Below are 51,359 nucleotides of genomic sequence, written 5' to 3'. Positions count from 1 at the left end.
GTTGAAAACCATGTGTCATTCGTATACCCAACTTGAAACATCACAATTATTTGTTTTTTTTTCTGTCAAAAAACAGCAAAGGGGTAAATGTAGATCAATTCTGTACCAGTCACAAAAAAACTTGCAGAAAATGCCAATTTAGAGAATAGGAGGCGGGACATCCTTATTCACAATGTGTTCATAACAAATAACATAAAGACGTAAACGTATAACGTGAATTGTCTCGCGAGACAAATGACCCCAGCGGCCATTAGAGACAGTCACAAATAATGAGATCGGACTGCTAAATCAGCAAAAAAACATCAGAACATCCAAATAAGTAGATAAGCACAAAATAACAATACCATCCGCAAAACCTGCGGAAAACGTTAAAATCCAATTCAAGGCATGAATTACTCAGCATTTGGCATATCGTGTAAAAATTGCAGAATTGCCGATCGTTTTGAAAAAGTTTGCTGGCAGCCGAAAGTTCAAATCGGCACGTCAGACGTCCGGTATGCAAGTCAAAGGCCCCTCCTCAACAAGCCACAATACATGAAGTCAATAAAATTGTGGAAAATAAACAGCATGCGACGGACAACCATGTAAATTTCGTTCAAAACTACGATGAAGCTAGTAGTGGATAAAACAAGGGATTCAACCACCAGCAAAATTTGTCGCTTTCTCCTAACGCTAATCGCGCATGTCGAATCGGGCCAAATTTAACTGTTTGTTGAATCCCTTGTTTTATCCACTACTATAATTAGCTCTAAACCCAATAAAAAAATTAATTAAAATCAAAGCAAAATTTACATTTCACTCTTTAAGAGTGATTCACTCTTATTCGGAGTGATCCCCAGTAGAAAAGATCGCTCTTTTTCGCTCTTAAAGAGTGAATCCCTCTTTTTTATATTTTTATATTTTTTATACTTTTTATTTCAAATTATCTATACTTTTCAAAAAATTTATATTTTCTTTTATTTTTTTCTATATTTATTCCAATATTAATAAGAAATGATACAAAATTATAGTATTTACATGAACAACTATCAGTGAAACTGCTCAACGGAGTTATTTTGCAAATTCGCAGATCCTCTGTTTGGTTAATAACTAACGGACTTACAGCTCTAGGACTTTGCCAACTAGGATTAATTGTTTATCCGCGAAGCGGTTACACCGATCAATTATATCAGGGAACCTGCTTTGCAGATTTCTAATAAATCCTCTAGTCAATTCTAGATCTGGATGTTGTTTCTTTACATGAGCCCGTATCCCATCATATCTCACAACAGAATTACAATATGGACAATTAACTTTAGCTGAAGTACAACTTCTACATGTATACTTACCCTCATCAAAATTATTTAGTGGTTTTATATAATTACACTTATTACAACATCTAGTTAATACTTCTGAGCTAGGGTTAGGGTTAGGGATAAGGTTAGGATCTGAGTTATAGTCATAGATAGAACCAGAACCAGAACTAGAACTAGGGTTAGAACTAGAATTAGATCAGGGTTAGAACTAGAAATAGAATTAGAATTAGAATTAGAATTAGAATTAGAATTAGAATTAGAATTAGAATTAGAATTAGAATTAGAATTAGAATTAGAATTAGAATTAGATTTAGAATTAGAATTAGAATTAGAATTAGAATTAAAATTAGAATTAGAATTAGAATTAGAATTAGAATTAGAACTAGAATTAGATTCATTTTTTAAAGAACAACACCATGGGGAAAAACCATTAGCACAAATACCACTTAATATTATATTACCACACATACATTTAGCAGTTTTATCTTTATGAAATGATTCATAATGATATTTTAAAACAGCAATGTTTCCACATTTATAGTTACACTCTAAACATTGTGAAAGCATTTTTAATAGGTAAACTTTAATGTCTCCGATAAAATTTAGCCATAATTTCAATTAAATCTTTAGTATTATCTTTAGATGTGATACACTCTGCTAAATATTTATTTCCTAAAAAATTGTGTGTATTAGTTTTACATCTCTTATCTAAGATCAAATCAAGGTCTAATTCTTTTTTATCTTTAACTAAATTTATAATCTCTTCTCTAATTTCTTCATTATTTATATATAATTTGTTTAAAAACCTTCCTCCCTTTCTATTCAAAATTCCCATCTCTTCATTGACAAAGTCACAGTTACACTGATCAGTATACGAACTTTGTTCATGGTTTACCAAACTGCTTCGTGTTTCACCTTCCAACTCTTCTCCATATCCAACATTAACTAATGTATTTACTTTACTCAACATTGTGCTTGCTCCCATTGCTACAGTTCCAGCATTTCTTGATATTGAGTCGGGATAAATATAACTAAATATGATTAAACCTGTGCCTATAATTCCACCAATATTTGATAAAATTTTCATACCCTTTCCCATAATCATTTCTTTAGTTAGAACATCATTCTGTATTTTAATATCATTTAAAGTAAGAAGTTCATTAAAATAAAACTGATAAATATCATGATTAATAACATTTCTATCTGTTGCATTAATCATTAGTGGTTTCATATATGCTATAAGTTTATTTATGTCTTCTCTTTCTAAATCATCTTTTAAACTAAGAGCTTTTAAATCAAGAAACCAACTCTTGAATCATATATCATTGTTCTATTACTACTAATAATAATAAAAGTATTTTCCTTTTTATTATATTTAATTATACCATAACGAAGTTCATCTGACATTCCATCTGTATAATTATAATAGTTACTATTTAATTCACTAATTAATCTATTGAAGTCATGTTCACATTTATATATCTCATTAAAGTTTTTAAATAGGTCAGGTCCATTATAAGTTGTTAAATAAATAGTATCACAACTCATTCTTGCTGTATTAATTATTTGAGCTGGTTTATGACACATTACAATCATTTGAATATTATAATGTCAACCTTCAGTAAAATAATAACCTATGTCCTTATTTAACCTATCACCCATATCATCAAGTACTATTACACAATTTTGAAATTTATGCATATTATTTTTTGTGATCATATTTATATCACATTTATTAAACCCAGTATAAAACTTATTAGACTCAGGATCTATCCAGTCTCTGTCATCTTTACACACTATAACTATAATTTTAGCTTGATCTTGATCAGTGAAACTGCTTCGCAGATCTTGAACTTGAACTTGATCTTGAACTTGATCTTGATCTTGATCTTGAACTTGATCTCGATCTTGATCTTGATCTTGCTCTTGATCTTGATTTTGGACTGAGTATAATTTTAAATATTGTCTAATAAAATAAGTTTTGCTTGTAACAGTTCCACCATAAACAATAGTATGTAATGGTGACTTTTCATATTCAAATCTAACTAGACTCATATTAATAAATCCACCAAAGCTTTCTTCTAGTTTTGTATATTTACTTGGTCTTGAATCATATATTATATAACAAATTCCAATTATAATAATAAAAATAAAAACCGCACTACCCGTTTCCATTTTTATATATAAAATTTAAATATATAAAAATGCTCATCCTAACTTTTGAGGAATTCTATAATAAATTTAATATTGATAATAATGCTATGAGTGATATCAGAATAAAAGATATAGGTAAAGATATAAGTCTAATACCAATTGAGATTGTAATGAGAGATCAAACTCCAGATAGTATCAGGGATCCTAACTTCAACATTATTGTAAATCTACATCCAACTGAAGGTACACATTGGGTTTTAGTTATAAGAAGAGAAGATCAGCAAAGCGGTTACACCGATGGTCCAACATATTACTTTGATAGTTTTGGTGTAGAAACTCCACCTTTATTTTTAGCAGAATATGTTGATCTAGGCTCCAATGAAAGAATACAACAATATGATGAATCTTATTGTGGGGCTTATTGTTTATATATGATCTATCTTATTGATAGAGGATTTAGAATTAAAAGTGCTTTGAATATTCTAGTTAATCAATGTAAATATCCAGGAATATATAATGAGTGTTTTTGTTTAAGTTGTAATGTTAATGATAAAGATAATGTTAATGTTAATGTTAATGTTATTGATAAAGATAATGTTAATGATAATGATAATTTTAATGATAAAGATAATGTTAATGTTAATGTTAATGTTGATGATAATGATAATGTTAATGTTAATGATAATGATAATGATAATGATAATGATAATGATAATGATAATGATAATGATAATGATAATGATAATGATAATGATAATGAAAATGATAAGGATAATGATAATGATAATGATAATGATAATGATAATGATAATGATAATGATAATGATAATGATAATGATAAATTTTTATATATGTTGGATGAAAAACATGGTGAAACATCGGTGGAACCGGTTCCCGGATGGGTGAAGCCTCATGGTGAAACATGGACGAAGTCCCATAGTCCTACTAACAGTATCCGCGAAGCGGTTCCACCGATCTCTGTAAACATAAATGATGATCTATATTCATGGTTAAATGATGATGATATAATTACTGAAGCCGCATTCCCAGATAACTTTAGATGTATAATATCTAGTCCTAGTGAATGTGGTAAGACATTCTTATTGAAAAAACTAATTCTAGCTAGTATATACTTTGATAGGCTATACATCATTGGACCTACTGGTGATCAGTACCATGGTATAGAAAGAATAAACCCAAAAGCAGATGTTGAATTTATTAAAGATATAAAAGATTTACCATCTCCCGATAAACTACCCAAAGACTTAAAGAAACTAATGATATTCGATGATAATAGAGCCAAAGAACCAGTTATAAATGAATACTTTTGTAGAGGTAGACATAATAACTGTAATATGATATATCTTAATCAAAACCTGTTCTCTCTGGATAGGCAGAGTGTTAGAGAGAAATGTAATCTATTTATTTTATTTGAACAGAGAGGTAAAGTGCTAGCATCGATATATCAAGATTTCTTTAATAATGGTGAACTTGGTTATAATGATTTTGCTAATATATGTAATAAGGTATGGAAAGAGACTTATAATTATATTGTCATTGATATAACTAAAAATAAAAATATTAATGGTAAACTAAGAATTAATTGGGATCGAAGAGCTTTGTAGTTTAGTTTAAGTATCGGGGAACCTGCTTCGCAGATAAGTCTAAGTCTAAGTACAAGTCTAAGTATCGGGAACCTGCTTCGCAGATAAGTATAAGTATAAGTATAAGTATAGGTCTAAATCAAATGTAAAGTAAAACTCAATACATCAACATTAAAGTCTATAGGTCTTCCATGCTCATCTTTAATATGAAATTCTATATATTCTATTCTATCTTTAGTTACATTTTGATATAAGATATTAATTGGTATAATATTTATCAAGTAACCTGGTGGTTCTGTTAGATTAAAAGTATATAGTATGTCTGTATCTATACCATTATCTTTAGCTCCAGATATAATATTGCAATGAATGTTAATTGTACTAAAACCCATAATATCAAAAATTTTCTGAGATTTATATCTACCTTTTTTAAATTATTTTTTCTAAATCCTAGTAATGAGGCTAGTGAGTTTAAAAACACCGAATTATAAACAGATAATCTAATTAAACCTAATTTTGTTGTATTAAGTATAGGTTCACTAAAATTAAACTTTTCTGTTGGTTTTATCATTCTAAAGTTAAATGTATGCTCTTCTTTAGTTTTAGTTAAAGCTTTGTGTATATTTTGTAGTTCATATAGAATCAAGTTGTCTGTCATTTTTTATCTAATAAAAAAGGATTTTAATTTGGATGCAACTTATGGTTACAAAAATGATATATATAAAAGTAAGATTATAAAAAATAAACCTAATAATCTAGCAACAATGAATACGGTTAATACCAATATTAATATCATACTCAAAAGAGAAGAGAATCACTTAAATTTGCGTGATTCCTATCTAGAGATAGAGTTTGTTGTATCAGATGATGCTGGTGGTGTATTTGCTAATGATGCTAATATTAGATTAGTTAGTTATGGTATGATGGCATTGTTTAGGTCAATTAAGCTTGAAACTAGTGGTGGTAGGACTATTGAATATATAGATCATTGTCATCCTAATCTATTGATGTATAAGTTATTAACTAGTACTGATGATGAATATGAGAGTGGTTTTGTTAAAAATCAAGGCAATAGAGATAGTCAACTTAAAGGAGACCATATTGCTGCACAACGAGATCATATGTATATGATGATTAAGATGACTGATCTATTTGGTTTCATAAATGATTTAGAAAAGATTATATATGGTTTAGGATTTAAACTATTATTAAAAAGGAATAATTGCTCCAATCAGAAAAAAGGAGTCCAGCTGATAGCAAAGGCCGGTCCCCTTCAGAGGAAATTTTGATCAGCTGGAGACCACAATGTTTCTTATGGAAAGCTGTCTAAACTCATCCATTGAGTCAGAAATATACACTAAACGGTACACTAAATAAGATTTGTTCTAAACAGGTAGGTTTCGTTTTCTTTAGCAATACTTTTATAATTAATTTTTCCTTAGATGAATTAAATACTGCAAACATCAATTTTTATTAAATGAATATATTACAGCAAAATTAAGAGATTTGTTCATAAGTAAAATCTTTCTCTGATCAGACTAATTCGAGCGCACTTGAGTCTGATCAGATCGGGTATCGAGCGCGCTTCAGTCTGATCATAAATGCTACGAGCGCAACTGGGTCTGATCATAACCTCTTCGAGCGCACTTGAGTCTGATCATATTCTGATTAAGGTCGGGGCAATGGTCTGAATTTGAGTTTGGACCACGGTCTGAAGATGGTCTCATCAGAACGTCTTTGGTCTGAAAAGTCTGATCAGAGACCCTTTGTGTCTGGAAAGTCTGATCAGAGGTAACTTGGGTCTGGAAAGTCTGATCAGGGTTAATTTCCGTCTGGAAAGTCTGATCAGAGATAATTTTGGTCTGGAAAGTCTGATCAAACGAAAATTTGGGTCTCGACCTCAACCTGGGTTTGCTAGGAATGCGCTGGCTGCAAATGCTGACCTGATAGCTTGCAATCAAGTAATTGCAAGAGATCTTTTAAAGATATTTGAGATGTTAAATTGTAGTTCGTGGAATTTTTTAAATATAATTTTCACTTTTATAAAATCAACAGAAAACATTATCAAAATGTTTTATAATATTGGAGAATTTTTGGAACTCAGTGACACTCCTTTTGTTTACAATAGTTGGTGCAAAAAATATGGATGTTAAAAAAGAAATCTCAACGAAAAACGACTAGAGTTCATGCTAAAGTTATGCTTGTCAATTACGCTCATTCTGTGAAAATTTACAAAATTTGATTTGATTCTAGGTCCAATTTTATCATTTCATGCATAATGGTGTTGACAAGTGTAAAACCATTTCAGTTTCTTTTTATATAAAAAACACTTCAAAAGATACTTTGAACGCAATCTTGTACTCAGAATAAAATTTTTTGCGTGATAAAAATCATTTTCATAAACAAAGGGAAAAAAATAGTTTGAGCTGAAATAGAGCGCTGACGTGGCCACTATGTTGTTGACTAGAAATTGGCTCACTGGTATTCAACTTTGAAATTGTACTGGTTTGCCTGTCACAATCGTACTTGAGTGGGAAATGATTGCTCTCTATGACTCCATCAATGCCCAGGATGAGGTCCGCGACACAAGACTGGTATTCGCCAGACCGACATGGCTCGCGGACAGTGGAGTTCGAAATCAATCATACTAAAAATAGTAATTGACCAGATCGAACAGACTTTGGCCACCTTGGTCAGACCAAACTTTGGCCACAAACGGCCAGACTGAACAGAGTTTCTCCAGACCATTGGCCCGACAGAACAAACCCTAGGCCAGACCGTTGTTCAGACCATTGGCCAGACGGAACAGACACTAGGCCAGGTGATTGGCCAGACCCAATTAAAAGTGCAGAAGCATAACATAAAAGTTTTAATTTTTTCGTTTCAATTCTCTATGCAAAAACTAATGTTCAATGCGAATTTCATAAATTAGTTTGATGAGGTAATCTAATCATCCAGAAAAAGATGTTGGCTGCCAAAAAATGATTATTATTCTTAAAAGTGCCAGACTGACTTGAGCCGCGCACTGGGGGAGCCAGGCCGACTTGATTCGCGCTCTGAGGTGCCAGATCAAGAACTTAAGTTTCGCACGGTGGAAGGGGTGTGCCAGACCCACTTTGGTCGCACATTGGGAGTACCGTGACTTACACTTTTAACTGTTGAAGTAGCTGTAATCATTGGTATAATGTTTTATTTTCAGAAAAATAGACATTATTCTTTGTATATGGTTTTTGGGGTCTTCCTTAAAAATATTTTTCCAAACAGTGAAAATATTTCAGCTGGACAGCATATACTAAAACTTAGTCTTAAGCGTGGTCTTAGATGTTCATCGAGTAATACTAGGAAGTGCTCCCCAAAAAAGCTATATTAGGAATATCCAGACCATACCACACAACTATCCAGACCCTAGACCACGCTGTGAACAGACTATCCATACTCTGTGTGGGGAACTGATCAGACTGCCCAGACCTTAGGTAGTGCCCTGCTCAGACCGTGCAGACTCTGGATATGGCCCTGATCCGACTGTCCAGGCCGTAGATAGTGCTGCCAGACACTGTGGAGTGGTCGTGGTTAACCCCCATGTGCAACCCAAACCGGACTAATCAGGACTGGATTGGGCGCACTTCATCTTGGGCTTACAACTGCTACCCGCTACTTTTATCTTTTTCGCTACTTTCTACTTCGTTCATAAGAAGAATAGTGAAAGCAGGGAAAGCAGGAAAAACAAACAGTGTGTTAATTTAGAAATTGATCGATGATTAGTATAACTACACCACTGTTCTAGTTCGAGATCAATATTGCTGAAAGACTGCGAATGTAACAGCTTATATATGATTGTTTTGTTTCTTTTGTCAGAAAAATTAAATCCCAATTAAGTGAGTTGGCTTCCATTAAAATGATGAACTGTTTCCTTTGCAAAACACGGTTTCCCCGTTTGAGGTCCTCGTTTATGATGCAGACCATTTTTGAGTGCACACAGGGGGTAGGTACGGTGCGTTCAAAAATACACAGGCGAGGAATTTTTTTTAACGAGCAACATAAATGCACTAGTACTTACTTCATTTGAGTGTCTAAATTACTTGACGAGCTCTCTTTGCTGTCCAAGACCACAAGAAAAATTGTGATAATCTTTCTTGGAGCCCAAGAAGAAATCGATGCTCTTTTTTATAGGACACTCATTTTAAATCTTTTAAAGGAATCCCGGATAGGCCAGGATTCGAAAATCATTTCATGGATAGGCCAGGATTCAATTTCATGGACTTTGAAAGTCATTTTTTATCGGATCCTGATTGCTGTGCAAAACTCTATCAAATTTTATGTTTGATATTTTTAGCCGCTGTTTCCTTCAAATTGTTTGGGAATTGAGCCTCTAATGTCTTTTCAATTTGGTTGACTCCTATTTCGTGGACAATGTCATGTACTGATATGATCAGAACTAGCAAACAGTTATTATAATTTATATATACACATATATATATATATATATATATAATATATATATATATATATATATATATATTATATATATATTATATATATATATATATATATATATATATATATGATTGTTCACAAAGTCAGATTATTATTTGAGGCCGAAATCGATCCTTCTACGTGCTCGTTGAATGTGGGCTGCAATGACAATTTTTCCAAATTGAATTATAAAAATCTGTAAATTTAAGAAATTGAAATTTAAAATGATGATTATTTGCTCTTCATGAGTAGACCGTCGTAGCGCGGTTCGAATGTCCTCCCTAAAGTTTTCCAATTTTGTAGTAAGTTTGGGGGGTTATTTGGCTAGGGGGTAAATTTATGCAGGAGTTAGGGGGTAATTTGTTCTTAGGGGGGGGGGCAAAATGATGGAAGAATGGGTCTGCGATGGAAATAATTTTCAGAAATTATCCTTGGCCAACACTGCTATGTAAGAGTGGGCTGCAATGATCTGCATCGGGGGGGCCTTTGAGGAATTAGCCCAGACCAAAATTTGCGAAGTAAGAGTGGGGAGTGTGGGGTTAATTAATATTTTACCCCCTTGGCAGCCCATTGCAGCCCAGAAAGATGAAAGTGTTTTGCAGCCCCCCTCGTAAATCTTTTTGGTCCGAAAAATTCGACCCGGGCGCACACCAAACTGAACTGTTTTCATTGAGAATAGTCGATTACCTAACCCTTTTTTCTTATGTATGAGTATACATAATTTTGCTGGCCGCCTGATGATCAAACCCAGATGAACAAGAGGTAACTGATTGCTATTAACTGTAAAAAAAGTTTTTCTAGATTCGAAAAGACTGATCTTTATTCTACTTTTTTCGTTTTTTCTTTTCCATTGATTTTATCAATTGTGTTGTAAGCTCGATTAGAGCACTCAGAGTAGATACTTTTCATCCATAGTCCTATCATTTTTGTGAGAAGAGCTTGGTTTTATTCCAGAAAAAGCTTTTTTGATCGCGCAAAATTAATAAAAGAATGCCCTCTGTAGCTTAGAGAAAATTTAACCTCTAATTATTAGGATATTTAAGTTTAGGTTAAGTTTACTGAAACATATTTACAAAGAAGAGTAACTGATGTCATTTTTGGACACGCTAAGAACAAGCGCCTCTTGAGGCAGTTATCAAAAACAACGTTGTAGGTACAGGCACACGCAAAAAATGGGAATAGCATCATTGACAGAAAATTGATATTGTAAATACTTTTAGGCAGTTTTTGGAAAATATTTGACAGAATTGCTTCCTTCACAGAACTCAATACCATTGAGTTTTTTGTTTCACTGAGTTTCACTTTTTTTGTTTTGACTCTACGGCTTTTGACTTTTTGATCAACTTCTCTGCTCACATTTTTTTTCGATTCTATGCTACTAGATATCATTCTAGCTCAAACTGAGGAAAGAGTTATTGAGCGTTTGATGAAAACTCTTGCGATCCTGTGTGCGTCTGATTTTCAGCCCCTTCACGTACTGCCTTTATGAAACTGTTTGTATTTTTCTTAGCATGTGAGTTAAAATTCTTTTGATAAAAAAACATTCTCGATTGCTTCTCGGCCGTTTTTTTTGCTTGTTTCTGGTCTGATTGATTGTACTTCATTTTACTTGGTTCACTTTTGTCTCTTCACAAGACAGACATATAAACTAAAATGAGGACACTCTGAGACACGCGTCTGCAAAAATTTTTGCGTCTGCAGAAAAAATCGGTGAAGCAACATCAGAAAAAATATAATTTGTCCATTCTTCCCACTCCTTTCACCGATTTCTAACGGTGGACGCCTCGACCAGGATGGCATTGCAATGTGTCTTAAGCTACGTACAAATTTACCTTTTCAATTAGTGACGCATTACCATTTATTTACTTTTTGTCGGATTTTTCGAAATTTATTCGTTTGCTTCATTTCATTTTCTTAAAATTTTCCCTCTCAATGAGTGAGCTATGCATACTCAGATTTTAAGCCAAAAATATTCAGTTTTTGAAGAAATTCTTCGTTTGTTTCAGCATTACAAAGACCAATTTTGCGTGACTGTGTTTCGGAACTCGGCCATTCAATCTAAAATGCTGCTGATGAAACAAAATCTCCTCTTTCGGACTCGACCCTCAGAGACAAGGTTACCCAATCGGAAGAATTATCACTTCATTTTCACAAAAATGGAAAGATTTCGATCTGATAGTTCTGACCATCAAACTGAAGTGTTGACTGCAAATGCGACACACTGTGACATTGATTCCCTTTCGAACATCGTGGGGGGTTGGACACTGGAAAGAGATAGCTGATATTGTACAGCAAAACTTGAACTGCTGGCAAACTCTTGATTCAGTAAAATAAAACGGATCTCTTCTGTTTGCCCCCCCCCCCCCCCCCCCCCTATTATGCGTAAAAGATATAAGCCGTAAAAGATATAAGCCCCTTAGTGGGCTCATATCTTTTACGCCCCCCCCCCCCTGGCGCACGTTCTATTTTTTACATATTAACGTACTATATAACAGCATATAAATTGTAACGGGGGGGGGAGGGGAGGCGTAAAAAACACTTGGTGGGAGGGGGCAAAACAGAATAGATTCAATAAAACTAAATTAGGCAAGTGTTCAAGTTTAAGCCAATTATGCATGAAAAAGGCGTTACAGATGTTTAATCTTATTTCAACAATTTATTTATGCTTCATAAAATTCAATGTAAAATTTGAGACATAATTCAAATTTCAACAATTTATTTATGCTTCATAAAATTCAATGTAAATTTGAGACATAATATTTGATACATAAATGATGTAAATATGAAATGGATCCAGCCTGGGGTTCCATCCGCAAGTGACTTCTGATCAGACACCAGTCGAATGACCAAATTTACAGTGGATTCCATTCGACGAGTTAGACGGTTTCAAAGTGTGTCACAAAAGCAGCAAAAGCAAAATTATTTGAGGTCGTGTAAGTTGGTTGACAAATGTGGAAAGCTTTTGCAGAAAAATTAATGCGTAAGAGGCATGAATAACTAAAAAAAAATTGGTGATTTTTGTCTCAGCCCCTTAACCCTCCTTTGCTTCTCCATGTGTATACACGTGTACATTCAGAGGAGGACAAAGGTGATCAGAAAAAACTTGCTGCATATAGCAGGGTAAACGGTTTTTTTTTGTAGCTCACTAGTAAACAAGTGGAGAATCGTTAATGTTTGCTCGCACATGTTTTTCCAATTCGTCAAAAGCTGAAAAAATTAGCCAGCTTCGAAAATGCAACTAAATATTCAACCTGAAAAAGTATAACCTATGCTTAACCTATGTTGATATATGTCGGAAAAATCATACAAGCATATAGTGAACGAAAAAATTTTCGCAGCCCAATGTTAAAAAGGTAAATTTGAATGCATTCTGCCTCATAAACAAAGCGCTATTTTAGACATTTTTGTTTCGAACCCATTTGTAGCTTGAGGGGCGGGGGGCTTGTATGCTCAACTAATTTTTTTGTTCAGTCAGTTTTGGTCTTTCAACATATTTCAGAGAAAGACATGGAGGAGCTATCCGGGCTAAAAAATTTTCTGATTATTTTTTAACTTGATTTTGGTGCATTTATAGCAAAATTTCCAACAAAAATAATAATAATAATAATAATAATAATAATAATAATAATAAAAATAATAATAATAAAATTCGCAGCAAATTTCAGTTGTTGATAATTGGGTGATCCAATTTTAAGAATATAATTAGTCCTGTAGAGGCTTTTTCAATTGAAATTTCTTTTGCATTGCGAGCCAACGCTTTAAGTTCTTCGTTTTCTCGACTTTTTAGCGTTAATGAAAAGTCGATTTGGTTGACGCTGGAACAAAAATTAGCAGAGAAAAGAGTGCTTTAATTACTTTTAAACGCATTTAAAAAAGAAAATTTCCTTTAATTTGCTAAAAAATACTTTTCTAACCAATACCAGTCTTTTAATTGTGCATAGAAGCCATTGTTTGCATCGATCAAATGACGGAGAATGATTTCTCGGGTTTTAGTTTAGGTTCTCTTAAGTTTCTGCGTTTCATAATTATAAATGTATTTGTTTCAGTTGTTTTAGTTTTTGTTGTATTGTTACTTTCGTTCATTGAAAAAAAAATCATTGAAGTTTCAAAACACATGAGTTAAACGAAATATTGTTCGGTTATTCGTTTTATTAGTTTTTGTGTTATTTGACATTAGATTTCTCATTATTTGAGGGAACTTTAGACCACTTTCTAGATTATTTTTATTTCGGTATGTTGAAAGGTCTGAACATATGTGAAGTTGCACAGATGACCAATGCAAGGACAATTGGATGCTCTATTGGTTTTTTGGTGGTATCTGTTAAATTTTCTTTTGATTCGAAATAATGTGTTTTTTACACTTTCAGTGAGTCTTTGTGTTTTGCCTCTACTTTTCGCAATAATGACAAAACCAGAATTACAGCTGAAAGCATAAAAAAAGAAATAAAATATCCGATACTGTTTTGTTAAAAGAAATGGAGTTGAAGTCATGAAAATCATTAGCTAAATTGCAAATATTTTCAGCTGTTTTGCAATGGAGTTTTTTTAAATTCAAAAATTAACTTTTAGGGCTCTAGTACGCTTTCATTCTAATATTTTTCGGCTTATCTCTTTTTGGCTGCAGAAAAAAGTCGGCCTGCAATATATTTCCTGCCGATTTCAGTGAAAATGGTGCAAAAAATAGGAACACTTGTTCTTCACGTCAACCACGATTTTGGGTGTGAAAATAGCATTGTTAGGATATGTTTAAAACCATTATTATAAAATCAAATCAAAAAGGTCTATAGTATTTTATTGTTTGTTTTTCATTGCAGAACTCAGTGTTCCCAAGAGATTTATGTAATATTGTGTAACAAAATCAAAGAGTTTTGAACAATTGTATGTAATTTGTAGGAGAGGAATCAAAAATTTAACTAATTGATCTATGCTTTTGAAGTGTCTTCAAAAAAATTGGTTTGTCATACGGTTCGGTTAATTATATTAGATGTCACACGAGACCAGAATTTGAAATGTATTTTGTGCGTGCGTTAATTGAAATCAGAAACCTTCATTGAATAATTTTCCTTGTTATTACACTTTAAGGAATTTTGTAATTTAAACCCGCAAACAAATAGTTTAAAAAAAAATTTTAGTATCTTCACTCTTTTTTTCAACAATTTTGCAGCCGAAAACGAATACATAATTGCTCTGCTTGTTTTAATTTTTGTTTTCCGGGCCTCAGCCGTGATATTTTGAGAATTCATTCATTTTTCGAATAAATGCTGAACAGAAATATTTCTTAAGTTTTAGTATCTTCACTCTTTTTTGTTACTATACCGGAGCATATCAAACGTTATTTGTTTTCTGAAATTAGCCTTATCTGGTTTGGCAGTCAATGGTTGATAACCATATGGACAAACCCAAGTTACTGATCCTTCATTTTGATTGCAAAATTTTTGAAAAAAATTGTTAGAACATGCTATGCCTTTTTTGAATCAGAAATTGTTCATTCAGTTTTCTCAAAAACAAACCGATTTAAACTTAAGTAGTACCAATTTTAAACTTTTTTCTAGATTTTCACTAGAACGGTAAATCCCTAGAATTTCGTTTGGAAAAAAATGTTTGAAGAAATTTCAGCCGATTGATGACAATTTGGCCTAAATTTTGAACAAATTTTGTTCTCAGCTCATCATCAAAGACAATGGACATATTTTTCAGGGAAGTTTTGACCAATCATTTTTTAATTCCTATAGCCCTGTCTGATTTGTGACCTGTCTATATTTAGTAAAATTTTTTATAGTTTTGAGAAAAAGAACGAAAATTATGAGGTTTTTTCTAAATAAAATCAGATTAAAAGAAATTGAAAAGAGTTTTAAAGACTGAGCGAAATTTTGCCGAAACCTATTCTATGGATTTGGGTGTTAGCAGATTCCTTATTTTCAGAACCAATTTTTTTTATTTAATTAGAGAGCACTCTATGGTTAACTAGTTACCTTTTTTAATGAGGTCAGATCTTTGCAGTCTATTAAAAGCCAAACTCGTTGATGGACAACAAATTTTGTTAGGGCTTTATTTGTTTTTGACAAAAAGAAATTCCTAGTTATGCTCTTATAACTTTTGAACAATTAAGTTCCTTAAAGATCTTTAAATTTTTTTCACTTATTTGTTTGTCATCCGAAGTATCTAATTAAGGTTTTAAATTTGAGTTGCAGTAAAATAATCAGACGAAACATCCTCTTCAAAACAAAAATGATTTATTTGAAATCGCTAGGCCCTCATGCAATTTTCTCTGATATTGTTCTTATTGAGAAGTCTGAGGTGCAATTTAACAATTTAAAAAAATGTGCTCAAAAGTCGTTCACTTAGACTCAAAATTTTAAGTAGATGGATTTCAATAATCGTGATTTTCACAATTAAGAGCTAATATCATTAGGTAATTGTCAATCTTCATTTTATTTTGTCCCAATGTGGAATTGTTGAGAACTGTCTGTTTTAAGCATTATAATAAAAGATCTGTTCAAACACCATTCGTTCCGAATCTTTGAGTTTCAATTCTTAAGCAGTTATAAAAATCTTGCTTTTCGCAACTAAGAGTTAAAATAATTAGGTAAGTTTCAGTCTTCCGTTTACTTCGTCCCATTGAGGAATTTTTGAAAAGTATGTGTTTTAAACATTAAAATAAAGGATCTGTTCAAACATCATTCGACCGAACTATTTGCGTCGCTGTTTTCAAACGGTTTTAAATAATCTGGCCAATTATTTTTCAGAACACCTTGCAATTTTTTGTCGCTTTTGCCAAATCCTTGACAGATTTTAGTTTTCTTCTAGTCGTCTATTAATTCATATGTTCTTCGGTTTGCAACAGCGTGTTTGTAGCTTTTGTCTCTATAAATTTTGCAAACATTTATTCGCTGATGTTTTGTTATACTTTGAACTTTGCTATCGATTTTGGTTTTATTCATTTCTTTGTCTCAAGAAACTTCAAAATTTTACTTTTTTTCTTTCAATATTTAAAAAGCGATTTCAAATGTCGTACACGTTCACTATGAAGTTGGGTTTCGAAATAATTGCTGAACTTTCAGGAGCGCATTTCAATTGGTATTTTCTCCCCAAATGATTACTTTGTCCTTACTTGCTATGATGTTACGGAAACTTTGTTTTCTCAGAACGCGTATTTAGATCAGCTGCATAACTCGTAATTTTTTTATGCCTATGACGACACTCCCGCTAACTTCCACCGAACTTCCTTTTTCCATATTGCTTAGTGACTTTTATTTCAATCGGTTCGAAACTTTTTCTGCAATTCAGTCACCCGGATAGTCACCAAAGTCTTTTCCTTCAAAAAGATAATCTATTCGTTTTACCTACGATTTCTTCTTTTCAATAGATGTCAAATGCTGTCTTGATTTGTCGACAACTGTTTTTGCTTTTCGAGCACTTTTTACAGGGCAGCTTTTCAGGAAATTTTAGACAAAATCCACGACAAACTCTTCTGCATTAAGTTTGGTCAATAGAGGCCATAGAGGTGAGGCAATCAATACGGATTAATATTTTTATATTTATATGGCAACACTTTAACAAAATATGTGCCTAAGTTTTTGTTCTAGTGAATGAGTCGCTTTAAATACGTGTTGAGGAGCTGCTATCTGCTGTTTAATTTTTATCTCTTTTTGTTTAGTCTTTGATTATCAAAATTTTGTAACTGCAACATTTGTTTTTTTGTTTGTTTTGAAGTAAACATGTAGATTATTCTGACTTTCTGAATATAACTCTCGGGTTTAAAATCCACATGCCCTCAATTATTAATTGAATCATTCACTGTATCAGTATTGTTATTATTATATAATCTTGAAAGTGTGGCTGTTGGTTCTCTTAGGTAAAAACAGGATTTGAACGCTCCTATTTGTCTGTTAACTGTTATTTTCTTGCGCGTTTGCTAACTTTTTCAACCGAAATAAATTGTCTGTGACTAGAACACGGTTTAATGGGACAATAAATTTTGAATTGGGACTTAATTAAAGACCTAAGCAGTTAAAAATGAGTGAAACTAAAAGACCTCCGAAATATATATTTACGATGAAAAATATCAAGTTCAAAAAGTTGGAAGAATTTAACAGGTTTGCAACACCTGTTCAAATGATTCGTTATTGTACAAGTCAGCCCCACTGCCTGTTTAAGCCAAAAGTTTTGTTCTAATTCAAATGCTTCTGCAGTATTAGTTAAGATTTGATGAATTATCTCCTGTCAATTGCGAACAAGGGAACGTAATGTGCTACGCATGAATCATGAGGACTTTCTTGTTGGAATTTGTATTGCAAGCTCTGCCAGGCAAACATTTTTCTGTTCAAAAATTGTTATAAAATTTAGTAGTCAAAAATATTGTTCTCCAGTGCCCGTGTTGTTAATCCATCATTTTCATTATTTTTTTTCCAATTCAATTTAGTAAATTTCATTAAAATAAGCAAAGGTTTAACATATATATGTTAATCCACATATTTCAAATCACTTAGTATCACTTCTAAGAGATATAAGGCAAATTCAGGTTTGATGTTTGGCTGTTCGTTTTTAAACGTAGAATTAACATATCAATGGAACATATTCATGCTGCGCTCCCAAAAAATCGTCCAATCTATTTTGTACCTCATTTTTGAGCCCGTTGACCTCAAGTCAATATAGAATCTGAATATTTAGGGAGGAGGTTTTACCCTATTCACAGTTCCACAATTGTTCCTAGAATCTGTCTTTAGAGAAAACTACTGGACTGGATAGTAACTTCACAAACCTACTATTCTTAACTAGACTAAAGGGTTATACCAGGCCCTCCGTTCAAGCCCTAAAGAAAGTATTTTCAAGCGCTATAGAACTGTAGTCCACTGCCAAAAATAATGATGATATTAGAATATGTTTGTAATGCCTCTCTATATTATATGATATTTTAGCTTCTAAGAAGTGTTTTATCAAAAGAAATAAATTGATGACTCCACAATTGAGAATTGTACCAGGTCCTCAATTCACTTTCTAATTATTCGATCAACCAATATACTTAAAACAAATAGTAGATGACGCGAAGAGCTCGTCGGTGTTCACTCCACAACCCAACCAGACGAGTATTAACCAACTTGATAGAACGTTAAGACATTGCCCATCAGGTACTTCAAGTTACTGCAGACCGTTTTAATTGTCTACTTGGTTCACCATTCCATACTACATGGGTTGACTTAACTTGCCAAGTCTTCTACAAGCAGTAAGGCCTAACCTCATAGTGGCTTCACTATGCGGTCTCCTGGAAGGACCTTGGCCGATTAATACTCTCAGAAATCAATTGTCTTGATGATGTCCTGGACTCGGTGCTGTCCTGTAGTTCGTTAACCAAACTTAACCTAATTATTGATTGGTTGGTCACTATTTTATTAGTCACCAACTTATTTAAATCCATTAAATTGAAGCTAGACTGAGTATGACTTCAGATCCTTAGAGATGTATTGTGAAGTTACTAAAGTTGTAAAATTACGCTGTTGATTAACAGTAAAGCGAAAGAAATGATTAATTTTTACACAGTCTTAATTATTACAAGGCTATTGTTCCTTCAGGACAACTAGTTACAAATGCCTATGTGTACCACGTATCGAAGCGTTTAGCAAATACCTACTAGATACCAGTTTAAGCTCTACTAAGTTATAAGAAAAGGTCTAAAACGAGAAAGTAGTTGAAAATTTTCTGAGTTAAATTAACGAAAAGTATAGTTACCAGAGTACACTAATTTCAATAAAAATCTACGACTCTATTACAGCGACAGAGATCTGTTAACTGACTCGCCGAATCTCGTTACTACACGAAATTCACTATAACAATATAGTTATTTTCCGATTGGTTTTGTTACACAACATGCAACACAACAATTATTCGCACAAATTGTTCTCCTGGAATTGGCTAAAATCGAGCTGTATATATACTGCTTATCTATGTTTGGTTAAGATAGTTTAGTCCTATTTTTACCAAAAGTTCCTAATCTTTGTTTGAAAAATACCTTTTTGGGAAAAGTCTTCAGAAGGTCATTCATGACTTTGATAACCCAGGCCCCTAATTTGGGTTTCTAATACAATATTACGAGGGTGAGAATTTTAGTGTTCAATCTATGATATAATCTTTATCAGAGTCAATATTTACTTATTCAACCGTTCTCATCAGTTAAAATTTCTTCACCATTATTATCTTTGTACAGTTTTAAATTTAGAATTCGCTTTTGTGTTTGGAATAATTCAAGTTCAGTATTAATTTGATTCTTTTCCGAAAAACGCTTAAGTTTAACTTTCCATTCCTACAACATATCAATGGAACATATTCATGCTGCGCTCCCAAAAATTCGTTCAATCTATTTTGTACCTCATTTTTGAGCCCGTTGACCTCATGTGGAATGGGAGTTTATTCCTTTTTTCGAAAATTTTTAACAAAAGCGATCTATCGCCGTATTTTGTTTGTTTTTGTTTCCGTAAAATAAATTTTTGTCTGTTTTTAATCAGTTTACCAATATCGTATAAGTATCACAGTGCTAGTTTGTCAACACGCAATTGATCATATTAACTTTCAAAGTGAAAAAAGTGTGGGAGGAAGGTTTGAATTGAAATGGAAACTAGCTATCAAAAGTGAACAACGCAATCAAATTGAAGTTTATCATAAAAAGAGAGAAGATACAAATATTGGTCAACATTATGTAACATATCACATATCGTCAATACAAGATTCTAAGCACGCTTCAGTAGTTCATAAGTTTCTTCAGTCAAAGTCTTGTTCAGCAAACGCGTGAAAATTATTTTTTTCCACGGCGTGAACAATTCAGCTAAGTCGACATTAGACTCCTTGCTCGGTGAAGGAATCTAATTTGTCGTTTAAAATAAGTGAGCTGTTGACAGGGGGTGAGATTGGCGTTTTTGTGTTAAACTGGTTAATACTGTTTATTAGCTTCTTTCGCTGTTTGCTGTTCAAATCATTCATTGTGGCAAGATCAGTTTCTTTGAGCATTACGACTTGTTCGAAAGTAGTGATGCCTCTTTTCTCAAATGCAGGAGCTAACTTCTCAAGTTTGAGGCTTTGAAGCCATTTTGTAACGTCGAAGTCGCAGAACTGGTTGATTTGCAAAGAGCTGAAAAACAAAAAAATGCAATTTAATAATTTTGCAGAATTTCAAGATCTTCATCTCTATCAGTCTTTTTTTAAGAATCGGAAACTTAACTTAACGTTTGCAGGGAAAACTTAACTTAAAGCAGGGCCGTGTTCCGGTTTAAGGAACAAAAAATTTGTATTTCATCAAACAAAACAATTTTCATAAAAGCAACATTGATGGAACGATTTTAAATTGATGGACTAAAAAATTGATAATCAGCTAAAATTGCAGAGCACGGAACGGCTACCCTTTATACTTAATCTATTTGAAAGTTGCAGAACAATTTTCTAAATTGTGCGGAAAAAATTTCAAAATTTAAAAACTCACTTGATACGATTAGGGTTGACATAAAATGACTGCTGTCCCAGAATGTCCTCCTGGGAGCCGATCATCCCACTAGACCCCCGCTGAGGTCTCCCTCCTAGGATACTAGAGTTGTTCATGATGAGAGAGTCAATCTGCTGTCGGATAGCCGAGAACGAGGGACGACTTAGCATGTCTTCCGACCAGCAGCACGAGATCAAAGACTCAACCCATGGTGGGAGTTCAGAGGGGAGCACGGGTCGTTTTCCTTCACAGGTTTTGAGGGCGATCTAGAAACACGGAACGGAATAAGAACATTTCTTCTCTTAATAATTATGTTCCAACAATTACTACACAAAATATAATTGGAACTCATAGCCGGCTAAAACTGTAAATCTGTGAACGAATAACCCGGAGGACTTTTTTTAAAGGATGAGCATTTTATCTCCGCTTAGGCGGTCGCCAAATTGGCCGGCAGGGGTTTAGCCGACAACCAAAAAATTTAGGTGGACAACTCGACCACACCAATTTAATGGTTGGACGAACCAGTGATATTTGGACCAATTCGATTTGTGGACCCGTCAGAATTAAACTTAGGGATAAATTTTTCATTTTTTCATTGTCAGCTAGACGCCCTATCGGCCAATATTCCCAACAAATTTCGCTTAAGAGGAAAAATAGCGAGTCGATGTTTTCAGATTGGAAAAATTTTGTTGATTTTATTCACTGGATAGTGTTACCAGTCCTAGAGACACTACAGATTACAGATATTTATGGCATGCTTTTAAAGTCCCATCGGGACCAAAATATCAGAAGTTTTTTTTTACTTTTTGGCCACTATATTCTGCCTGAGATCCATGGCACTAATAATAACGACTCTTCAATTAATTATAATGACAATAACTTGACTAAATTGATTTATATACAGATGCAAATCTCGAGCAATTAGAATATTTTGAGCAGTTTGAGAGACTGTGTAAAACCGTTTGTTCTACATTTTTAATATTTTTTAATACTGTCTTATCTTCAGACAAAATAATTCACATAAAAATTATAACGGTTAGTCAAAAATAACAAATCTGACTCTCAACAAACACAAAAACTGATAAAAGAATAAAACGAAAATTTCAGACCTCATAAACATATAAAAAAGATAAAAAAGTAATTCGTTAATGAAGTCGAAGCCATATAATTTTATGTTTTAAACGGTAGTTTGAGGATTGCTCGCTGTTAAAAAGAAATTTAAAAATAAAACTGTTAATTAAATTGGTATGAGATAAATTTATGACTTGGAGAATAGTTTGAAGTATTTGTCACATTACGGGCCAGTGCCCTTACCAAATAAATTGAACCATTTGCTCCATTTTACCTCTTTAATGTCACAAAATGTATCTTTATACATGTGAAAATGGTATTACGTTGTGGGATATTTCGATAAAGGAACGAAGTTTCTAATTGGAAATTATACAATGTCTTTCTCCTTTGTAATCAAATTCTACAAGTTAGCTCAATATTACTTAAAGGTAGGTGCGCTCGAATTCGGTAAAGGACAATTTACCCAATTCCGTTTCACCCAATGGCAAATTACCCAATACAAAATTACTTTAATTTAAAACCAAGTAGCCATTAATAAATCTAGTTCTTACACTTAGGTATCAGCCAATAATTAACATGGTTTCTTAAAATTGGGTACTTTGGAATTGGGTAGAAAGACTCTTTGCTTATAATGGCATTGGGTAAAATTGATTTGGCTAAAATTGATTTGGGCAAGATGGAATTGGGTAAATTGACATGTAACCGCTGGCTCGTAATTTTTTTTGTCAAACTCAACTCACCTCTTTGCTGCTGTCTAGGTTATGCGGTCTAGTTCTGCAGTCCTGAACAACTTCCCAGAAGAGCACAGCGAATGAATACACATCTGCAGCTGGGGAAAACTTGTTCAACTTGATCACTTCGGAGGGTTGCCAACCAACCAAGTCCAGCTCATCCAGCGCCTGAAAAAAAACATTCTGAATAATTGTTTATAATAAATCAATTCGCTATGAGTCATAGATGTCAATCAATTGTGTGCTCAGTTTATTATATCAACAAGAACCGCAATTAAAGCACAGCAGCCTTTTACAAATCTGATTTCATAAGGCAAGCAATCGAATGGTAACGTTCTTTCTGTTTCTAAACTTGAAAAAAAACTGTTGTTAACAAAAATGCAATTGGATGTAAGCAAAAAAACATTCAAAAAATAATATGAATAATAAATACAATATTAATATAAAAAACTAAAAAAAAACTAAAAAAAAAACAAAATGTCAGTCAAAAACGGTGATCAGCGCTGTCTACCGAAAAAATGTTTACTGAAATTAGCATTGTAGCGGTAAAACCATCAATAGCAAGCAAAACATCGTTTTTTTTGGCATTTTTCAACTTTCAACACCATTTAAAAAAATGCTCATTTTTCTTTGAAAAGCATTGGTGTTTTCCGGTCACAACATCACGCCTCCCGCCTCGATTCACTCGAAATGATTCAAATTTGAATGTTGACAATAACAAACTCCGAAAAGATTACTTTTATATTTTCACTTTAGATAACAGTCGCAATTTATTGCAAGGTGCATAATCAGCCTTGCATGAACAAGAATGCTTTCTAAGTAATAACAGATAACGCAATATTGGGCGGGCTACTTATCCAAGTGCAAAACAGGCCCAAAGTGGAAAATGGGCACTGAAATATTAAAATTGGGAACGCCTTATCTGATACGTGTAAAAATGCTTGCCTTCCTATTGCGTTAAATCATCATCAAATCATAAACATAATCAACGATAGAAGAAAACAACTTAATAAAGCGGTCGATTGAAAATTGAAAAAAAAAATATTCATTTTCCCACAATTCACTTACGTGAGCATTTTTTGACAAGTTTGCTGATTTATTGCTTTTTGATTAGCCGGTTTCGGTTTTAGACCTATAATTAAGTTACACTCAATAATTCGACCGGCTACAACTTTTTTGACCGGCTAAATTGTATTTGAAAAACCAGCATGCATACTCGTTATATCTCTCAAATTTAACAAGAATCAAAATAGAGTAATATTTGAATTGACAATTAACTTAGTTATCATAATTATGTCCAATAATAACATAGTGATAAAATCAGTATATTTAATCACACCAACAGTTCATCTCTTTCGTTTCATCTATTTTGCAATTCTAGTTTTTTTGCTAAAAAAGCTATACAATCGGGTCGTCAGTAGGTGAAAAGTGAACGACTGGCCAGTGTTCACTTTTCACTATATGAACCGTATAAACCGAATCCGAAATTACTTCAAAGAGAAATATAGTTATTTGTACAGATCAAGATTAGAGTTTCGATTTTCAAATTCTACAGCCACTGTCAAATTCTTCTCCGCTTATTGAGTTATTCAAAGAGCAGTTATGTTAAAAAACGTCAAAAAATAACTAAAGTGAACCTACCGTAGCCGTGTCATTTTCTTCGAGAAAAGCTCTCTCTTCGAATCCGGCTATCTTGGCCACGTTGTTGTGTGTGATCATTACATTTTGAGCCCTCAGCACCTGAAAAGAAAGGGAAAATTTCACATTTAAATATATATACTCACGGTAACTAAAATAACTTTAAAATTATCTATCCATTCTTTTGGATATATAGGCTATAATTGCTTTTTTTGCAGAGAATTATGTTGTAGCTGTTGAAATTCAAGGATTTTAAAATAATCGGTCACCAAAATGATACAAAATCTTGTATTTACTTTTGAAATTCAATTTGAACATCCACAAAATCAAAATTGAATTATGAGATGACGACAATGGTCTATGTAAAAATCACGACATCAGTATTATCAAGCATCAGTATTATCACATCATTTGCAGACGAGCAAAATAAGTGTTTCAAGAAACAGTAGATGCTGTATTGACACAGAGATGTTCACTGTCACATTAACGCAGTCGAAAATATGGATATTAAATTAATGAAAGGAATATGCTGAACAAATTGAGGAATAATCAGATGAAAAATATGGAAAGTGCTCCAGGCAACCAAATTTGCCTTTGATTGGATTCCCACACACTATGGAAAATAATGAGAAGGAAAATGAGTCTTTAATTGCTAGTGGGGATCGTGACTTTATTGGCCAAATTATTATGACAGACAGATTTGTAACAATTACAGCATTGATTGCGTAAAACGTCACCGGGATGTTTCTCTATCCCCTCACCGCGTTTTATACGCTCAATATAATGCTGCAATATGCAAATACTATCTACATCCATTCACGTGTAAACGATACCAAAATTAGCCGCTATTTTTTCCAGAGAAAGCCAGAAAAATTTATGAGGCAAAGTCATAAAAATCTAAGTCAGAATAAAAATTAATAGTAGAAAAAACATTGCCCTGAGGGTTGCAAACTTTTTCAACAGAGAAGTGAGATAGAGAAATGAAATAATTTTTTATAAACGAACATTGGTTACAGAAAATTGAAAAGAAAATAGACGCGAAAGACGCCTAGACGTCGCAATATTGAAAAAGGCTGAACAAATTCCCACAAAAGAGAGCACTCGTTTCCGTTCTCAAATCATATCCTGCATTGATGGACTGTAGAGATTTTAATTGTCACAAGGCAGGCTAAGGCCATGAAAGCTTTTCCAAGAAATTCCATAGCTTAGGAAAGCAGGAAAGAAAGCTTTTAAAGCAGATTAGAATTTCAATTATTGAAAACGGGGAAAAACATGAGCAGTAAATAACAAGGACAAGGTCTTTAAAAGGTTTCTCAACAAAAAGACTTTTCACATGTTTGCAAAGTGCATTCTCTTTATGTTCAACCATTGTTACAACTCCAAAAAAAACGCAACAAAACCCAAACAGCATAGTAATTGCCTGGGACTATTTTTCATTTCGGGACTATTGATTGTCCGAGACTGTTTTGCTCGGGCACGAGTACTTGGTAGACATGCTAAGAAATTCAAGTAACTGGGTGGGGGTGGGGTGGGGGGTTTGGGCAAAACAGAATAGATCCAAAAACTTTAATTTAACTCTTCGTTTCTGTCCCGTCAAAACCAACCTAACCACCCCCCCCCCCATTACTGTAATTCTATACAAATTTTTCGAGTGAGGTTTATATTGAGAAAGAGCCGAATTTTCTATGGCTACATGACTTCTAAAAGAGAACTAAAGTTCCTCTGTAAATGAATTTGGTGATTACCTTGTGTAAGTATCCCAGATCATGTAAGTATTCCATGCCGTGCACTATTCCCCTGAGGAGGAAAAATACTGCACTGTGTTGGTTTAAGGTCCACAACTGTGCTTCATTCAGATATTGCTTCAGTGACCCACTCGTGCACAGTTCAATCGCCATTTCCATATAAGGAGATTCGGCTAAAATGAAAAAAAAAGTTATCATTAAATAATAAAATAAAAATAAATGTGTTTCTGCGTAATCGCAGCGGAGCAGCATTAGCCTTTCAGTCTGCAGTGTATTAACAGTAGCCTGTTCACAGCTGTCCTTTTTTCAATTCAAATAATGCTATCGTTTTTTAGTTTTAATTTTTATGATTAAAAAAGGTTATGCAAAAAAGTTATAATGTTTATAATGTTGAAAAAAGTGATCATTAAATAAGGTTATCGTTATTTAGTTATAAAGTTTATGATCTTAACTAGCTACATAAAATAGTCTTAGGTAATTGATGTATTCAAAAACAACAAGATGAACTCATTGCTATTAAATATTATAAACGCATCATAAAATTTGAACGATCAAAACTCAATATTTTCATTCATTAATAACCTAAGCATGTTTCAATTAAGACTCGGGACCTTCAATAACTTCATATGAAAATGACGCAACCATGTTTTTACATACACGCATTCAAGTTCGAGTTAAATTCTATTAGCGATGCTAATAAAATGCAACGGCACTTAGCTTAACAGAATAAATTTGGTGAAGTTTACGAATATACGCCATGCTAAGTATTTCTCAGGGTAACAGGTTGTAATTTCAAATCATGCCCCCCTTTTCCCCTAAGATGTCTAAACCGACCCCAATAATATTTGCAAAAGTTAGATCAATGGCTCCAAAAGTACTATGGATAAAAGAACCTCTTTCGGTCGTCATTATTATGTCCTGAAATGAAAGTTTTCAAATGAGCTTTAAACAATGATAAGTTTGTCAACCAGTAAAATGAGCATCACAGGACATTAACAAATACAGTCCAAACCGCTCTCCAAAATTGTTTGCATGACCTAACTAGAGTTTGGCTCGACCGGATATTTAAAAATGGATATTATAGCAATACAATGTTATAAGTTTGTAATTATTCTTTTGATGTGGTTTGTTATGATTTAATGGAGAGACTATCAAGCGAGGCGATTATGACTCTTCATAATCAGCACGGTTTCGGTTTTGACTAGCCTGATCCCACCACAAATAACAACAGCACAGCAATGATATGAACACGGATCTATTCTGTTTTGCCCCCACACCCCCCCCCCCCCCGCTCAGTGGGCTTATATCTTTTACGCCCCTGTATAACAACATATAATTTGTAACTGGGGGCAAGAAAAACACTGGGGGGGGGGGGGGGTGAAACAGAATAGATCCATGAGCACTAACATGGACACGTTATCATAACATTACTTCGCAACAAGGCTGATTTTTTTTTATTAAATTTTAGTTTTTGATCATTACTCTTTTGAATCGCCAACTGGGTTCCGAGAACCCCTCATTGTAAATTATTTACATAAGAGGGTAACTAAAGTTGGGGTGGGTATTCGAGCACTATTTATCCAAAATTACAATTGTTAGATTTCAACTTACCAGAATAAATAAGCCCATGCAGTTTCTGCACATTACAATGATGAAATTGAGACATAGTGACAGCCTCGATTAGGAATCGTCTCTTTGCCTTTTTGTCCTCTAGTGAATTGGGAGCAAGGACAGCCGCAGCATCACTCGACACTAATTTGACTGCACACAGAGTCGGATTCTGACAGTGCATAACGCCGAAGATTTGACCCTCGAACGAAGAGTCTGAAAAAAATGAAAACTCAAACATAATACACTAATTAATTTATGGCTTAAAATAAGGATATTTTCTATCAGTAATTTTGCCAATTTGCAATAGTGTTCGTTTTTTCTCAATCGCTTTGGCTTAACTTTTGTAATTAAACTCATGAAGTTTCTCTTCCGATTATGAGACGCCTGAAAACGGACCTTATGGCCTAATGGCAATCTCCTTTTCTTAAGATTTGGTTAAGTGTGTGGGTGTTCTATTTATTTTGTAAAGGCACCAGGAAAAAATTAAAAAATTATTATTATTATTACTTTTATTATACAGTAATACTCAATAATGGTGTTGAGAAAAAATACCCCATTCCAAAATGCCACATGTGAAAAATAACCAAAAACACCCAATATTTTACCCTTAACAATGCTACCCTCAATACTATCTACAGCAAAAACTCCCTGAGTTCTGTTGATAAATTAGCATATTTAAATCATAGCGAAAAAACTAGCAATCTTTAAGCATGAAAATTGCTACACAAATGCTAATGCAAAAAAATCAGCCCATGAAGCGTTAAAAGTAACTTGTTGAATTAATTAGGTTGAAATTACTGAAACTGCTTGAAACTACAAAAAGGTAAACAAAAACAACAAACAGAGTTGCGCTCAACTTGCTATTGCGCTGATTTTCTGCAGTTATTTTGCAGTTTTATTGGGAAACTGGTTCAAACAAGTTTTTTATTGACAAAAATCAGAGAAAATTATTACAAATTGGTTTTTAAAATTGCCCATGGTTCTATATGAGACCTTATACACGTCAATTTAGCTGTACCTGTGAAAAAACCCTAGGAAAAATCAATTTACGTTCAGCTAAATAGCGCCTGACGAATTGAAATTTGGTGCTAAGAGCCGTCACAAAATTGACAAAATCTTAACAACCCTCAGAAGGCTCTTTGTTCGCATTACAGCTCCAATAGATAACGTCAATGTAACGATACTTAAACAAGTCATTACACTCTGTTTTGATTCCATCTGACACGCAGGAGAAATTTATGGAAGCATTCTTGAAAAATAGGGAAAAAGCTGAATAAGGGAAAGATAGACTGGGGATTCTTTTACTGTCGTATCACGTTGATTCAATTTCCTGCTAACGATGGCAAAATATTCCCCGTGTTTTGATTATTCTCAGCAGGTTAGGGAAATCAATTAGGTTAAATGTTACTCAAATGAGCACTCCACGACTTTACTAAGACAAAAACACAAAATTTACAGTTAATTGTTCCCACAGAAAACGATAAACCTCCTTTCAGTAATAATCAAAAGAAGGAAATCTTGAGTTGAAAAGAAATGGATATATTCACAAGCCATTATGTCTTTATATCTTGTGCATTTTTGTGCATGTTGTTAGAAAAATGTTTGCATAATAATAAAACGCGGAAAATAGACTGGACGAATCTAAATTTTCATTGAAATTAAATTATGTTAAGTCTGAAGTACCAATCATAATTAGGATTGAAGCTCAAATATCTTTAGAAAATGTTCTTTTCAAGGCTGTCATGTAATTTAAAATGTATATCCTTGATAACAATTTGAAGTTTAAAATAATTCGCGTCATAATTCCTCAAAACTCGAACTAAATTCAAAAGGTGCACACTCAGACATTTATGATTCACTTTTTACAATATTTCAAGAGTATATTCATCTCTTAATATAACTGAAATTCTTTCCTTACTTAGGTAAACTTAACTGCAATTTGTTTTGAAGAAAACTGTAAAAATGGTCCCATTATGGTCTCCTAGATCTATAACCGCTATAGCCTGGCTTATCAGATCTATAATGGGGAGCTGGGCTATAATATCTATAGCTAACCACTGATTCGTTTTCCAATTTGGACCGAGTTGGAGGGCAAAGTGGGGCAGAAATCAGCTGCAACTGAATAGATGTCGTCATAGAGGCTGGGCTCAACAAAAGCATGCACACTGCTAAGATTGTTCAGGTTGTCTGAAAACAAAAACACAGACTCACAATGAAACCCAATTGAATGAAATACTGAAACTATCAAGCAACAAAATGTGTACGTATGGGGTCATTAATCACAACCCTCCCCCTCAAAAATTAATCTCCTGGCTGGCATGTTTACGGCATTAGGCCGTGAGGGATTTTTTCAGCTTCTACTGAACTAGGGTCCAGGGCCGTGAATGGAGGGGGCGGAAGCGCGGGGGGGGGGGGGTCCTTGGAAACTCTGAGATAGAGCAACCATTTTTTATAGGGAATGCTCAAGGCCTGAAAATCATGACCAGTGTTTTCATTAGTTTCGCTTCATGAATTTGCCCGAACATCTGAAAATTTGTAACAAAAAGGTGCCATTAATGTTGCGCTATAAATTACGGTTTGACCATGAATTAGACCCCATTTTAGAAGAACTAATAATTTTCGACTGGCTGCATTCCAAATATAAACAAAGTTTACAATGGAAACTTTTAAAACATTTACTTTGATCATGATAAGATTAGAACTTTATTGAGTCAGAATTACTAATGCCAAAAATATCCTTCAACACCCGTTAAATAATTTAACACTTTGCATAAAACAGAAAAATTTGGGATACTGCGTTAGATTTTACAACGCGTGGGAGGAATAATTAAATTCCAGAGATAAGAATCATCTTGAAAATTCGTCACTTACAATCTAATTAAATTTTGTTTTATATCTACATATAGTAACTGCTGTGTCGCTAAATTTCCCAAAAGATTTCAACGCATACACAAAATTGTAAATTTTCCATCATTTCTCGTCAAATCGATTCTCAAATTTACGCGTGCGAGGTAGAAAAAAAAACGGTGGAGCATCTCAATTTTCAAGTGAAGTTGTCAGAAACGCCGTTCATTAAAAAACGGTTGAAAATGCATCAAACATAACAAAGCCGCCAATGAAGAAATCAAGTGTTTTTAAAGCAGTGAAAACAAAGCGAGAAATAAAGAGCTTAATATTGATTGTTAGAGATTATTTTCAGCATTTTCAAAAGCAAAGAGTGCTCAAAAACGTCGAAAATTGTCTTTGTTTAAAATTATCACTTGAGCAAAAATAATTCCACGTTGTACTTTGAAGTTAAAGTGATTTTTCGCATCAATTTAAGTCAATTTTCACAATTTATTCCACGTTTTCCCGGTTTGCAAACCTGAACAATACAATAAAGAATTAGAAAGGTTAAGGCTCGCGTGTTCTTAAAGGAAATTTCCCCTAAGCCTTAAAAAATTAAATTCTTTGCAAAAAATTGTTTGTAGCTTTTGAAATAGTTGATTGAACGTTTTTAAAGATAATTTCTAGTCACAGGCGACTTAAGTAAATTTAATGACGCGTTACGTAACGCTGAAGAAGCACCTTAATTTCTCAAAACTTCATCTTTCAAAGCGATAAGGCTGACTTGAAAGAAATTGCGACTAGGGTGCACAAAATTAGTGCAGGCTCATAAAGTATAGGGGTAGATTATAAATTCAAAACTGAGAGGGCTGAAATTTAAGCATTTGATTAGGTTTAGTTAAATGAGCTCAGATGTTCACAATATGATGCGACGGATCGCTTCTTTCAGGCGCGAAATTTTTCTGTTGTGTGTGAATTATATCTTTTCCAGAAAAGGAAAGCAATACAAAATTGTATTTTGTATCTTAAAAACATTGAAAGGTAAAAATTTGAATTTCGGGTATTTTGGTACATTGGGCATTTTGGCATTCGAAATTTTGTCCTGACACCGATTAGATTTAGTCCGGAATAGGAAAGCCATCAACTAATTTTCTGCTCCAGTTGATTTCAATAATCATCATAATTTTAGTTAGTGTTTCGGTTTGGTTTTGTTTCGGATCGACCCTACACTTTTTGCAAAAATTTAATTCGCAAATTTTAAAGTTTCTTTAATTCTGTGAGATGTTTTGCTGTGTAGACTTCAAGGTTAGAAGAGCCGATAATTCAATTTTTTAAAGAAAAAATTGATATTTAAAAAAAATATGCGCAGTCCACAAAATTCTAGTAAAAGCAGAACGCCTTTAGAAGCTTTTGTCCTAAAACAACCAACGCAAAAAACGCTCCATTGTAAGCAATTTACATTTTGCATATCTACAATTGACAACAGTTGTGTTTAGTTCATTGTTAGAACGCGCTAGATAAAGAATAAAATTTATTAACTCGATTCATAATTAATAATTACAGCTCTGACGTGACTTTTTAATGACAAGCGCATCCAAACAAGACGGTTCAAGATGGTGCCGAGAACAATCTCTTCTTTATCTCAAGAGCCCATTGTTAATATTCTGGGCAGGTCAATTTATTAAACAATTGCTTCAATCAGAACCAGTTTAAGAGGTTGTTTGTACAATCAATAGCAATCTAAATCCATTCATTGATCTTAGAGAATCATTTCAGAAAATTCTGAATAATAAGTATCAGCTAATCAAGTTAATCTGTGAGTTTAATTGTTTTTGTGTAATTAAGTAGTTTTTTTCGCTTGATTAGTTCCAATTAAAGTTGAAAGTTTGATAACCGCAGTGAAAACTTCTGACATTACACTACTGCAGACAAAAATATACATCTTCATAAAATATACAGTAAAACCAAATGACTTAGAAAATTTGGCAAAAATTGCGCTTTGAACACATAACGTGGCACCCAATTTACTTGGAGTCAAGCAAGTTAAAACGGATCACATTAGCTAAAAAGATTAAATCTTAGAATATACAGTCCATAAAATGTTTTTGAAGCCGACTAGATTTCTTGGCGATATAGGTACGGCTATATTTAAGTCTGCAAGAAGTTATGGCTTCATCAGATATTCACGTAATTGGAAATTTATTCAATCGAAGAAAAAAATTAATAGAAACACTCCCAAAAATTTAATTGAAATATAATAAATCCCTCCCCTCTTTGAAAATTGGATGAAAAAATGCGTAAACATGGTATCATAACAAAGGCATAAAGAAAGTGCATAATTTTCGTAATTTTGGAAAACAATCTGGTATTTTTTATAAAAATGAAGCTTTATCAACACAATACTGCATTGAAACAAAAACAACCGAAATCAGCCAAAATATCAGGCTGAAGAAAACTTTCAGATATAAGAAGTTTTAATCTGAAAGTATTTTCTGCTTGTAGTAAGAAAACTCACAGCTAGACATGACAGCGGGTGTGGAGTAGTCATAGCCCCCCAGATGGTGGTCACTACTACTCGCATGATGGTAGTACCCATTGGGAGTATGACCTTGAACATTCCATAGATGCTGTTCAAATTTGGCCATAGAGCGGGTTCTGTGTACCATGCAAATAACCCCACAGACTAGGATTCCAACTAGGAGCAGCATGGATAGCATGATTCCTACTGCCATCACGTACCTCGACATCCCGGGGTCAAGAAGGTTGACGTGACCTGGAATTGGAATTCAAATAATTCTATCAACTATTGTAGACAAAAAATAACAATTTAAGGATAATATACTTTATATTACAAAAATACTGCTTAGCAAGGGGAACCATAAACCATAAATGGCAGGGGTTTCAGAACCAAAAACACTCTTCGGTATCTATAGATGACATCGAAAGCTCAAAATTATATAATTTTGATAGAGGACTGAAAAATTTTTGCAGATGGTCTAATCGTTAATTCCAGAATAGTTTTTCGGGCACAAAATTTGAGTCACCATGCAAAATAAATCTGACACTAATAAACACAATAATATCAAACACTGCAATGTTCTTTTGAACAGAACTTCGCTATGAAAAAGATCATCGCTCGTTGAGCAACCATTCACATTAATGAAGTGAACCTTGTCCAAGAGTTGACGCAAACATTTCGTCCCCCATGAACTCAGAGCCATTGATCACAACTGCGATTTGGATCGACAGAGGCACATCTTGCGTTGTTGTCATTGAAGGCACTGAAATAAAAATTCGACAATAATTTATTGGCACAAAAAGACCACCATGTTTATACATAACAACAGTGCCCAAAATGCGTCAATTTCAACACTTATTTCAATATAGTTAGTCAAATAAATCGAATGGAAAAATCATTTTGCAAAATTGATGGCAACAGGCATGATATCACCATTTTGGCTCATTTTTCCCCGCCATATTTGGCTATAAATCAAAAAGAATTTATAAAAATCAGTTAGTAGAAATAAAAAACTGTAATTTTTCTTGTATTTACTTGACTTGACGAATAGTGATTTGTGTAATTGTTTCAAATCATTTTGTTTCTCGCGGTTCGATTATATCGTCATTACATTATACGATGTCTATAGACGGCATTTGGTACATCCATCATTGCTGCTTCAATTTGACCAGGTTAATAAAAAAGTTTCCAAAATTAGTTCAACATTATCAGCACTTTCTATGGTAATAATCAGGCTGGGGAGGAGCATGATTTGAATGGTGGCGACAAGTATACACTCCTAGTTATAACTCAGTTATGTTCCGATTGTTAACCAATCATAACCTATAACAAAATTAATCTCATCCAGATTTAATTCCAAAATACAAAACAATGAGCGTAATTTTGTTTATGATTTGAAAGACTTCAAAATCGTCCTAAAGGTTCTCATGTTAACCATAAAAGGCAATTTCAAGGGAACATTTTTGACAAATCTGGAAAAATTTATGGCGAAACCCGCTCGAGGATGCTCATAAAATGGGAAAGAAAAACCAAAATATCAATGAGGCTTGAAACAATTTCAAACAAAATGGAACAAAATTTTAACATTCAGAGACTTCATTAGAAACTCCATTTGTGCATCTTAAGTCATCTTTGAAAAAGCTTTTCTGTTCACTTGTTTTTCAAGAGAAACCTGTGAAAATTGTAAAACTGGTTATAAAGTAAGTTATAAATCAAATCTCCAGAGTTTTAAATTTCCTGTTGCATCATCTTCAAATAAAATTTCAGCCGCCACCGTGCCCCATTACGTTTTTCCCAACATCGCACTCTTAAAATGTAAAAATGAGGAGTTACAAACAAGCTTTAAGGAACATAAAATTGAGGGAACACATAAAAAGGTGGAATTGATTAAAGGCTACGCTTTTTTATAATAATTTTTACAAGTTATATTGCAAATGCTGGTCGGGCAAAGGTTGGGTTTTATAAACCTTGATACAGCCCCCTGAAAGACCTGTGCCCATAATTTTATGCCCCAGAGCCCCAAAGTGGGCTTTAATTCAATTATTGGGTTAACTTTTATACAAGGAGTGGAAAGATTGAAGGGGGGATTTTCACATTTGGGATTTATAGTCTGTTGAGAGGAGAGAAAGTTTGTAAATTTATTCTGACTTTTGTGCGATTGCCTAAATTGCGTATTGTTTACATGTGACTCTTCTTCGTGTCATCTCAGGGTAAACAAGGGCAAATTTAATTCCATTAAACACCTCATCACATCACGGGTATAAGAGAGAGAAGGTAGATAAACGGATAACTGCGACAATATTTCAAATGGAAATTGTTTTGAAGAGTAAATTTGAATGAAGTACAAAAAATAGCCACTGACGCAATATCGAACCTGCTTGTTCCCATAAAACCGTAAAATACCAAAACTATTACTGAAAATATTCAACGATTATTAAGTATTAAAAAAAATTTCCATTTTTAAAACAAAAATTACGAGAATACCTTTCACGAACACAAGAGCTGCGTTTTGAAGTCGTTAACAATCTCGAAAAAAAAATCACGTTTTGACATAACTTGAGTGAACAATTTGTTAAGCTTGTATATCGTACAAAATAAAATTCAAAGATCAACATTCAAAACTGTCAATACAATAGGATGAAAAGAAGGAAATTTTCACTTCGACAAAAATTAGGAGAGAAACTTAAAAATAATCTGCAATTTTATTTTAATGTAAATGAAAAACTATTGAAAACTCGGATTAAAGTTAAAAAGAATTGAGAAAGTTTTTTTTAACTTACGAGGATATGAGAAGCTTGTCTGGTCCAAGTGTGGGCTTTTAAACGCTGGATCGTGATTGACCATCACATCCACCTTGTATTTCAAAGAGGCAGCAGTTTGTGGGTCCAGGTACTTAGGTGGTTTCCATGTCACAATCAGTCGCTTGTTAGACACGCTTACTGAGGGTTCTTCTACCACCACTAAAACCAGCAAGGGGGTTGGTTTCACACCAGTTGGGTGAAAACAAAAACAACCTTTTGTTTGTCTCCATAAAATAGCAACTGCACAAAAATTTTCCCATTTTCATTCAAGGGTACAATAATTTGAGAATGCACCGGTCCACTTTGACTACCATCGTTGTTTAAATACTTGCTAGCCTATTGATATGTACAGCGAACATTAAATTAACGAGTTAAACTGAGAAAAAAATGGTACGCATGGCTGCTAAAATCTAGGACACTTTTTGGTTTTGGGTTCAGCCATTACCATTTAAGATAAAAACAAACCCTAGGTGCCCATCGGTTCTGAGCATGATGAAAGTAAGACAAAATTACTCAGTATTAAGCCCAATCTATGTCCCAAACTTTTAAAAAATGAGAAAACCGAGCATTAAACTAAAAACGCATCGATAATTTTACAAAAACGCAACTTCATTTTATTTAATTGAAGCTCTTATTTAATAAAACCTTGTGTCTCAATTTTATGACTCTATCTAAACAAAAAGGTCATCTCAGACCACAAAAACTGTCATTTTTTCAAGTTTAAACAATTGAAGCGGCATATTAATGCGAAATAACTTTTCTGTTAAAAGATTTAGTTGTTTAAGATTTAAAAAACTGCCTGTCTGATAAGCTTAATGTGAGTAACTTAAAGTGAAAGAGAGGGTACTTCACATAGGCATGTGTTCTATGCAATTGTCCATGGACCATTATGCTGTGTTTTATGACCCGTGGCTTGACAAGAGCGTACAAAGCAGCATGACACAGCGTCAATTTTCAAACTTATTGTCCACTGATCAAAATCAACATCCAAAAGCCAGTCCAAAAAACAACGCTTCAAACAATTCAAATTTTTCTATTGTTCAAACGCAGGTATGAAGCTTATAATTTCATGTTTTGCTTTTTATTTAATCAGAGAAATAAACAATAACTTGACGCTACAGGCTTGCAGCTTCTTCAGTTCGTTAGTCGTTTATGATAAATAATATTAAATAGTTAAACAGTTATTAAAGTACAAAAAACAATAAACAATGTACGACGCGTATTTTGAGCACAGCACTTTATAAAAAAGAGTTCATACTTTAAATGACAGTAAAACATCGTTAAAGAATCGCTGATTTGATCATTAGAGAAACTTGATTGGATGAACAAGTATCGATTATTGAGTTGATTGTTCACATTATTCACGCTTATTTACTTATCTACTGCATCAAGTCCTCCTCCATCAGCTCTTCATAAAATTAATCATGTGCTCTAATTAGCAAAATTAGAGAACACACAAAAATACCTGTTTGATCAGTTTTTTCTAATCAACACCTATATTTGGTATTAACCTGATACTTAGAAATGTTAAAAACAAAATTCTCAAGTGAGATACCAAAGAAGGATCAAAATCGTTCTCCCCACTGTGAGAGTGTATTAATATTGGGTCAAAAAATATTTGTTGAAAGCGGGGGGGGGGGGGGGGGTGGGTGCTAGATTTTCGAAGTTCAAAACTGGAAAAAAATACCTAGGATGACAAAATTTCGTATCTGTTCTTTGTACTTCGTTTCTACCCCTCCTCGGTAACTTTTATGATGACTACGAATGACAAAATTAAGTTTTTGTATAGCGCGTTACTAAGTGTAAAATAGCGTACGCGTGAGGGGTGTAAAAGTTATATGACCACAAATAATGGAGGCAGAAATGGGATTTAGCCAAAAATTGTCTGCGTTAATTTTGTCAGGGAAATCCATACATTCAGTATACCGTAGTTCCAGTCGCACTTTTACTAGGTAAAAACGAGTAATAGGAATTCAGAATCTATTTAACTTTCAGGACAATTTCTAGATGTTTAATACTTGTGACATAATCAGACCAGACGAGTGACAACTTAAAATAATGGCAAATTAGCAAGGTGTCAATTTGATTAAAACCCACTACGGGGTAAACATCAACCCTAGCCTCAACATTGATTTAAAATCAAACAGAAAATGTCTTTATCCGGTCTTTCCTTCAAAGTGTCTTTGCTTGAACTCACGTCAAATCTCCGGAGATTACGTAACACCCGTTTTAAATAGAAATGTAGCGAAAAAGAGGCCTTTTACAGCATAAAGGGGGTGAAAGGTGACCAAGCGAGTGACAGATTTGGGTGAGGCTTTTGAGGGTTTTATAAGATCAGGGTGAGGAGATTTTATGGTAAGAGAAAAGGTGACAAAGGATATTGGGTTACTTTATTCTCAGAGGGTGTTTTCAGATAGAAAAAATAGTAAATTGAGAAAAAAAACAATTTCAGAGTCGATTTTTAACCTGAGACGACTACACGGTAGTTTACACTTATTGAAATCAAGAAACTGACACCTTTAAAAAATAAAATTGGGAAGACATTATTGTTGCAACCCCCGCGAGGGAGGGGTGGAATTTAATTGTCTATGTTATTTCATTCACATTTGGCTCGAATATCCAATAATTCTTCATCTTTCGTGCGTATTTTGGTCGCCAGATTTTTTTAGGTCAACGTTAACAAAAATAGCGAAAAAGACATCCCTTCTAACTTAGCATGACTATTTGTCATTTCAATTTACATTTTGACCAAACTTCAAAGCATTCACATCAATTAATTCGGCCGAAAAAGTTCAATTCTAATTTATCGCTCAAAGATAGTCCAAAAATAGCCAGAGGAAAGGTTACAACACAATTTCCAGCTATTGTTCTAGGCCCAAAAGGGGTTCTCATTTTGGATAGAGCACGGAAGTATAAAAAATAGAATTGTGGGTTGCATCGCGCGCCCCATTCCCTGTAAAGCCCCAGGGCAAAAATTAAAGATGAACCCGTATATATATCACGTATATACATACATATACACATACATATAGCTATCGTGTGTATGTAAGATATGCAAAAATCAACTCCTCGAAATTCCTTCTTTTATTCAGCTTAATTGCGGCGCCTGATTTGTAATTTGGGCTGATATTTATACTATAATTGAATTTGCCCAAATTGTGTTACAGATAAGATGTTCACGCATAATTTGATTAGGCACTGACAAGACATGAATCGTGCGCTGTGGGCTTTCTAAACAAAAATAACCCCATCAACCAGCACTATAAGTTAACTTTCAATCTATACAAGAAGTTCGAATTCAGATACTAAAACAGTTAAAATAGCCGTTAATTCTGAAATTTGACCAGTTAAAATTTTGCAGGTAATTGGTGTCCTATTTTTTCATCCTCACCCGAACAATTCTTTTACAACCCCCCCCCCCCCCCGAAGAATTTTACCCAGAATTTTTACGCTGTTAAATTAAAGAAGGGTTAAATAAATCGGGATGAAAAGAAGCATAGCCGGTTATAAATATTACTAAATTTCTCGTCATTCAAGCTTACCAGCAATACTTCATTCAAACATTTTTGATTTGAAATCATGCTCTAGATACTTAGAAACAAACAAGTTTTCATTTTAAAAAACAATTTTTATTGCTCAGATTATGAGAGAAAACGAAATGGAGTGAATTTTCAAAATTGGAGCATGAACGTTTTTGAAGATGAAATTTTATCTTAAAATGTCTATTGATGTTTAGAACGATTTTTGCCGATGCTTCATACATAAAATCCTCATACAATTTTTAGTGCCTGTGAAAACGATGACTTTCAAAATAGCTTCAACATTTAAGCACCATGCTAGCATTGACATTTAGAGGCATCAAATTTTCATAAATGCTCCAATCAAGAATTGATGGAAACAATTGAAAACAAGATGTGTTCGATCATTAGTTTAATCAATCAAACTTAAAACCTTTCAAATTTAGGGGGAAAAGTCCTCATGAAAACATCTTCAACTACTGCCTGCAAGACTCTTAAAAGAGCTCAGCACCGCAAATTATAAGAATTATGCTCTTTAAATTCAGGCTCGTTAGCTCAAGTGACTCGAAGTTCAAAACAGCAGCTATTACAGGTACAAAGTTATCAATAAAAGAGCAGATATAATGATAGATGTTGAAATATTTTGGATAAATAATACAAGGACAAAAAAGCACAACGTTCAATATTGAGTATTATGCTTATAAGTATCGCATTGATGTGCTTAAGGCCCCTTTCATCTGGAAGAATTTTATCGTGCGGAGTGATATTGATTTGAGAGCTCTGGAATTATTTTGAAGTTACGGCTAATATAAATCAGCTTGCATCTACACTGGCCCAGGTAGCCTCTTCAACGGGGCTCTTTAATCGCGGTGAGAGGGCTTAAAAGCCCACAAATATAGCTGGCACTTGAAGCAAGAATCATTCGCTACTTGCTTACATCTATCTATCTATCCACCCGCTACTAATACATACAACAGCCACCGCCACTATCATTTCAACATTTCACAAATCTGTTCACGGTCATATATGACCAATAAGTCGAAAACAAATAATAATCAATTTCGTAATTTGTGGAATCCTTTATTCTCTTCTCTTTTTTGGGCAAAAAAAGTCGAAACAACTTACAAACTCATCCCAATTGTTACGCTTTTCTTAATTCTTGGTTTCTGTTTTTGGTGGTTAGCTTGGGGCCGAAATGATAAAACCCAAAATTAGAGCTATTTGTTTACGCAAGACCATTATAAAACAGATTATTGGTTTTAACTTTGATAAACAGCGGTCGATAATCTAAAACAGTTATCTATATGATTTCTCTACCGCAGAAATGTATACAAAATATCTCATATTTTCCTTTTGTAGCCTAGGACACGTCGGCTAATATAAACAACGCACACTGACATTCAAAGGAGTTCTTTGATGTTCGATACTTGTATCGGCCCCCCTACTTTCGAAACTAGACAGCAAAACGACATTAAGATGCTACTAGCAAAATTATAAGACCACTAAAACTTTCTTTGAAGGCTCGCTTACTTTCAATCAACTCAACCTCCCTCCGAGCACCTTCAAATATAAAACTGACTAACAAAAATTAGCCCAAGAAGGTCATTATCAACAATTTCAAAATATCGACAGACATTTATGTACATATAAATATCTATAATTTCTTCTGATCTTTTAAACATTAAAAGTCAAGTACATTTTTATGATTTTAAAGTTCTTGTCATTATTGAACAATAAAGTTTTTGTCATTTTTGAACGGAACCTATAAAGTTGCAGAGAGAGAGGGGGGTTAGAGGGGGGGGGGGGGGGGGGGTTGTGAAAACATTCAGGCTTGACTTAAAGGGGCATGGAATGTTTGTTTGTGAATAGGAGTAGTTCGGGTAAACAAAAGGGGTGCTTAAACACATGCTTAGATCTGAGACTGTCAGCCGAAAGCGGAATCTTACCAATTAGTTTAGAGAGAAGTCAAATTTACAAAAGAGTCTGTGTTGACAGGCGAGTTAAGACTTAAAATTTGAATAAACAGTCAAAGACACTTTTTGATTATTTACAAAGTTGACTTGAAACTCAAACATTTGTTAAGCAACTAATCGAGCAAGCCTCGCCTTTCACCCCTAACAAACACTAAAACCTTTAAAGCAAAAAGCAAAATGAATCATAGCTCTTATGAAAATAACAAACACCTAGCTAGGCAGTTAAAAATATCGAAACATAAACTCATAAAAATGATTTTGAAGTTTGATAATTGAATTTAACTTTAAGCTTAGATCAAGGCTTTAAATTACTATCTTCGCGAGAAAAAGGCAATATTAAACAGATAACCCGGGTCAGTTATAATAAAAATTCATTAATAAACTTTATGATTTTATCCCATTGCTTTTTGGCTGTTCTCAATGGTATAAATGTGAATTGAATTAGGCTCGCTGGGCTATTTTCAATAGACGAGGATTATAAAATGCACGCGACACTGCGTGAACTAAATCGGAAAACAGCGAAATCCTTTCAAAATAAGCAACAAAATTTACAGGAGATCGCACAAAAAGTCACCAACTTAGAGTTCAGGCCGATTGAAAACAGATGCAATTCACTGCGGTTTGGAAAAACAAAGAAAATTGAACAAATTTGTGACAAATTGTAAATCCCTATTTCAAAAACAGAGATAGCCCCGAATTCTAGCTCAAGTTTGACCATTCAAAGAGCGTTTATGATTCTCCGGACCATAATTAAGCCCCTCATGTGAAAATAGCTAGACTAAACGTGAAAACATATGCGGAACGTAAACTTTTGTCCGAGGCGTTTCTTCATTCAGATCTGAGAGAATAAATTTCAAGTGTCTATTTTAATTTTTAATCTATTCAAACATTCATTGGCTGGCCTTGAAAAATTCTGCCGATCCGCATTTTTGCAGGAAACTCCCAACATTTTGAATTGAGTAATTCTGTGAAGCGCTAAAACCGTTATTCGAGATGGATAAACAAACAGATGTTTGTGAAGTTTTCCCATTAGGCGCGTCCGTGAAAAAAAGGTCTGGAAAAAGATTGAAAAAATTTGTGACAGAATGAGTAATGAATCATTTGTCATAAGATGAAAGTAAAATTTATAAAACTACCTCAATTATAAATTCTACAATGATTACATAATTCCACCTCATTGAAAAGTAGTGATTAGTAATGTCATTAATTCTGAACTTTAAATGTCATTTTGATCAGCACCTGAACTTGAACAGTACATGTAAAGTATTAGACAAAACGTACATGTAACGCAAATAACTAAGACCGATTTACTTAAGCAATAGTTATCAGCTGGATAGAATATGTTCATCAGGCAAAATTCAGCAAGCAAAATTATAATTCGATGCCGACAGTGATGAAAAAAATTATCCATTTGTTGCAAAATCATTTTAAAAAATCAATAAGCCAAAACTTTGGTGAACCTTTTAAAGCTGCTGACATTTATTCAACGGGTCAACGGGTTCGGTCAACGAGTTCGGGGTGGGCAGGGCGGTTGGGGAGGGGGGGGGGGATTTTGCAAATTTATGACGTGAAGGAAGACTAAGCTGACATACATTTGCAAAATTAATTCGATGTCGCAACAATCTTTGGTTTACAGAGTGGAAAAAAATTATCCATTTGAAGCGCGATCCTCTAAAAAAATCAATTGGCCAAAACGTTGGTGACGCTTTTAATATTGACATTTAAATTTGGGATCCTTCCCATTATACCCCCCCCCCCCATTATGGTATATGTACCATGATGAGGGGGGGGGGTATATGTTATCTGACCACTAAGCTGGGGGGCTATAATGGGAAAGGCCCTATTTTTGGTTCAACGGGTTCGGGGCGGTGCAGTGGGTGTTGTGTGGCGTGGGGGGGGTACCTATGGGGTGGGGGGTGTTTATGGTGTAGATTTTAGCTATCTGTGCGGCGAAGAAGACTAGAGCAACTTACATTTGTATGACGTGGTGAATTTGATCTCGTGAGTTGGGACAATGAGGTCATTGGGTTCGACGACAGCCGAGTGCACTTCCAGCACAAGAGTGTAATCCGTCTCCGGTTCCAGATCTTTGATCACAATCGGATTGCCTTGCACGGCTGACAAAGCTTCGAACACCTTAAAGAAAAGTAGTCATAGACACACAGAACTAACTATAGACTAATTTTATCTGTATGATATTATCACTGTAGAATGAGAAAGAATTTATATTTGAGAAGGTAATCCTGATGCTGTCGGTGATGATTCATGGATGAAACTCGATACAGTAGGAACTGGAGCAATAATGTTGACCAATCACTCGAAAATGTCTGCACAGAATCTCGACAAAAGTTAATCACGAAAGAAGAACAATCAAATTATTCGGACTTCATTCTATAAATGTTTCAAGGAGCGAAGATTCAAGCTTTCTATGTTTAAATTTTCAATAATTTTTTAATCGTTGAAACATGCGATCAATTTGGAACACATAAGTTCTGGACATTTTCAGATTTTTGACTCCAGTAATTAATCGAACATGAAAAGACGTCAAGACGTGGTCCTTTTCAGACATTCTAGTGAAAAAGGACTTTGAAGTACCTGTGAGGTCCCCTGGCCACGACATGAGAGACATTTGATAGTGTACCACTGTGGCTGAACTGTCGTTGGCTCAATCCACGATATCTCCACATTAGTGAATGTCACACGCGCCTTCACTTTTCTGCAAACGAAAAATTACAAGTCATCGAATGTTGACATCATAGATACTCTTACATCTCTACAATGGCGCAGGATTGAGCTTGGACAACGGACTTTAATATTTCAACATGTTTCAAGGTATCACTAGATAAGGCTTTTCAAATCTAGCGATGACTTGGGATCTAAATTAAAATGAAGTCTTTAGATTAAATCATTTTATTACAATAACATTGTAGGAATAAGGAATTCGAAATCCATTCTGAAACCGAGTAGATCAGATTTTGTAAGATTCTTCTTTCAGAGATTTGGTTCCCTAAAGTTAACAAACATGTATGTAAATGATGTAATTGCGGTTCAGCTTATTCGAAAATAGCCTGAAAATTTCATTTAGTTCATTTACTAAGGAAGCATCTTTAACCATCCAAGGTGAGGGTAAAAAAACTAACACTGGCAAAATAGGCGGCGCGAAGCAACTCATGTATGGGCTGGTCTTGTCGGCCTTGTAATACTTATCATTGCATTCACAAAATGTCTGATCTCTGTTAGCTCTCGAGTTGACCGGACACGTTCTGCAGTATGAATTGCCAGCCTCGTTTTTAATCTCACCAGCTGCGCATCCTGGAAATGAACAAAATGCTCCTGGTTAAAATACGTGCAAACGGAGAACATAATTCCGTGTCATAAAAAGAGACCTATTAATGATTACATACTGATTGGCCTGAAAACGGTTATCACGCAGTAATTATGTCTTTATGACTCAATAAAACTGCTACTTCCATAGTAATCGCAACCAAATACAAGGAAAAGTCAAGAAAGATGGCACGCATATTCAGGGAAAATGCCGCAGTAAAAATTAATTGTCAAAAATTTATTACTTTCATGATTCCCACCTGATCTTAACTTATTTTGTGCCTTTCCACATAAAACGTGGAAATCATTTTATGTCATCATATAAAACGGATTAAATATGCAGATAGAACAGTGCCATTTCCAGGAATTGGGTTCTTTCCTTCTCATTTCACCCAGCAATATTTTCACTGGGGAGCGTTCTGAAAACACTTTGAAGCACGGGCGCCAAAATCAATATCAGAACGATACTCCAAATTATCAAGAGGCCTCTTAGAGCGCCGCATAGCGGGATAGCTAGTGACACCTTTTAGCGAAAGAAGCCCAAAATAGGGACTAAATTTTCACCCTGGGGCTTTTCTCCTTTTGTTCACTCATCAATGCTACAATGCACTTTAGAACCGAATGATAGATCAAGGGCTCATTTTAGAAGCGGCTAAAAAGCCTCTTATCCTTAAAATTAACAAACTACGGCCTAAAAATTTGCAAAAAGCGGCGCGAGAATTAAGGCGCGAGTATAACGGACGGAATTCAATTTAGTCCTTGAATTCTCTCATCTGAGGATAACAATTAGGCAAAAATGTGATAAAAGTTTACTAATCGACCTAAAAGATGTTTACTTGACCCTGTTACTCGCCTCAAAAGTGGGTAAAACAACAACATAGTACGATTAAAGAAGTATTGTCAACACTAAAAACACTCAAAACAATAACTAGCAATATATTCACAGAATATCAAAAACGATTTTTTTCGAGTATAAATTATGAATATTATCAATTATGAAAATGATCAATTATGAATCAATAAAAACCAAAACTTTTAACAAAATCAATCAAGAAGATCTTTGACAAAACCTTAATTTTCCTCCTAAGTTTTCAAATGGCCCCTAAAAAACATAGCATAATTGTGCTACTAGCGAAGACTCACGTGAGCAAATAATTTTTCCGTCTTTCTCAAAAACGCCATAGTATCCAGGTCGACAGATGCAAAACTCCTCATCTCGCTCGGCGGGGGTTCGTTTCTCCCACACTCCGTCAAAACGACAAAACTTCACTATTTGCTCGTCCAAATTTGACACCTTTGCGTTTGGGGCGCAACTGATCGTCCGGGAATCGAGCGATATTCTCGTCTTAGACAGTTGCGAATATGTTTTGGGCATTAAAATTGACCCAAATTGTTGCTCCGGACATACATTTGTGTGAATAGAATGGATTGAAATTGAGCCACAATAACCGGTATCGTGTAGAGCGATGAAGACGTATTTCTGCCTGACAGGAACTGTCAAAACGGCATTGCCATCCAGCATGTCGAAATACTCTCCGTTCACAAACTCAAACGATTCGAATTTTATGAGGTCAATGTCACTTTCGATGTAGCGCGACGTTTCGTACTTGAGAACTTTGAGCGAACTTGACATACTTTTAGGCTTCGTTATGTCCATGCTAAAACAAAAATTATTTAAATCATAATACGTAAATTTATTTAACTTTTCTTAATCTTTAATTTGCGGATTTTATGACCCTCAGCAGTTGTGCAGGCTTCAATTATTTCTCCTAAACTGACCGTTGCTTTCTAATAATTGGATGTTGAATCTCAGAACAAAACAATTTGTAATCAATTTTAAATATTTGCATCAAACAACAAATTTCTTTTCCTTGAAAATTTAATTTTTCAAGAAACCTTTAAAACGTTGAAATTGCTCCTTTTGAAACAGTTAGGCGTAACAGCGTTGCAAAATTGTCTTGAAAGCTTTTATAAATACTCAAAACATCAAATAAAATTATCTGCAAAAAATAACTTTGAAGAAGATAACGCGTTTCTAATTCAATTCATTTCATTGTAAATGCCTTCAAAAACTAGGCACTTATGCTTTTAGCTATCAAAAAATTCCCAAAATTAAAGAATGCATTTTTCATTTATGGATTAAGAAGCATTAAGGAAATTAAATAGCTGAAAATGCGTTCTAATTAAGTTTTCCTTGTCTCAGTAATTCCGCAAGTGGTTTTGATTTAGTTGACAGATTTCAGCCCTAATTAGACACCTAAATGTTGTCTTCACGGATTATCACCACATTAGGCATGATCAACTAAATATTCCACAGGAAATGAACAAAATTAGTGGGAGTTCAGCACGCTATTCATTTCCAAGGCTGACCTCGGGACTGAACTAACAATGAAAAGATTCTCATCAGCTTTTGTGAGGATTAGGCGAAAAAATGAGGGAAAATTACACCAGGAAGAAAGCAGCGCTAATCATGACTCCATTGGGAAAGTATAACCCAAGTTAAGTTTTCCCATTGGCGAAATGAACTTTGGTATAGCGAAGAGGTTGTATCAATCAACTTAATTAGGGCAAAGTTGGCAATGGAGTGAAAACAAAAATGAGGCATAATTTATCTCCAGAACCGGAGGAGTTAACTATATTTATCGCTTGCGGCGTAGCGTTAATTGTCGCATTAAAAATGCATAAATCAGAAAACAGACGAAAACAAATTTATGACGTATTTCGTTACATCAGCCCGAAATACAAACCTAAAAATCATCATTCTTTAAGGAAATTGGTACAAGTTAAACTTTTTAAAATGTGAACCCATCGAAATAAATGTGAATGTATTATAAGAGAGATGTTTTTGTTTAGGAGTGTGGGCCTGTGATGTGTATGGTTGTGGGGGTGGAGAGGAGGGGGGGGGGGGGGGTTGGTGGGGGTTTAACTCCACAAACAGAGAATACAATGAACTGACCTGTAGTTGAGTTGAACAAAAGAAGCTTGTTCTGGAACTGCGATCTGAGGCGAAACCAGGTAGTTCTGGACTGCTTCGGCTGTTCGCCCGGACACCCCTCCGTTCAAGTTGTCAAAATTACACACTGAGAAAGTTTCCCCTTCTGCCACTTGTTGTCCCATTAGCTGGTTGTCATACACTTGCTCCCACTGAAAAAAACAGATTTTAAATGGAAGCTAAATACTTTTAAATTGACAAGTAACTTGGTTATAATAACTATGTTTATAAACAGCAATAATTTCAGTTCAATGAATCATGCTTCAGCAGTTCAACTTATCTTCAGTTCCTAAAATTGGCATTTCTTGCAATTCGCGAATTGACGGCCGCATTTTTTTGTACAGAATGTCTATTGTTGTCCCGAATATAAATAGGTAAGAACTAAATAAAAAGTGTCAAATCAAAGAACAGAAATGAAGAGATTTTATACCCCATCTTAACATCTGAACAAAATTAAAAAAAAAGTCTCTCGGTTACCTGAGAAAGTAAAAAAATAAACAAAAAAAAGGCCATGAATCATTGTTTCACAGATCATGTCATAAACATGAGTTTCTTTCATGTCACAAACATTAGTTAAACATTATTATGATCTTAGAACAGATAGACCACTTTTGTGAAGAGCAGTTAATTAAAAAATCATCGTCTATGAAAAGTCATAACAGAAATTAATTCAAATATTCACAACAACCTGTGAACCAGTAAAGGAATAAAAACATTTGTATTTATACATAGATGATCTTTGAAAGTCTAATTGTCGTAATTATCAGACCAAATAACTGAGTTTCTCATAGCTCAGTTACAAATTCACAACCCAGTAATCAAAAATATAAATAAAATCCAAAACTGGTTTCTCAGAGTATCAAAACTACAATTAATACGCCGTCCAGAAAAACATAAAAGTGATACTTAATTAGCATGTTTGATTGAAAGCGTCTTTTGTTTATACTGCCAAAAAATCTACCGATTCAAGTTTCATCTGGTTATGAGAATAAATATGATGTTTCTTATAATAAATATGATACCTTGTTGAAGGCAGAATGACCCGTCGCTTGTCGAGATTGAAATGATTCACTCCTTTTGTTCCACAGGTACTCTTTAGCTGAAACAATCACAAAATAGCACCTCAAAATACAAAACAAAAATGAGTATCTATAACTGATGGTCGAAATATTTGAACTATCATATTATTAAATCAACTTTATAATAGAGATCTATAATAACTAATGCCGTATCCGGTAGGGTTCATTAAAGCCTTTCTTCCAAAATTGTATTTTTTGAAAAAGTGGAGGGCATTGTTTTCGAATTTTAACGTATGGCGCTAGCAGCCCTTCTAACGGGCGGTAAAAACATAGGAACATATGTCCATTACCTTGTTCACATAAACAAGAATACCGTTCACGTCAGAAAAAGGAAACAGTTAATGTTAAAGAACTTGTCAACCTTGTCATTTTACTGAGTGACGCTTCAAACGCAAACCATTTTTACGATAGCCCTCAGTTCTAAAAACGTAAATCGTCTTTTCAGTTTGTTCTTATCCCCTTGATGCGTGATCAAAAAACTTTAAAAATTGATGAACTACGTCAAAATGTTGATTTCTGGTATATAGATAAAGGTTTATAATTGGATGGTTTGCAGCTGAGGCATATCGTGCCAAAAGGAACTATCAAACCAAGTTTTTACAAACTCCACCAACAGTGACTTGAGCGGAACAAGCTCTGGTTGACTTGGTTCCCTGATCACATCACAACTATCATACGTACCCAAAATTAAAACTAAAGGCCGATCACCCGATCAGTTCTGTTAATATTTATTCAAAATGAAAGGAATTGACATTATTTGTGACGGATGCAAGTTGGTATACCACAATTACTTGAAAAATAAAGTATCGTCAGTGTTCTAAAAAAGCAGCAGAAATGACTGACAAACTGAATGAAAAATATTAAAGATTTCCTACAAGAATAACTGATTGAACACGACGCAAAACTGGAAAAGGGTTATCCTTTCAGGGTGATAAATATCGAGTAATAAAAATCTAACTGGGGAAATCTATCTTTTTTTTCCCGGTAAACAAAATTTTTGTTCTCATGTTCGAACAAACTAATGCTTGTTTCCATCGATAATGTTTTGTATGGCTTAAGAGGTACGACTATTCGGCAAAATTTAAAAAAAAACCATTAAAAAACTGAAATATATTACCCATGGTCCCATAACCGGATGGATCTAATTGTTATTCAAGTATAATTTTCCTCATTTAGAAAATGTTAAAATATACTGGAAACTTACCACAACGAATGTTCGGTACACATAGCAGTACCACAAAAACAGGGAAAGATAGTCCCCGAAGTAACGTCATTCCAAACACCGTTTTTCAGTAATTGTCGAATTTGTAATCAAGTAAGCAACAAAAAATGAACAAATTTCAAATTGGTAAACAGTAGCTATGACTACAAACGCTTGTTTTTCCAATTAATTTTAGCTTCAAAATTTGTTAATGCAACTTCAAAAATGCAAAGCAGGATAAAACAGACTAGATATGTTGCTGGAATTTTGGATGAAAGAGCAAAATTACTTTTGTTTATGGAAGCAATCAATTTAAATTATTCCAGGTAAATTTTTAGGGAGCAAGTTAAAATTTACTCAAGTTGACTTTTGTTTTACAATTTGTGACAAATGCTTAATTGTGTTACTTTAAATTTGCTCAATGAATTGTATTTTAAGAGGTTTTAAAGCTCAGATATGCGAAGGAATTACTAAAGCAAATGCTGCATTCTGATTGGCTGAAATCCGTTTGTCTTTTCACTTCAACCGACAGTAAAAAAATGAAGATTCTTCTGTTTATTTGTGTGAAATGACGTATGAACAAATATTGAGACAGTTTTTATTTTGCAAAAAAAAACAAACTTGGTTAATATATATAAAAAACTTTTTTACGTATCGTTCTCAGGAAGGACCTGAAAGTTTCGCAACAGTAAAAAGTATCGCTTTTAGCGATAGAAGTGTAATAAAAGGCGTGATACAAAAAACATTAACAGGTGGTGTACGGGAAGTGAAACTCAATACAAAAGCTGATAATTTACACTTGATTATAAATTTTAAATTTAACTTTACAACAATATAAATCATTAATCCCGAAACAGTACACTAAAACATCAACAGAACAAGCGTCGTAAAACTTCAATCGCGTCTTTATTATTCTGAAGCTGAGCTCTGTTCTCAAACAAACTGTTGTTTGATTTGAAGCAGAAATGTTTAAGTTGTACAGATCGCCAGTTTATTTATTAAAGTGATTTTCAAAGAATTTTTCGGTAGACATGGACGCAAGGGAAAGGGCAAATAATTAATGGTTTGTTAAGTCGTTAAATGGGGCAAAAGATTCTCAAACTGGTCATTATAAACAGACTGTGTTAAGGAGTTTATTTATTCAACTCACATCTGTATGGCGCAAACGTATATCTAGCCCCCACAAGAATTTTTCAGGTTAATGCGTGGAAAATATTTTCAAAGTTCAAAATTGTCAAAATTGCGAATTAGATATTGATCACATTGTTATCAAATCCGTTGTCAAATCATAACATACATTGATGGCATCATTTTAAAGCTCTACGTCTAGAATTCAAC

At 34.0% G+C, this 51,359-nt stretch overlaps 1 protein-coding gene across 1 annotated transcript; it reads right to left on the bottom strand.

Moving 5' to 3' along the window:
* Positions 1 to 20,104: 20,104 nt before the first annotated feature.
* On the bottom strand, positions 20,105 to 50,433 carry LOC142337505 (ephrin type-B receptor 3-like). Its single transcript, XM_075386782.1, has 17 exons — positions 50,025 to 50,433; positions 48,764 to 48,840; positions 47,706 to 47,893; positions 45,893 to 46,407; positions 44,566 to 44,737; positions 44,021 to 44,141; positions 43,399 to 43,561; positions 35,914 to 36,093; positions 33,786 to 33,896; positions 33,131 to 33,388; positions 29,845 to 29,976; positions 27,790 to 28,002; positions 26,179 to 26,351; positions 24,437 to 24,535; positions 22,805 to 22,963; positions 20,994 to 21,259; positions 20,105 to 20,645 (listed from the first exon to the last, which is right to left on the bottom strand). Exons 1-17 carry the CDS (start codon positions 50,092 to 50,094, stop codon positions 20,354 to 20,356), a joined length of 3,189 nt encoding a protein of 1,062 aa, XP_075242897.1. The 5' UTR covers positions 50,095 to 50,433; the 3' UTR covers positions 20,105 to 20,353.
* Between the last annotated feature and the right edge of the window lie 926 nt (positions 50,434 to 51,359).

Source organism: Convolutriloba macropyga, chromosome 4 (genome assembly GCF_964194025.1).
Source record: "Convolutriloba macropyga chromosome 4, txConMacr16.3, whole genome shotgun sequence".
Lineage (NCBI taxonomy): Eukaryota > Metazoa > Xenacoelomorpha > Acoela > Convolutidae > Convolutriloba > Convolutriloba macropyga.
This window is presented reverse-complemented; position numbering and strand designations above follow the sequence as displayed.

Excerpts from the sequence above, each read along its gene's own strand:
- LOC142337505 (XM_075386782.1), bottom strand. The coding sequence starts at position 50,094 with ATGACGTTACTTCGGGGACTATCTTTCCCTGTTTTTGTGGTACTGCTA. Across the intron at positions 47,894-48,763 it reads GTCATTCTGCCTTCAACAAG|TGGGAGCAAGTGTATGACAA; the intron begins GTATCATATTTA and ends TGTTTTTTTCAG. Across the intron at positions 22,964-24,436 it reads AAGAAAATGACACGGCTACG|GCGCTGGATGAGCTGGACTT; the intron begins GTAGGTTCACTT and ends GTTTTTTTTCAG.